Raw genomic sequence first — 72,089 nt, forward strand, 5'->3', positions numbered from 1 at the left:
CAGAGAAGAAGAAGAGAACTGATGGCTGGATGGCAGGGAGAGAGAGACAGAGTGGACTGCCTGGAGGTGGGAGCATCCCAGACTAGATCCAGATGAAGAAATAAATGATGACTCTGAAACATAACACAGGGTTTATCATGATAGGAGTGAAAGGTTATAAAGACTTAAACTGTTTATTTGTATGAGAACATAGTGGTCCTTGTCATCAATGTGGAGTTGAAAGGAATGACTTCCATTTAGGGGATGCAGAAAAACACGGAGGATAAATTTCAGCACTACTAACAGTTTAATGGAATAAGATTGGAAAAGAGGATGAATATGGAAATTAGACAGGGATGACACTGTAATAATTTAAGTATAGCATTTTGCAGCAGCAGTATCATTCAAGGAAAAACAAACAACACTAATCGACAACAGATGTATTGATATTTTAAAATAGACTTTATTTAATGACAATAAATAAAAAGAAATCTTAATATTCAGAAACTAATTGCAAACATTCTTAGAAAAAATAAAAAATACACTCTTACATTCTGAATTTTATTGACATACAGAGAGTCTAAAACAGTGGTGATAGTCTAATTTATGGTGCTTGTTAAGGCAATGAAATGGTCACTGGTCCAAATTCACCCTGACTTCAACAGATCTGTACAAAGTAGCAGTCTAGCCTACATATCAAGTGTAGAAAAAATGTAAAATGGATTCAGACTTTAAAACAAATGCTGATTTTCCCTTCAAGCAGATCTTTAATTAATGTGACAAAGCCTAAAAAAAAAAAATTACAAATACTCATATGTTGGCAACTGGACCCCAGCATTTTGTTCTCATGCCTCCGCAGAGCTTCCAGCATGCAAGCAGAGCACATTTCAGCAGCTGGAGATAGAGGCTTCAGAAACTGCACAGCTTAAATGAAACTATTAAAATGCAATTATTAGGCACTGTGTTGGTTTCCCTCTTCTTTCTCTCATTCAGAACTCTGCTGTGAATAACACTGAGCACATGGCAAACTGAACTGAATTCCTGATGTAATGTCTTCTGAAATGAAATGTTACAGCTACATTAGCAAGGAGTATGGCATTTCAGAAGCAAATCACTAGAGCAAGAAGTTAATGTTGGCTAGATGGTGCCCATGCAGAGCTCACCACTCTCTTTAGCCCAGCTCTGGTTTCAGCAGACTAAGGGCCTGTCAGCAACCATTAAGTGTGTATCTAAAAGCTGCCTCCTGGGTCAGTTTGAACCAAAAGGAACTCAGTCCATGTGTGCCCAGAATAACTGTGATGTCTCCCAGAAAATGGAGACAAGTGGAAGACTGGTTTCAAAAGCATATTTGTCATCTGAATAAAAAAGGCTACATAGAAACACACTCAGGGCTGATTAGGATTTTATTGTGGCAGGAACCCAAGCCATAGGCACATAGGCTTTGTTGATGTAGCAGGTTTTTAAATCGTTATTTTAAAGGCAGGAATATAAACTCTTTATGACACTGAGGGCTAACTCCCCCTTTAGGAAATGATGCCAACTGATGTAGGAAGAAACAACTTGGAGGGTCCCCCAGTATCAAACAAAGAGAATAAGTCTAGGCACTTCTGAAAATCAGCCTTAAGCTCTGCCACTGCTCACAGTATGACAATTAGTTTCTTTCCTAGTCTCTTTTACTCTCAAAGAGCTTCCTTAAGACCAAATAATTGTCTGAAATGGTCCATTTTGTGCAGCATTTCCCCCCTTTATCACATAATGACTCCTTACCTGCCCCAGCTCTTTAACACCACATCTGGAAAGGTATTTAAGGCACACTGGTGCTGTGATCACTGATGAGGGAATAAAAATGGTATCTCTCCTCTGAACACAACTGCAAATGAGAAAGGTCCAGTTGAAAGCTAAAATCAAAAGCTCCAAGTATGAAAGGAGCTGACTGTCCTTTCTAACCCAACTCATTTTCCACAGGGAAATCCTAAGTACTTCACTAAAATTGTTTCTCGAAGCAGTTTTTCGGACAAAACTTTACTTTAACTGAAAATTTGGTATATTATGCAGTGACAGGACCAGAGGCAGTGGGCAGAAACTGAAACACTTTTTCACTGTGGGAATGACTGAGCAGTGGCACAGGTGGCCCACAGAGGTTGTGGAGTCTCCATCCCTGGAAATATTCAAAAGAAGAGAAGACCAGCCTGGCTGAACAGTGAGCTTTGGCTGGAACTCAGGTAAAAAAGGAGAGCTGATGACCTTTGGAAGAAGGGGCAGACAGCTCAGGAAGACTAATGCTATGAGGTTTTGCAGGGAGAAAATTAGAAGGGCCAAAGCCTAACTACAACTTAATCTGGCTACTGCTGCAAAAGACAATAATAATGTTTCTATAAACATATTCGTGACAAAAGGAGGGCAAAGGAGACTCTCAATCCTTTATTGGATGTGCTGGAAAACACACAGACAAAGAATGAGGAAAAGGCTGATGTAAGCAATGCCTTTTTTGCCTCAGTCTTTAGTAGTAAGACCAGTTGTTTTCTGAGAACCCAGCCCACTGGGGTGGGAGATGGGCAGGGAGCAGAATGAAGCCCTCATAATCCAAGGGGAAATGGTCAGTGACCTGCTACACCACTTAAACAGACACAAGTCCCTGGGACTTGGATGGGTGCTGATCTGCTCACAGCCTGGGCAGACCTACTGCTCACTAGATAAAAAAAATGGCTGGATGGCCAGGCTCAGAGAGTGGTATTTAAAAGACATGTAGATGTGGCACTCAGGGACATGGTTTAGTTGTGGACTTGGCAGTGTCAGGTTAATGGTTAGACTTGATAATCTTAAAGGACTTTTCCAGTCTGAATGTTCTTATGATTCTGTAGGGTTTACTTCAAAAGACAGGCTTGAGTTTCACAGCACTCAGTATTTGGAGATTTTGCTGCAAAATTCATAGGTTTAATTCCTTCTGATTATTGACTGGATAAAATGCATCTTCCAAATGCTATTTAATTTCTGTAAATAGACTTCATACTTAAAAAGCTATATGAATAATCTGCCTAAAAATTCTGCATATCTATTGCATTTAAGTAGACTACAAAATTACAATCATAAAGTAATCAGCTGGTTTACAGAGTACAGGCATACTTTTCTTTTTTAAAAAGGTTTTGGTTTTCAAGATTTATATAAATTTGTTCATTAAAACTGTTAAAAGAAAAAGCAAGTTAATAATCTGCAATATCACTGCTTCAGGCACAAAATAGTCCTCCACATACATGCCTAGTCTGTAATTCCCTAATTCCCAGTTAGCAGCTGGAGCCAAAATAAGTGAGCAGATTTGCAGCCTGATTTGAAGATGACTGATAGCTGTAGCACATGCCTCCACACCTCTGACATCCTTCCATATTATTCAAAGCTTCACAGCATGGTTAAGGCTTATTAAATAGTTTATTCCAATCTCCAATTCCAATAGATCCATAGTCTTGTCAGAATTCACTTTATCACGCGATGTTGTATCAAAATGTTCAGCTGCACATTCGTCCTATGTCAAAACCCCAGGGAAGAGCACGTTCTGGTTTGAGAGAGATGCAAAAGACAGCCCTCCACAAATATTGATTCAGTATGTGAAAAGACTTTTAACACTTATTGCTTTTACAAGTAGGAAACCTTCAAGGCTATGAGCATTTAGTTCAGAATGGGCAAGTAAACTAATGAAAGTACATTGACTGGGGAAAGATAAAATACCTGAGTTTTCTACTCACTTGGCATGCTGTAAGGTCAGTTTGTATGCATTGATTTCAAAGGCAATTCTCCCATTTACATAGAGATTGATGAACAGGATGGGCTTACAGTCCTGTTGCTTCGTGTGATCCAAGTCCATGATTAATTGATATATCTTGTTATCCATTTAAGTCTCAGTATGCATAGCTAATTCAGAGTAGCAAACAACCACACTAAGTATGTCAATTCCAATGGCTTAACAGTGGGATTTTGCGTTGTATTTTCTTTCTTTTTCCTTCATGGTTTGCTTTTCCTCTTCGTTTTATAGCTGAGGTCTGCATTAGCAAGCAATCAAAACTCCTACATTGGATGTGATGATATTGTTACAGCAAATCATTCTAGTTCTTAAGGTTTATTCAAGTCAGACTAGTTATATAATAGCTGATGCCTAAAAAAGTAGAAAGCAGCCTAGGTGTTTGGGAATTAATCTGCATCTTCTTAAGAGGATAAATAATTTTCCCCGCCTTTTTTTTTTTTTAATATGTCCTAAAAAGCTGTTTAAAAAAATGATAACTCTTACCCGCGTTGCAGTGGTTGCATTTGTTCAAGGGAAACTGATAAATGAGCATGTAAGAGTTGCAAGAAACAATGTTTAGTAAATCCAAAGTGCTTGATAGCTATTGTTAATATCTGGACAGGTATTAGTTGCCCAAGTATTGTTATTCCATATGAAAAAGTACTTATTCATCTTTAGGTCGGAAAGTGCTGTCTGCTCCTTTGATGATTTTGTCGGCTATTTTGCCCATGGTTTTTTTCACACCTTTGAGATCATTCTCGTGTAATAGTTTCTGTGTGAGGTACTTCTCTCGTTTGACCTTGCTCTTGGTCTTCTGTGATACATCCGGAATTACATATGAAATAATAAACTTCACAAAGTATATGACATGCTGGAAAGGTGAAAATGAAAAAATGTCAGTCAGGCTGAACAGATCATTATCATCATTATAAATGAAATGTCACTTTTTGTCTTAAGACTCTGAGCTGATTCAGTGCCAGTATCTAACACTGTAGAAAAAGATTTTAAAAAGACATGACTAATAAGATAGAATAATTATCTGATAAACAAGAATTTCTGAGCCTGATTTGAGCAAGGACTTCTCTGCCTGCTTTGGGGAAACCCTAGTACACAGTGCTTCCCTCCTGCATGGAAACACTAGTTACAGTTTCCTAGAAGATTTTTTAGGTTTGTTCAAATGACTCTGGGGCAATTACTTTTCTCTGATACAGGAAATCTGCTCTAATCAGTTTCTGATGACTTGAGTAGTCTCTAGATCAGGACCTAAACACATTTTGTAATTAAATAATACCAAATATTTCTCTCTCTTCATCTTGGAATGATTCCCATCTTTCATAAGCCCAGGCTGTAGCTGCAGAGGAAGGAGCAATTATTTTTTTGATGATCATCTAGAGATTCACTTCTTACAGGGACTGTATTTATACACTTCACTCTGCCATGTATTGTACCTGTATTATGTACATGTATTATGAACAGGTATCATGCATATGCATTCAGGATGCTGTGTGCAAACTTCCTCTAAGTACACGTATTCTACTTCTGCTACTAAAAATTATTCTACAGTTCTTGAGAAAAGAAGCTGCAGATATGTGGGGCAATCCTCAGCTGATGTCATGATTTCAGGGAATTATTTTTCCAATGTTGCTACTCTTAATTTACATCTCCCAAGTTCTTGTTCATGCTAGGACACATCACCAGCTCTGATAGCTGTGCCTGGACTGAATGCCTCTGAAGGATTTTTCCGGAGGGAATGAAGAGACTAAATAAGCAATTCTCAAACCCCCATACACCGACCTCCATGACAATGATGAAAGCCAGCTTGGCTGCAATGACATGCCAGTAGAATATGTTGTGCTCATATTGGTGCTGGTGACCAGGAGGGTAGCGGAGATCCCGGTATCTGAAAGCAAAGTAGGAAAGTCAGGAGCTGGTCTCTGGCATCTCTGCAGTACAGCACTGTGGCCAGAGGATGGAGCACGACATGGCCCTGCTTAATGTGTCCAGGAACTACTGTGATAGGTAAAATCATATCTGCAAGGTAAGCCATATTTGGCTGAAATGTCGTATTTTTGCCATTTTATTAAGAATTACTGATAAAAAATTTTAAGGTGCTTTATTTTGAAAACTATCAGCTGGGAGAAAGCTAAATAAAAATAAGAATTTTCTGAGTAGCACAAATGATGGGTGAATACTCCACTCTGCCATTCAAAATAAGCTGGGCTTTCCTGTGTTTTTCTTAAGGGATATTGTTAACTGAATTAGATGGCTTAGATATAAAAAACATTATTTTGTAAATGAAAAATGGCAAATACTTATTTGACACTTGCCTGCATGTTGTTTGGTTCTCGAACCAAGGGGAAAAAGGCTTGCTTGCATTCTTGAAGTCTGATATATTGAAGACAGAAAGTGTGCTGTTTATATACCCCTCCATAGTGTAAGTGCTGTGACTCCCGTAAGGAGGGACTGAAAAGGACCAGTAATAAACCAGACGAGGAATCATGTCAGATGTAAAAGCAATGATCAAAGCCTGCATTTCAGAAAGAGAAGACAAAAAAGCAGAGCAGCATTAAAGAAATAAGCTTTAATATGCATTCCTTTGCCATATATTTATCATCTCAGAAGTTAGCATATGAGCTAAAAATAGAAAATATGTTTTCTTTTCCCATCTGTGGTTGTTCATTCTGTAAATAAGCATGGGCACAAAACAATCCCTTTCTGGAATGTGCACTCTGTATAGTTTCTAAATTATGCTAGCTCTGCTAAATGCCTTAAAACAGTTATACTATAAAATGCATGCAGAGGAGATCAGCAAATGTGCTTCTTATGAGTACTTATGAGATGCTTGAAGAAATTCTTCCTGATTAAACTAATGGAAACAACAGGAAAGTTCTTTAGTATTAGAGAATTAAATGTCACCAGGTTCTCCGATGTTTGAGTAAAGGAATTAAATAAATTAGATATATAACTGATCCTAGAAACATCCCACCCTTTCTGAGGTGCTAGCCAACCCAAATTCATCTCGGTACTTTTTGCCTCCTACTATAGTGTCGTACATGTGGAAACTGCTCTTGATGCCAAGATAATTTTTTTTAGTAGCAGCTGCATAGTGCTGTTTTACATGACGTGACCATTTGTTTTTATCTTGCTCCCAAGAGAGTCCCTGTCCTACTCAGTCTGCTAGTCACAAACTGGGTAGGAAATATGATCTGTGGGTTTGTTGTGGGAAGTCTTTTCTAAACTCATGAATTTCCCAAAACATCCTACTCTGGAGGAGAGGTTAACTATGTTTAATCCAATTTCCTCCCCTGCTACTGAAAGTTCAAAAGGTTTCCCTGTGAGGAAGACTTTCCACTGACAAGATCTGCAGCTGAGTATTTAGCAAGAGGCTGCCCAGTCAACTCATGACAACAGGCGTCTCTGGTGCCCAGCACCTGGGAAGGAATGACCAGCTGCACTCCAGGACTGAAAGAGAAGTGTTTTGTCCCATACCAGGACAAAAATACCCACTTGACAACATGGGTGGGAAGGGAAGAACCAGGGCAGAGACATGGAAGAGAAAGGTGTGAAGATCTGATGAGATCAGGGGGAAGGAGGTTTAGGTACAGATGTATAAAAGAGGCAGAAAAAAACTACAGGAAAATCATAGGACAGAGTTAGGGGCAAAGTCAAGCAATAATGGGTAACAAAGAGGAGCACAAAAACTGGTTAATATCTGTTTTTAATTCCCCATCATGCCAGTCTGTAATTCATGAGGTCTCTATTTCCTTATTTTAATGACATGGGACAAAAAAGTTCCATTTTTGTGCAACATTTCCAGTCAGACAGTCCCAGACTGAGGAGGTATTTGTAACGGTTGCAGAAAAAGGGAAGGAGAGAGAGGAGAAAGGGTGAAAAAAAATGTGGATAGCTCTTCTACAGTTCCTTGAACAATGCTTTGGTGGCAGTACTAGCTAAAACAACCTCCTGCATCTGCCTCTAGCAGTTGACTTGTGCTCTGCGTGTGCTGGCTGGGGCAGTCCTGGCTCCATCCAGCAGATCAGATAAAAATGCTGATCTGAGTGGGAATCACCACTGGGTCCTTTCCCTGGTCTGATTCATCATGTGTTTATATAGTGCTGGTGCCAGCACAATGCAAGAGACAGGACCAAGGGGGAAAGACAGCAAAGGGAATGAGCAGGGAGTTGAAAAGGGAGCAGGACTCACCCTACTTCAAGTAGCACCACTGCCAAATGATGAATGATATCCTAGTGTCTTACCTTTTGAGTTGGCTTACTTTGAAGCACCTGAGAAGCTAAACTGTAGTTAAGATAAAAGTTGCAGAAACAATCTTTCTGAGACTGTGGTCCAAGATCTGTATTTAGTTCTCCAGAATATTGTTACAAGTGAGTTCAGCTGAGAGAAAGTTTGACTGATGAGAAATAAAAGGAAGGCATCCTAAGTCTAAAATTCATTGAAAATTTTCAAGGATAAGGTGTTTTTCTTGTACTGCACTTTGGCTTGAATCAAATGTAGTTGGCATGCACTTTTAAAAACTGTTTTTAAGCATTACATGCCAGTGTGAAATGAAGTGAAAATTATGTGTTGTTTATATTTACATGCTGAGTAGGTGTTTTTGACTGACAAGAAGTATATATTACTGTGTCTTGCAGCTGCAGGGAGACGACCTCACAACTAAATTACTCTGTTTTTAACTCTGAAGTAGAGTTAAAAGTAGAGTACAAATAGAGTATTTGCAGTCTGAATTACAAGCATAGAAAATTTTTGTTAAATAAACTTTCTTTCTGTTCATTAGCTCATCTAGTCAGACCATAAATTAATTAATATCAACTTAACAATAAGGCAAAAAAATTCCTTCTCCCTTTGGACCAAATGAGTTTGATGCTGCTTCTTTGTATCAGAAAGATGCTGGAATATGGCATTTACAGAGCTTAATACTTGATCTTACTGAATCTTTTTTGCAAGGCCCCAGGTCTCTCATCATCCTAAATCTGAGCCTGATCTCACTCTCCTCCCTCTCTCAGAATGATCTCCAGATGTGCTCTGGAGAGCTTCAAGGACAGAAATATGAGAACTAATCCTACGGCATCCTCTCAAAGGAAAAACTTTTTTTCCTCTTGAATTATGGGCTGCATTTCAGAGTATTGCACTGGAGAACTACAAACAAACAGCACATTCTTTGCTTCCCAAGCCTTACTGCACACAGTTTTCCATTTATACCATAACTAATTAAAATCAGTCTTCAAATCAACAACAGATGCAATAGCAAATCCAGTGCCTCACAGCAACTCTTAAAACTGGTAGCTTTGTGCAAAAGTTGCTTGCAAAGCATGTTACCTAGCAGCTGCTACAAAGGTAACATGCATAAAGGAGAAGCTGCATGAAGGGGATGATACACTACCCTCGCATAATCATCTATAACAAGTCATGAAGAAGAGAAGAAACACTTTCTGTGTACTAAGGTAAAATCAAGGCAGGGCTGGTAAAGGAAAGACCGATGACTTGGATCAGTTCCTGGATGTCAAATAAGAAAAGAAACACACTTAAAGGAGGAAAACGGCTTCTAGCATTTGCTCAAGCACGTGGCTTTATGGCCCACACTTCATTAGCAATAAATACCAATCTCTTTGAGGTCCTCACAGCACATGCAGTGGGGCTGTTTGAACGTGACAGTCTCTGGAGCTGAGCCCCTTGCACGCCAACAGCCCCACGGAGGTGAGTGGCTGATGTCCTGTTTGCACACTGACATCATCTGCAGAAAGCAGGGCACGAGCACATTCCTGACAGAAGCCTACACATGGCCGAGTCAACATGAGGTCACCAAAGCCACTGTAACTCTGACCTGTGATAAGGTACAATATTTTAAAGTAATTTTAAGATACATGTTCAACTTCTAGTTTCATATTGGTACTACAAGATCCAGCTGGATTGACTAGGAAATACAGTTATCCAATCGCATAACATATTTGGATCTCTCTGAAAACATAAAAAAACAGTGACCTTGTTGAGAAAGCCTATTCCCCATGGATAATCTGAGGTGCTATTGTGCCTGCAGAAGAAACCAGTGGTCATTGTTCCTTTAAAAAAGGCCAGCAGCAAGAATTTTCTCTAAGTTATTACATACTAGTTCCTGTTTAAGAATAAGCAATTAAATAATCCATAGAGATAAATAACGATGGCTTATTTTTCTTTCCACAATGTAGTCTACAAAAAAGCTATTATTGAATTGATACAAAAATATTAGTGAATTGATACAAAAAACATTAAAGGTCTGAATTTCATTGTTAGAAATATATTAATCAGATTTTTTTCTTAAATATTTTCAAGAAACTCTCTTAAAATTCAATTTATTTGTTGTGTACTTAAAAAAATTAAGTAAACTGAATAACAGATTAGTGTCCAAATTCTCAGAAAATTCCTTCTGATCTGCAATTTTGAGCACACGTGGTATTTTTAAGCACATAAGAAAGAAGCTTTTGTTTTAAGAAGATGTGCCTTAAGGATCATTTCAGTTGCATTGCCGCACACAGCATTCCCACATTTGGATGTAGCGCCTGCAGAGAAGGCATTTTATCTTTTGCAGCTGTTGGCACTGTACCTACATTGGTGACCACGGCCAGAATGGCTATGCCCTGCAGGATGGGTTGCCAGGCGCCAATGTCTTGTGCCTTCTGTGGAACCATGCGCCTGAATTGGGTTGTCAGCTTCCACGCATCCAGCCGGATTTCCAACATGTTGTTAATAAGAGCCAGAAGAGGAGCCAGGGGAAACGATGCCACGAACAGGGTCACAAAGCCAAACTGTATAACTATGAAAGGAAGAGGTTACATGCGTTGGTGAGGCTTCATTCACTGGAGATAAGCAAGTGTAGGCATGTATAGTTTATATACTCCAAATTCAGGTGGGAGAAACAAGAAAGAGTAGCTGGGTTCCTAGCGAATCTTTTGGATGAGAAAATAGTAGCACAACAGTACTGGAAAAACCTTCTAGGTGAGGGGGACAGGAAAATATTACTAATCACAACACAGCATGAGGAACTCTTCTGGGTATTCAAATATCCATTTCTTTCTGACATCTTTATCACAAAGGCCCGGAAATCTCATGACTATCTGTCTCCGTACTGAACTGGAAGGCCCAAACCAACAATCATCTTACTGGTGCCTGGCTACTACACTGGCAATGTTGTCACAGAATGGATGGTGGCAACAAACCAGCCATGGCCTGCCAGCTCCCAAGTTACCAGCAGCGAGTCCCGGTGACTGCAGACCTCCAGCAGAGCAGTCTGACACAGGGCTCTGCTATGCAGCACCAGAACATGACAGGGGTCTGCCTTCTAAATGCATTTTTCACAGGATTAGGTGAACAAGCAGCAGTACGCCTCCTTGTACAATCACATGCTGCTTCCTAGTAATAAAATGGATTAAGGCTTAGATGCTTAATAAAAGCTTGTAAAACCATCTGTAACGGCTCAGTCAAAACTTGTCTCAGAAACCATTTATGTCTCCTCTGTCCACCATATTAAGCATTGCTTGTGTGAAGATTTTCTTTAAAACATGTTTGTATCCAGCAGCGGTAGTGAATCCAGATGAAACTGTTCCTTACCCATTTCAAGATACTCATAAAATAGTCCAAGTTTTCCAATGGGTTGGAGGTGGTAGTCATGTTCCCAACGTGGAACAACTTTTTCTGATCTAGCAGCTGCAGAATGTCTTCCAATTAGATTCTTGACCAAACTATCAGACAGGGAGAAAAAGTGCACTAACATTGGTAAAGGAACCTAAAAAGTTCAGTAAATGCAAAAAAAAAAAAAAAAAAAAAAAAAAAAAAAAAGTGGCATTTCTGCTGTTACATTTCTGCTGTAGGTTTAAACAATGGATTTTTTTATTTCTGAATTATTCAAAACTTTCTTCCTAAAAAAGGCAACTTTTGTTGCCTTATCCTTGAAGTAGGTTTTTACAAGCCATAGGTAAGAATGTAAAAGGGCAATATACCAGAATCACAGTGATTTATATCTACTAAATGAGTTAAAATAGTAACTTATACATGACTTTTACAATCCCAATGTATAACAACAAATCATTCCAATCAATATTAAGCAAGTCTTAAGTTTAATATTGTCATAGCTTCTACTACCTCAGTTTTGAATATTCAACCTGAAACACATTGAATTTGACTTGCAGAGGAAGGAAGAATTTCTGATTAGAATTAAAATCAGTTAAAACAGCAGAGAAAGGAGCCCAGACTACCAGACCCAAAAAGACTCGGAGGACAAGTCTTATTCTTTCAGAATACAATATGCACTTACCAAACTCAGTGACCAAATGCCTGAAGGCATCAAGCAAAACAATATTTTTCAACAATGAAAGAGCAGATTACTTAATGGTTTGAACTTACGGAAGAAGCACTTCTTGAATGTTGTTCCAGATAGCTTTCCCTCCCACTATGATGGCAAGCTGGGTTGTGAGCTCGAGGAGACAGCCACCTGGATCACACTGAATGTTGGTAGAGACAGGAGAATTATTTTGAAGTTGGGTAACTTTTCAGGCATGAATAAAGCATTTAAAATTATGCATTCCTGTTTTATTATAACAACATTACTGAAGCAATTGAAGAAGACTGTCCAGGCAAACCTTTCCAGTAAGGTATGCAAAAGCCAAATCCAGGCCAGATAAGGTGGGTTGACAGAATACCAGTGAAAGAGTGAAATACTAGGTGAAGTCATGCAGCTCTATGCTATCAAATAGGAATGCTTCTACTGATATTCTCTCCTTTCTATGTGCCCAGTCACAGATTGTAGGACCATGGTAAAATACACTTTTCTGGGTATGTGTATTACATTTCTAAGGCAAATTGGTCTTGTGCCATATTCTTTTATGCTACAGGTTAGTAAGGAGGTAATTATCTTGAGTGGCAGTTACTTTTAAACCCTAATGTTAAATATGTACAATTATGTTTTACTTTATACCCTCCTAACTGCAGCACAATACCGAGACTAATTATACATTCTACATTCTTACCTCTTCATTGCGATATTTTCCTAGCCAATAAACTGGACTTCCAGGGTGACCTACAAATTTACCCTTAAAGAAGGCTATGTAGAAGCATGAAGAATAGTAGTTGACAAACTGGAACAAGAACATCTTTGTGGTCAGACTGTTTTCATAATCAGTCTGTGTCCTTGGAAGTTCTGCAATGAAAGAAAAGTAAATAAATTTTAAAAACCCCAACACAACCTACAAGTAACCTACAAGCTGTTCTAGAACCTCAGCTGCAAAGTATCTGTACGCTTCATATTCCTTTCTATGACTGAGAGCATTATCATTTAGATTATACCTAATCCCCATGTATACTGTAACAATTATATAATTCTAAAACTGTATGGGTTGTAAAAAGAAAAGAACTTGTTCCCTGACAATAAAGAAAGCAAAGAAGCAAAAATTCTAATAACTCAGGGGAAGAAAAAGCATCCAAATCCAGCAGACTCAACAAAGATGCAAATGTAACACTCTGAACTGATGAAACAGTATTAAGTGAAAACACCATGCTACTTCATGCATCTAAAGTAAAATAGCTACTTTAATGTTGATGGCCTGGATATAGAGAATAATATTATTTGTGATTGTTTATCTGTTTAACAACATCAGAGTGGTATGTAGCTTTGGAATAGTGATCTTAGTTCACTTATTTATGAGAAAATCGCTGTTTTCCCCATAAACAAAAGGTAATATAATTGAATGTGTTATGCTTTACTGATCTGTTTTCATAAAGCTTGGTTGTTGTAGTAATTTTCTTTGCTTTGTATGTTTCACAAGCACAAAACTGTAAACAATTGATCGTTCATGCTGCCTATGTAAGGCCTTTTCAGGCTTACAAAGAGCTGAATATCATATTTCTATGATATTGAGAAAATCTATATTGGAAAATTTCTAGGTGGTATTGTGTAATTTTGTGGGAAGATTCTGAAAGATTTGATACAGGTGTTCATTTACTGTAATACCTACTATACATATAAATGCTAATATTTCCATCTATTTTACCCCACGTTTCCATCTGAGGTACAGCAGCAGCATACCAAAGTCAGTGATCAGGATTGCCACTTTTTCATAGATGATGTTGAGAATCATAATGACAACAAAGCTGATGAGGGAAGCGGTTACTGACGTGGCCATCTGTGGAGTCAGGTACTTGCGGATTGCCTCCGTTCCACTGATGGGCTGTGACAACTTTGCAGAGAACACCAGGAAAACTGAGAGCCTGTAGACAATGATTCCAACAACTGAAGCAATAATCAAAAGGAGCTGCCAAAGGGAATGCAAGAGAGATGTTCATGTTCAACCACTGGCGTTAGGAAAAGTGAGTTCAAAACACTTTGTATGATAGGCAAAAGGAAAGCAATTTTGTGCCTGTCATTCCATTGCAAGAGGATGATCAAATAAGATACAAAGCAATAAATAGAGAATCCATAAAAGAAGCATTTTTTTTTCATGTAGCATAGTAAATCTGCAGGAGAGAAAAGAGATGGTCTATTTTATGACTAATAACAAGGGGTTTTACTGATGTAAGCCAATATAGCAAGAAGTGTAATCAAATCTTGCACCTTGAGGCATGTAATGGGAGAAAACTCTTCATATTGGACAATTGGCAGGATGGCAAATGTACTAGCGTGTCTACATTTATTTTGGAGGGGGCTGCACCTTCTCTTCCACATAGTACTATTACAGACTACAGACCCCTCAAAAGAATAGAAAAAAATTAAGCCAAGTCCTGTAGTCTGCAGGAGTTGCAATAATGACCCAGGTACCCCATCTTGTTTGCCAACTCTTCTTTCTGCTTCTCTTCCTGCTTATATTTGCTAGTTCTTGCTAGTTCTCTAACTATTAGTCAGTTTAAGATCCACAGGCTGTGTATCTTTTTTTCACTATCTCAGCAAATTGCCATGAACTACCTTCCCTGACCCCACACACAGTAACACAAGTGACAAACCCAGAACACATCTCTTTTCTCCAACATGAAGTCTGGCCTATTTAAATCCAACTGCAAATCGATATTCTTTCTTTTGTGTTTCAAATGTGACAATGGTGAGGCTTTCCTGGGCTGTCAGACACCTGCGGCGTTGGTTTTTGCTCTCCCCGGCTGCACGCGGCTCTTGGGAGCCCGGCTGTGGCGTAGCTTCCACGTGCTGCCGGGGTTTGCTGCCGCGGGTTCCCGGACACGGCTCCGTGTCTCGGGTGCGTGGGCTGGCCAGCCTCTGTTACCGTGCGCTAGGGACCCGGCAAAGAGGAAGGAATTTGTCCATTTACTCCGTGCTTGGCAGGAACGGTTTATTGGTCACGCGGCGCGGTTCGATGGAAAGACGCGACCGCTGCCGGCACTCGCATGGGAGAAAATGGCGTCTGACTGCCGGCGGGATAGGGCTTTATGGAGGGGCGGGGCGAGAGGATCCACAGCCTGCCGCCCAATAGGGGCGGCTGCCGTGGCGGTGACGCCAGCAACAGCGACCAACCAGAGAACCCCGCAGGGGCGGGCACCGAGCCGCGGGCTGAGCGGGATCATGTGGCCAGCACGGGGTTTCCCGGGGCCGGACGGCAGGGTGGTTACAGGAGCGGCACAGGGGTAAGAGCCGGCAGCAGGGGGCCAGAAACTGCGGGGGGGGGGGGAACAACGCGGGGGAAACGCGGGATTACAGAACTTATTTTAACATAAATTAAAAACCCTAATCTAAACCCAAACTCTGGGATGCAACAGACACCACTCTATCTCCTGTCTGCATCCTATCACTGAGGATGAAGTCTTTTCCAGCTGCTATTTGTGCTACAGATGAGGACTTGCAGCATGCTAAACACAGAGCTTTTCAAGGCAATCTCTCTGGGCCTGCTCATTGTGTTATATATTGTGTCATGGCTGACTGGACTGCTTTCAAGGTTTAGTTTTAATTAAAGTAGCAGCACTGGAAGATTAAAGAGCACCCAGCTTTGCTCTGTTAAGTGAAACACAAAACCTGAAAGAGGTCATGGACTGTGAGACACAATATGGAAGAGCACAGCTGGAACAAATCAGACAGAAACTAGAAGGGAAGAGAGCATATAAACCAAAGTCTTCCCCTTACTGCTCCCCTAAAAGCAAAGGCATTTGTCTTAAAATAATTGGGGAAAAACCAATGGACCACCTTCACAAGCATAACTCACAAGCTCCAGCTGCAGGATATTTTGATACTGTATGCTAATGACTATTGGGTGACTACAGCTACCTTCTCCATGTGGGTCCATATCTTTCGAGCTTGATTTATGCATGAGATGGAAATCCAACTGAACTGTTCCATTCTTATTTTTTGTTCAGTTCAGGAGGATAATTTTTTGGACAGCTACTTGAAAAGTGAATTTATGAGGGGAAAGAAAAAGAGAAGAACTTTACCCAGAAGAAGATGGCACTTGTACAGAAAGTCATCCGTACACACTTCCCACATGCAGTGTATGGCACATGTTCTTCTTGCTGTAAAAGATTAGGAAACAGATCAAGAAAGCACAAAATCTTCTTCCATATTTTTTTGGTGTGCTCTAATTAAACTCTTATACTGAGGGCAGAAAAAAAGGAAAAAAAGTACCTTGTTTTGTTTCCTGGAAACTCAACATTTTTTCATGATTTCAGAAGTCTTGCCTGATTACAGGTGTCTTTTTTGCTGCCCCTTCTAAGATAAAAATGACTTCCATAGAAGTAGAGGGTCCTCAGCTCTTATTAACTTCAGCCATTACAGGATGCATAGTCCTTTTGAATGGACCCATCCTTCTTGGCTGATCATGGCATCCAAGTTCATTAGCTTTCAAACTTCAATGGCTAAATTTAGCAGGCACTAAAATTTTGGTCCTTGATCTCTGTATTTCTCAATGTATTCCATATGAATAATGGGATGGCTTCCCCAAGGAAAATTACTACCCCAATGTGGTATTGTGAAAATTCACTGAGTCTTTAAAGAATCTCTGAGGATCAAAATAAAATATTTTAGCATATTCTTCACTCTGAACTGTCTGAAAGGAACTTTCTAGCTATGACTTTATATATTCAAGGTGGCATAGGTTTATAAGCTTTTAAACAGGATGAGTTTTTTGATAGTACAAGATATTAAAAAGAAGACTATACAGAATAGTTTCAACTATGGCAGTTAATTTTGAAACTTTTCAAGTGCCCTCTAATAAACATTAGTATAACGTGGATGGAATGTGAAAGCAGTGTAAATGATTAGATAAAAGACAGAGTAATCTATTGACAGAGAATAATAAAAAGTGAAACTGAACTTGAGTAAGCCGCTGAAGCTAAAGCTACTCAAATGTATAATAAACAGAAATCTAAACTAAGATCCTCATAAATATGAATCCTTTCATTGAAATGAGGTTTATCCTTGTCTCTGCAAGTTTGTTGTTATTAATCATAATTTCATCCATATGCACTTAGCAACAATAGCTACTTATACATGCTTCAAACAAAAACATCTTCGGTTAAAAACATTCCTGGCATCATATATAATAATACATTGTTTCCCTCTATTCACCTTTTTTTCCTGATGCATTCCTAGGTAAAGATAGCAAATGCTCTGTGATCTTGGCCTCTGGCAGCAACAATTAATAATTTCTTGGGGGATTTAATAAAGTAGACTTAGTCTTCTAAGCTGGGGATGATGCCTACTTCTGTTTATTTAAGACAGAGGAACCTCAGCAGCGCAGTGTCCTCAAACAGGCAACTACTTTAAAGTGCTTTCAGTTAGATATCAATTCCTCTCCCTGCATCTGTACTTTATCAAGTCAATGTTTTCAGGCCAGCTTATCAATTTGAGGCACTGCTGATTTATAAAGCTCCAGTCCTGATTCACCATTTTCATAGTGTCTGCTCACAACATGTGAGCAGTGTCTGCCTACAGCAGTAGGCATACATATGTCTGCCTACAGCAGTAACCATCACCAGTTGTCAAAATATTCCTTACCTGTGTGATTTCATTCATCACTACATGAGTGCAACGAGCTTCGTATTCTGGGCGAACTTGCTCTTCTTGCTCTAAGTACTCAACTGTGTCCCATTCATACTCCAGTTCAGCCTGCCGTCGCTTCCAAAACTCCAAAAAAAAAGTAACTATCCAAATGATAGACAAAATTAGCAATAAGTACTGGATACTGCTTGCCCCCTCTGGGCTATAACACATGGCTCAGTATTCCATACAGCTTATCACAGACATGGAATAAAACCTTTATTAGCTAATGCAATAGCAAAAACAACTGGATCTACTCCTCAATGCAGTTATGATTTTGGATGAATATGTACTTTAATATGACAAACCTGAGGTAAATGGTAGTGAAACCAGATGCTAAAGAATGTATATACTTTATGTATTTTCTTTCTGCCTAAGGCCAAAATATTAGCACTTTGGATTTTTTATTACAGACTGCTTTGAAAAAGTTTAACATGGGATATTTAAGAAACTAAATTGAATAGGTGAAGACAAAATGCCTGAAAGTGCAGACTTCTAGAAAAATTAAACTCAGTATGCTAAAAATTATCCGAAGGAAGAGCTAATGCTCATTCACACTGCAATTTTTGTGTAGACAAGTTATCAATTTGCAGACTACAAACACAGTGTTTTTTCAGGTAAATCTGCTTAAAAGCAGCCGTCTTTTCTCCTCTGCTAGCACAAACCTGAAGAGACTGCAGCTCTTTTGTACAGCATGGGCTGGCTGGGCCAGCTGTTTCCCTGGAACGTGCTGCTGCAGCTGGAACTGCTGAGGGATCAGGTACACAGATGCCTAAGCGGTAACGATTAAACATGGATCCAGCCAAACTCATTACCTTGTCCCAAGACATTATGCAGGCAGATCTGGCATCAGAGGCAATGACAAACCCAGATGGAAAGGCTGGGAGGAGCTCAGGATGCTGGGTGTCAATATCATGCTCCCTGGCACACACCTGGATGCTTCATTCTTGAAGAGGGTGCAGTCTCAGATTAAATGAATGGTGTGGCTCTGAAGCACTATTTCCAGGAGAAGTACTATCCAATCACTGCACTCTCATTGCTCTCATTGTCTGGGAGTAATTAACCCTACAATTGGATTTTTTTTTTACTAGTTTGGCCTTTCATTCTGAATGATGAAACCTCAGCAACATGCAGTTACAAGTCCAAACATTAAAGGTTATGCCTAAAATCAGGTGTGGTTGAAAAATCCCAAACTGAAACATTTAAAAGCCAGGAAACTCCATGGGCTGGGCTATGAGATGACCTTGGCACCTGCAAATGCAAAACTCCAGAAAACCTTGCTCCCCTGATTACTTGGGGGCTGCTTTCTCAAGGACTTCTCCACTCCTTCATGCTTAGAAGCAGCAAGGACATTGCAAGCAGTGGACCCAGAGGGTCTCATCTGCTTTCTCCTGCAGAGCAAGGACATTAGTCTTCCATAAACCTTTAATTGCTGCCCAGCCCAAATCACAGCATCTACTGGCTAGACTGATTTGTTCCAGCTGCAAATTCAGCTGCTGCTGGAGAGCCCAGAAGTGCAGGGACTCCTTTTGTGGTCATAGCCTCACGTGCTAACTGTGACAGAAGGGCACATAACACAGGGACAACTCTCCCAGCCCCCTATTAGCTGTGTTGTGTCTTTCAGAGCAGGAAAGGAGCTCCTCCTAGATTTGCCATTTTCCTTTTATTTTGAAGCAAGATTGTTTCAACAGTGGAAACAAATGACATTTCAGAATCAGAAGATCAAAGCAGTCATTTCATGTCATATTGAATGGTGTCCCCTTTTTTGTGTCCCTCAACACTACCCTTCAGGCTGGCCCAGGTATTCTGCCTCTGAAGCTGTGTCACCAAGGTCTGAGAAGAAGTGCCTCCATTAGAGAACATTTCTTGGTTTAACTGACCTTGCTCAGGGAGGGGATCCAGGAATGGGAGCAAGTGAAGTGGAAGCTGCCTCTTGTTCATGACCTTTGCCAGTCTAGTCTTACCAGCAAAGGGAGAATTAATGTATAAAAAGGGCTAACTCCTGAGGCCAAAATCCCTGGTGTTTTATGGTGCTTTAAGATTTTTGAAAGAATACACACAAGAAAATATGCACTTATTAGAAGTGTATTGATGATAATGATGCAATAATATGTCTAAGAGTCTAGTATTAATTTTAATTGTTTTGGACAAGGGGGTCTAAAAAAATAATAGAGCAAGATGAAAATTACAGCTGGAATTACACCAGGACTAGGGGTCATTTGGATTCAGTACAATTTTGGTTGAATTTCTGTAATATAATTCACCTCTTTATATAGTGGACTTACAACAAGAATACTAATAGACCTTGCAGCCATCTCTATAACCATGAAGCTTAACTTTGTAATTATTGCTCCTGGAACCATTCTTCAAAACAGGAAGCAACATTTTAATTAAAAACCAAATTGCCAATAAATTAACTCTTGACGTGATGGGAGAAGATTACATTAGTATCAAACTTCTAATAACTTTTAATTTAGTGAATTCCCTGCTGGTATTTCGACTTCAGCATATGTTTTGGAAAAAAAGCTTCTTTTTGAAGTTATACATTTCATCTTACATTTCTTTAAAGCAAGAGTTATTTTGAAGCACTTTAGATCATCATAGGGGAATAAAAATACAGTATGTTTTACAAAGAAAGCAAATTTTGTATTCTTGTCAGCCTATATATGAATTTAAAATATTACATAAGATACATTCTCTATAGCACCTGGTATGCAGACCTAACATGGAACTTCCATAATTACTGGGTAAGACACTGCAATAAAAGCCAATTAACAAAGCTGCTAATATGAATAAAATAAATTGTTTCTAGGAAAAGAAACCTTGCCTAATCCCTTGAATATAGCACCAAGTGTTTTCAGGAGTGGGAAACATCCTGGTTTCATATACATTTACTCTGCTAAAAGATAAACTGAGTGCTTGTAAGCTATCGCACTTTTTACAATCAGCTTCTTAAATAAAGAGAGAATGAAAAAGTTCCTGGGAAATATAACAAATTACTGTTTTTAAATTACATTGTGCAGTTACATAGCTGTTAATAGCACAAGCATCTCCACAAGTCTTTGGGAAAAAGCCCCAGCTCCTCTGACAGATATACTTAAGCATGTGGCTGGCTCCTGCTGGATGAACATGTGGCAGTCCTAACCACCTCCCTCAGACTTTTCTTCAAGTCATCAAAACAGAAAGATACTGAAGACTAATTTTTAAGACAACAATTTTTTGTTTGCTTATGGTGAGTTCCTGTGAATGCGCTTGTTTTCTATGGAACTACTTTCCAGTGAATTCCTAAATGCTAGCAAATTAAGTCAGTGCAAATTTATCCATGTTTTCTTGGCTGATGCTGGAGGCTTGGCCAAAATTAGATAACAAACCACAGTTGTTGAAATTGACTTACCCCATATTCCCATAAATACTGCAAATACCAGTGTTCCAAAGCTATCAAATATACAGAGTTTCTGGAAAAGTGGAAAAGAAAAAAAAGTCTTAAAATATAACCAACTATTTTTATTCTTCTACACCAACCCAGAACAGAACTCAGAAGCTGCTTACTGAAAATGTCGATTTTCAGTTTTTGTGTCATAACAACCCTTGTGGATAGTGCTTCCTCAATGTCTGTTCATGCACACCACTTTCCAGTAAATCAAGGAAATTAAATGCCAAGTTCAGAATTAAAAATAAAAGCCATATATGCATTATAAGGGATAGTAAAATGGTGTGCTATCAAACTTCCTTCCATCTGTTGCTTACTAAGAGGAAGAACAGTGCTTCTGGTCTGGGAACTCAGGATAGAATTATGGATTGTTAGTACAGCCACTAAGGCCATGGGCACATCTGGTTCTCATAAGCAGGATAACAAATAAGTTAGTTAGTAAAACCACACTCTGATGAAATACCCCTGTGGTCACTATCTCCTTTTCTTTTTTTTTTTTTTTTTTCCCCATTATAGCCTTTTCCCTGCAATCTTATTTCTTGTACCGTGTAAGCATGCTGATATGGAACACATTAAAGTCGGGCAAAATATTTTTGATGAGTAGCTGAAAAATTGCAGTTTTGGGACTGAATCTATGGAGAGGAATGATGAAAGGCTAACATTAGCTTAGTGAGACAAGGTAATGGGGAAAGAAAGTGAGGTTCCTTTTGACAGGAATAAAGAGCAGACAACAGGACATGGCTGTGTGACAGCTTCTGTCATAGCCACGAGCCTCTTCTTGTACCCATCTTCTCCTTGGCAACACAGATCAAACTCAAGGCATAGATCCAGATAACTTCTTCATGCAGGGAGGAGGCAGAAATTAGAAATGTCAAAACAAGCTTTAAATGTTTCCTTAGAAAAATTGATTCAGAGTTACTGAATCAAGGCTTTAACTGAATCTTTCCTTCCCTCAAAAAGAAGTACCCCCAAATGAAACCAATTTTCAATTGAAATAACATTTTATTCTCCTATCAAATATCGGCAGTAATGTGAAATAAAAAAGACTAAATTTTTCATCTTAGATCAAATTGGAGCAATTAATGTTGTTGGTTTACCTTTCTGAAGTTGAGTCACTGTATCAAAAGGAACAACTATTAGCAGCTCTGCAGAACGCTAACGGAGGACGAACACTGTTTTATATGTAGTAGTAGAGAAAGTGCAGCTAAAGTTCAAAAGTGTGTCTACAAGCTGTAAATGTAGTTACCTTGGATGATTCACAAGTGATGGTGAGGTTCCAGTAGGTACATTCTTTATCACACTGAGGGCACATTATGATACTACCTCCTATGTTGGGGTCACATACTTCTTGGCTAAAAACAAAACTAGTCAGTCACTCACCAACACTAAATTCTTTAGTCCTTTTTCACACATGAAGACAGTGCAATAATCTCGGGGAATTAAGGAATAAATTACCAGTGATCTGCACTCAAGAATTCCACCCCCACCCCTTGCCCTGGCAACATATCCCCATTTCCATTCATAGTCCTCATCTCAAAAATGGATGACACATGAGGAAAATAATTTCCATCCCTTGTATGTGGTGGTAATTCTCAAAACTGCCCACACTAAAAATAAAAAAGCTCTTAAAAGACCTCACTGTCTTCAGTAGGAAACCCACAGTTGCATGCTCACACATGCTATCGTAGCAAGTTTGAAGGGAGAAGGAAGACCAGCACAGCCTAGCAGAACAAGGAATAGCTGCAGAGCCCAAAGGACTTCCTCGTCCCTGAGGTCTCCTAAACATGAACAGATTGGAAATTGTGCAGAGGGGAGCTGTCGCAAGGACTCATGGGTTTGCAGATCTGTCTCCTAAGAGATGGCAAAGGAGCCACCATCTTACACATACTAACCCAGCATGGGGGAGGTAGGTAAACCTACATCAGGGGGGTAAACACCAGGGAGGGAGCTGAGCTGTTTAACTGAATTATAATTCTGGCAAAAAGCTAAATGGGTATAAATTGGGCACAGGAGTGGAGCTGTGGAATAGCCCTTCAGCATGGAATGTGAACACCCTTCCAGGAGGGGTTATACAACTGGATGGTCCTTTGACACAATGCCATTATTTTTTTTTCCCTGGGTCATTTGGCCATAATTGAATTTTGTTGTATTCTGATGAGAGAATCTGTGTCATGGCTATGCCTTGCCTTTCAAGGTACCTTAAGCAGCTGAAGGCCCCTGTGCTGTTGGTCTTCATATATTTTCCCAAATTAAAGGAAAGAAATTTTTAAAGTCTTTGGGTATCTAGTGTAAGGATTACCACAGTGAAAAGAATGTATTATGGCAATTTGTATTGACTTCTGATTATCACTCTTGTCTTTGTGTTTCTACACTAGGTATGGTGAACCTCATGCAAAATACAAATAAAATTATGAAATAGCAAACTCCTAGACATCTATCACTGTAATGGTCCATGGATATCCATTATTTATCTAATATTTTATGCCTTTGCCTTCAAATACACCATAGCAGTTGCTCCTGGGCCCTTTAATTTTGCCTCCTTCATTAAGCAGTGTCTTGCAAACCCTGTACTGTCCCCCTGTGTACAGGACTGATCAAAATTGTATGTGATATTAAACCAGGCCTGATCAGATACCTCCATGTGCAGTTGTCCTTTTTCAGGCATCCATATAGAAAACAGCCAACTCCTACAACCGCAGCCACAGTCAACATATTTGTGTAAAAGCCCAGCCAAGCAAAGTAGATGCCAATTTTCTCTCCATAGTATTTCCTGTGGAGGAGAAAGGTGTGGGTTTTTTTTTTTTTTTTCTGAAATGCAAGTAAATTTGCATTTCTGTTTCAAATGGCTCTTCATTTCACACATTTAATGCCAATCCATATTGTAATAGTCCTCTGGTTTCAACTTTGGGATTGAAGTAGTATTGCATGCTTTTGTAAAAGGACAGAAATGGGGGGAAAACAGGAAAAAGAGAAAAGATCATGCCTTGCAAAGAAAAATTTTAAGTGGTTGCCTTTTCATAAATCAGCTTATCATGAAACCAATCTCAAAATATGCTCCTGTGCATGAGCTGATCTGGGTGTATGCATCTTCCCTCAGAACTGACCTGTGTCTCTTTGACTTCCCCAAAACCAGACCTATTAGGTAGATTTCTCATTCTCCCTGCATTGGTCCAATGCCAGTTACACCAACCTGATGAAATCCAGGGGTTGCAGTTTGAAAATGTTTTTAGGATGAGCCCATTCTCTGTAGAGGAGATATCGTTCACTTGGGCAGTTGGGATCAGTTGACAGGTGCCTAAAACTTGACTGCAGAACAGAATAAGCGTGAGAAGATAGCAGTAAAATCTAACCAGTGCAGCTCATCTCTCATCTCTACAGACAATCTCTATGCCACAAAGATAGAGTCTGGAGGAGCTTTTAGACAGTCTTACTGCAAGCTAGGAAATCGAGCAGCTCTTAGAGCACACCAGAATTCAGGATAGAAGATTATCAGAAAGGCACTGAATGCTAAAGTAAATGCTATACATATGTGAGCTGAAAATAGCAAGGACTCATCATGAACTTAATCTAAGCACATGTCAGCGCCTTGGCACTTAGGAATAGAAAATAAAAAAGGATCCATTCTAATTAGAGAACAGGACTGAACTAAAATGGATTTTAAGTAGCTTAACATGCTACACATGCTTTGCTTCAAAATAATACTGTACTAGAATACAGGCTGGAAAGACTGAGGGAAAAATCCAGGGCCTCTAGTCTCTGTTTTAAATTTAAAAGAGAGTTCACATGGAGATAATCTTTGTATTTCCTAGTAGGCTATAAAAAACCTATTTCAATAAAACCTGTTTTGTTTGAGACATTTTCCATTCTATATCTGTGATGCAACAACATAAGTAATATTTGTAGAAATCTATCGGCTACTTTTAATTTTCAGTATAGCTATTATGTATAATTTTAACTGTATAAAAAGACAGTCATTAATTACTAGTCATACTGAGTCCAAATTCCCCATGCCATGATAGAAATAGCCTGCAAGGCATGATTTAAATCTTTAAAAGGAAACCTTAAAAATGGCTAGTCACAAATTATATGAATTCTATTCTGTAAAGCTTTGATTACTTACAAGAAACATGGTTTGTCTTGATTCTGCCTTAACAATTTCTTTGAAAACCTTGGAGGCCTCCTAAATATTTTAAGCCAAGTCCATGCAGCTGAAGTAGTTATCATTCCTGACCTCCCATGATCTCAATGTCTCCTCGACAGAACACACCTTGGACACAGAATGGTGGCTCTGAGGGGGACAAGTTGGGATGTTGTGGTTATGCAATAGACAGAATACAGAAAATCAGCCCATAGTTTTTGCTCACTTTGCATTCACAGCCTCACATGGAGCTTTTTCTTTGTCAAATATTATGAAATCTGATTTTTTTCTCCTTGATAGTTTTTTTTTTGTGCAATTGCTAGCCTTGGCATACAAAAAAAATTCAGTATAACTTTCAAATAATATAATTTAAAAAGCTTCACAAGTGTAGCTGCAAAAGCTGGATTTGTTATTATTGCGAGGTGAAATTGAAACCAGTGAAGCTTTTTTCTGCAAGATTCTGACAACACCTGTGAGGCACTGGACTGGCTCGGCAGAGTCTTCCTGTAGAAACCTGAGTCTCATGCATGTATGCTGCAATGTTTGGGAACCAAGGGACCATTTCCTCACTGTGCAAGATTTTCACACATCCTAAAATGAGATTTGTAGTCTACATCTTTATCAACAGTGTTGATAGGAATTTTAATATTGGAAAATTGCATACTAATGAAACATTGATTTAGGACTGATAATGCAGTGTATCATGGAAACTATCTCTCAGTCCAGGTACTTCACTGAAATACCTCTCCCAGAAAATACAAGTTTAAGAGAACTCTCAAGTGAAATATATTGTTTTTCATCTATAGAAATATATTTTTAACCAACAGTGCTTTGGAAGAAAATCTCTTTAGCAAAACCACATCCTATTCTTCTCTGTAGATATAATATCAGTCCAAGAAAAAGGCAATGAATAGTGCTTCAATCCTTTGATATACCTAGAGGATATATATATCTAGATATAGTTCAGACCTCTACTTCAAAGCGCAATTTAGTTACAAGCACCAGACTTACATCATGAAGGGGAAATGCTGCTTTGTAGATTCCAGTGTCCAGTAATTTGTTAATGCCAAACTTTTTCACATTATTTTTTGTTGCATATTCCACACGGGACAGGATAAAATGAACCTGAAATTTAAAAAAAATATTTTTGTGTCCTTGCAACCTGAAAGAAATCATATACAGCTATACCTGTCTCAGCATACAATAAAGTTACGAAAGAGTGAGCAGTGTAAACAAAATTAATTGCACAGGGTGTACAAACCATTAAAATCCCTCCTTTAAATTCAGGTGGAAGGGAGATAGGATAAATATAAGTAACGTTTTCCTTCTGGATTGCCCAGACTATTTCATAAATTACACAGGACTATTGCATCTCAAACATTTTTAATTTTTTAGGATGTTTTAATGAAGGCAATTACACTGATTTGATAAAAGGAATAGCTTCTTTTTATGGGCAAATGCTAGAAATACTCCATAGACTTACAATTCGGCTTCTAGTTGCAGGATTGAAAAATGTGTCTTTGTCTTGGATATAGAAGTTGGACAAATGTTCCTTTTGAAAAGGGGCAGTGAAAAACTCTTGCTCAGGTTTGATGATATTTTCGTCCACCCTGAAGAGTCTACTGAACCAGTTGAAAGCTGAGGCTCGGGTTTTCAGGTCATTGTGTTGCAGGGGCATTTTGATGTGCATAACCTCAGCGTACATGCACAGCACTTCCCAAGGTGCATGCACTTTCACAAAAATAAGTTTCTCATCCAAAACCTGAGATGAAAGAATATTGAAAAGAAGGATGTAAGCAAACAACTTCTCATCTTAACAACTCTTGAACTATCTAGAATTTTCTTTCTCTTTACAGCTCATAGGTGACCTAGTCAAAGTTGCATTCATTGTCCATCCCTGCAAATATATCATTGGCTTTTGTAAAAGCGCTGACATGAAGAAACACTCAGGCAGATGAAGGCATATAACGGTATATAAGAAAAGGCAGTTAAATGTTCACTTAATGCTTAATGTTTACATCTCTGCAAAGTATTTTACAAAGAAATTTAAGTGTAACACTTTGCCCATACTGGGTCATTAGGACTCTTTTTACTTGTAGTTTGACAGGGCAGGCACAGCTCTGCACCTGACAGTAACTCCCAGGCAGCTCAGTTACAACCCCAGTGTGATGGGAGCAGGCTAGGCACTCATGGTGCTCCTGGGCAACAAGAGTTCCAAGCTTCCTAGAGAGAATTGGGAGAGGGAAAGGGAAATTAGATACAACTGCTGAAAAAGACAGCATGTGGCACATTTGCTCCCAGTGGAATGCCCAAACCAGCAGCAGTATGCAGTGGGAGCCCTGACAGCCACTCCTCCTCCTCCTGTCTACACGTGACCTGTAGACCTACTGCTGCCCTGCATTAGTGAGTGTCAGCCACATGAAATTTCCTTATGTAGCTCATTGGCTCAGGAGCACTGGTCAGATACCTGATCCATCCTGGGGAAAAGTCCCAAATGTTTTTCAGTCATAATCACAGCAGAACTATTGAAGACTGCAACATGTAACTATCACACCAAGTCTGCAGCAGCCTTCCAGACAGCAAGCATTTACTTATGAATGTGAAGAACCAGACTGCATTCTTGGACATGTAGCAGGAGCCCTCACTGCAGACAAATAAATACTGTGATGCCATAGATTCTGAGTCTAATTTCGGAGGAAGGGGCAAAGTGACCATTTCTGAAGCTCACTATAGACTACCAAACAACAACAAATTTAGACTGGAAATTACTGTCCTGGAGAGGGAGACACAGATGGGGCACAGCTGCCCTGCAGGGTAGGAAGAAAGAGAAGGCATTTGGAGGGGCTGTAACCCTCACTGCCAGAGCCAGCAGCTCTGCAGCTGGTGTGCATTGCCACAGTGCTCTTGAACTGCCTGCAGGCAACATCACAGCCTTTCGAGAAGCAGAGTCATGCGCAGGAGCCCTGCATTGCTCTTCTGGCAGAGGCATTCTGCCCCAGACACACACACTGGCTTCCCACCTGTACTACACAGCCAGAGTATGGGAAGTACCTCTCTGCAGGGTACAGACCGTAATTTTTATCTTCCAAGCTCTGAGCAAACATGAGCTATGTAATCTCCCAGCTTCATGATGTAATCTTCCAGCTTCCCATCTTTTATTTTGCAGAGGAAGGAGCAGACATAAATTTAAAAAAGATTTTGCATCAGATCACAAAGACACTGCTAACAGAAGAAAGGTAGGCCTTTTTTTCTTGAGGGGAGAGAAATCTTGCAGTGAATTTATATATCCAGTTTCCTTAATCCCACAGGGGCAGCTCTGCTCTCAGAACAGCCATTCACACAGAGAATAGTACTCACCGACCTCGTCGCTTCTAGTTGCAAGCCATTGTTTATCAGGTTTGATTCATATACTTGCCTCTTCCTCTGTTAAAAGATATTGAACACTGTAAAACATCTGTTCCAAATTTCACAAATATGTATGCATAGAAAAATGGAATTGCCTCCCGAAACCATAATTATATTATCTCTATATCCCACTTGATAGCTACTGTGGTGATGCATACAGTCCTACCTACTAATTAATCTGGATCAGTTTTTTTGTCGGATATGCAATATTGCCCTCAGATGCTATTGTGGAGAACTTATCCTCTCAGTTTCTGGTACATTACAGAGGGGTAAGTGTGACTCAAATTTTGAAAATTTTTAAATCTACTCCTGAAATTTTGATCTCTTTTATCTTTAGTCACTAAGCGAACTACATTAATCTTCCTTTAGAAAGTCTTCATCTCAAATGCTTTCCACCCCACTTTCCTTCCAGAAACCTGTAACTTCATGCTTTCACAGTAATCATACGAGTTCACACAGTGATTCAAACTGTAGTATCCCAATATATTTTAGTCCATGGACTACATCCCCAAAAGAAGAAGCTGAGAGCTGTAGCACTTGTAGAGTCAGCAGTGCTATTCCAGGAGCATTTAATGTCCCCAGAAGGACACAAGTTTTTCTCAGTAATAATCAAATTTTTACTGGATCATTTTAATTTCATTTCATAGTTACCAGCACTGGGCAGATAGTGAGTTACAAAAAACCTGAAATGTCTTTCTAATCTTGAATCTGTTTCTCCATACAAATGACCTCCTCCCAAGAAACACAGAAACATCCCCTTTCCCCTCAAATACAAAACATACAACTCCATAAGGGATTTACAAGAAATTTTGAAACTTCATGTGAAGCAATCAAATTTAAAAGCTATCTGCACCAACTGGGTAGTTTCTCAATGATTTCTTTGTTTATATGAGTCAAGGGTAGCCAGCTCTCCCTGAACTACAGACTGCATGTCAAAATACCAGCCTGGGTAATGGGGGGCACCTGTAGGCAGCTGGGGCTGGGGCTCTTAAGTGAGCAGAAGAAGATGAATTTAATGCACTGAGGACTGAGAGCTTTATTCCTGTACCAGGTTAGGCTAGGGCTGCAGTGAGGTTCTCAGGGTGACTTGGGGATACTACTTTCTTACTCCCAGATTCCTTTAATGCTACTGGCCAATTTATTTGTTGATTAATATGTGCTTAAAAGAATTGGCATCTCCCACTACAGGAACCTAAAGAAGAAGGACCCAGTGCTTTTTGCCATGTGGTTCTCTATAGCAATTCTAGCTGCCTTAAGACCTGTGCACAGGATCCAGACCTGTTGCTACTGTAAGCAACCAGAGTCAATGAATGACCCTCTAGATGAAGTCTTGGGAACTTTGACAGGTATGTAGAAAGTGGTCCTCAGGGCTAGACTCAAGGCTCACCCATTCTAGGGGCAAAAAGATGCTTCAGCAAATGGGTAAAAATCTTCAGAAGTTCCACAGGAATAGGTCAGTTATATACTCAAATAAGTTTCATCCAGTTCTTGAATATTTTAAGATGGTTATAAGTCCCCAAACAAGAAAATGTTATTTTTCCAAAACTCTAGCAAGTCTTGAAATTAATAAATATAGAAGTGAATAACAATATGAACAGCCTACCCCATTTATAGTTTGTTAGTTCTCAGCTGCAGCAGCTGCATGTGGAAATGATCTCAATGGACTAATTTCATATTTTGTGAAAAAGTATTTTTCTTATCTGTTTTGGGTTTTCTGTCTTTTTTTTTTTTTCCTTTGAATATCACCTTCTACTCAAGCTAGGCACAAGAAGAGCCAAATATTTCAATCTGGCTTTCTTTTTTCTCTCATCGATACTTACCACTTTTCTCCTTATTCCTTGCTTTTTTCAGGAAAAAAACACAAACCCAGACTTTGATAGCACTCTCCATGTCTCAGTAATTCAGTTGGCTATTGGTGACAGTATAATGCTGTTTATATTTTTTTCTTGTATATGTGTGTGTGTGTGTGTGTAATACAGACATTTATGATGTGTACGTCTAATTACCTTTGTTGTACTGACAGCTCTAACTTAAAATCACAAATGTGAATGAGTGTTTGTCTTGCAGTAATATATTCTCTTGCATTTTCAAGATATTGACTATTTCATAGATAATACTGTTCTCCAGTCTCCTTAAAGATTTTCAGCCACCTTAGCGTCTAAGTAAACTATATAATGATTTCCTCTGCAATTTTTGTTTTATCAAAACTCAGCCCTCTTACCAGTTCATTAATATATGCAATACACAACACACAGGAGTTTGTCACTCTAGTAGTAACTCTTCTGCCATTTCATCCCACCTCTTTGCTTCTTCCATATTCATGTGGTTGTTTCTAAAGTGAATACTACTCAGTCATGAAAGTATTTCAACCCAAGTTCTGCTTTGTTCCATCAAATAAAACAGGCAGGGGGCTAAATGTCTGTTTCATTTTCTTTCTAAATAGCATAAAAACAGATGCAGAACAATTCTCATTTGTAGAAATCTAATACTATTTTTAAAAAACTTTTAATCAGATTCCTTTAATAATTGATTATGGCAAGGAGTTCCCAAAATTAATTTTGCTCTCAACATCTTAGATGAATGTTGACAATATTAAGGTTTCTAATAATGCATAAATTCAAATCATGAGAAACAAAGCCTCTGGGAGGCTTTGCTAATTAGGGGCTTTGCTATTTTATATAAATGATTGAATTATGCATATAATGATCTATGGAGGAGCTAGACTTTTACCCAGAGGAGTCTATAGTGGTTTTGCATTGACTGGGGAATACAGTATATAGATATAACAGTTTATTAGGCTGGAAGGTGGAGACCATCCAAAGTTTATTTTAGTATCTGGCATTTTGCTCAGCTACCTGCAAGGCTAAGGTGCAATAATAATGTAATCATGGTGATGCTGCTGATCTAAATCTGACACAGGTTTTGATGATTGAATGGCTAGTCAATAGACTAAGACATCTAGGATGCATAATCATACACAGTCTTAGGAAAATGAAAGCAGAATGTAAGTAAATGCCAAGTATTACAGACATGTGGAAGGATCAGCTCTTTTGAGCTGCTTTTTCACCATGGTGAAAAAGTGTGATTGTCTTGCCAAGTTGAGGAGATTAACAAGATTGTGGGTCTGGAAATTGGTAGCAGACCAGTAGCACTTTTCCCCCTGTGTGTTGTAAATGGTAGGGAAGACTTGCTTTGATTACAGTGACAGAAGAACACCAACTCATATCTTTGCTAAGTTTCTTTTGTGCAAAGAGAAAAGTTCCCTACCACAATATCCATGTGGGTTCAGGGGAAAAATCCTAACAAAAAAGAGAGCTTGAATAGCCTCCTCTGCCTTACCTGACAGGCAGATAAATCACAGTCAATAAGAGAAAGTACATGAGGCCCAAAGTCTCCCCTATGGAAAACAGCTGAAGGGAGTGAAGAGGATCATTGTATCAATATTAGCTGCCTCACAGTTTCTTTGATGGTGTTTGGAAGGTTTCCTCAAAGTCCCAGCTTTCAGCATCAGAAAACTAATTGATTGAGAAGCTCTGCTTGGTAAGCTTCTTTCCCTTATGTTTGAAGACAGTCATAAAAATGTGAAGCAGGACATGCTATAGAGAATAAGCCTCCAAAAATGCAAACCCAAAGAACTCCAAATACATATTTTCTGATATACCCTTTGATTTTAAGCCAGCTTCATGGTTTTTTGCAACCTGATCCGTGACCACACAGAATTGGGTAATACTGCAGTCTAGCCCTGCCCTCAACAACAGCTTCCAGTCAACCTGTTTGGAAAGGCCCATTTCTATCTTACAAATGTATGTAGTAACTGCAGAGTAACTCCCTCCTTCTATCTGTCTTCATATTCTTCTGTCATCCTTCCTTCCAAAGTAGTAAAATTTGGGTTTGTGGTTGCCTCAGGAACAGAGGTTTTATTTCAGTGAGTTTCTGCTTCAAAACCAAACCATTCAGCTGAAATGAAGGCAGGTGTGGCCGCCCTCCTCCCAGTGCTGAAGGTCCCTTCCATGCTTATCAGACTTCCTGAGTAGGTTGGCCGAGCACACCACAGGCATGCAGAGCCTATCATTCTCTACTGCCTCAAATCACTGCATAAAATGGCACAGAGATACCCTTTTACCCATAAACCCAGTGCTGTTCTCACTGCAGGTATGACACATGCTAAGCAGTGGGATAAGTATAATTCTTGTTTGAAATGTTACCCAAGATTATTTTTGGTCATGGTTTTTCTTTTTGTGGTTTTATTGTTGTTGGTTATCTGAACTAGACAAGTATAGAGGCAGGAACTATTCATCCTTTGCTTATGAAAACAAAGTTCTCCAGCTCTGCTGAAGTTCTCAGTAACACTGTATTTAAAAAACCCCAACAAGATGTGTGTAATATTCTCCATGAATGATAGTTTCATTCAATTAAAAAAAAAAATCCGTCTATTTGAGAAGCACAAATTCCTTCATGGCTGGAAATGAAGGTTTTGCCCATATTCCAATTTAAATTACTGTCAGTCTTTCTGTTTATTTCTGTTGGGGGGAAATAGATGGACTAAAATGACATTCTGCATTGATTTATCTTGAATTTACCTTTCTGGCCCTGATCCTTTGACTTTCAACAGTGAGCTCCTTGAGGACCTCAACAGATGAAACTGGTATTTGGGAGCATTCCTAAAGAGACTGGTGATATTTAAATTCTATTCTGATGGTAAGCTATCCTGACAAATAGGGTACATAAATTGTAGATTTAAAAGATATGCTTTGAGCAAGAATTTCAATTGCTTGCAAGGTACAGTATTCTGGAATCTTCTCTTGGCAGTCTCATTTTTGCTAGTGCTTGCAAAATTAATTGTGTACCAATTTTAAAAAGTTTGGAGTTTGAATTGAGCTGCATTTTTGAAACTTACCTACTAGCTTTTGGATCCATAAATTATGTTAGATACTTCCCTGAGGTTGTCATTTCATTAGTTTGCCTACCCTAAACCAGATTTCAGAAACAGATGAAAATAAGAGAAGCCCTGTGGATCTCCAAGAGCTTCAGAATCCCATTTTTTTTTTTCCTTCTATCAAATTATACCCATGTTTTATTTCCTGCTGTCCTCTGAGCTATTTTCCCAAGAATATTGCTTACTACTATAAACTAATGCTGGACCATTCCATTACATTTATCCAATTATTCAGAAAAAGAGCAGAAAGCCATTCAAATCCAATACAATGATACTCCCAGGATCTGAGTCTTATCTTGCTGCAGAAGAACATGTGGATCTATGCCCTGTTTCTCTGAATCTGGTAAATTGGATACCTAGGTTGTAGCCCGATTTTAAAATCCTTCTGTCTAAACTCAGTAAGAATTTGGGGACTCCTCCACATTCATAATGTATCATTTAAAACCCACCCACTGCAGCACACAAAACATTTCACTTCAGGAATCTACAGATGTCCACTAATAATTTGAATTCTGAAGTGACTTCCATATCATGCAATTGAGTGGGGTGCTGTGTGTGTCAGACAGATTTTTTCCCAGTGACAAATCTCTAGATTTCACAGACTGGTAACATTGCACATAACCAGTGGAAAACTTGCTCCTGACTCCAGTGATTTGAGGGTGTCACCCTACAGGAACAGACTTCACTGAATCTTCTATACTTCAGTAAGCTGGAGTTTCCAAATTCTGTGCACAATAAAGCTCTGGATAATAGCTCTGTAAAACTGTCAGGGAAGTCAAAGGACGAGTAGCATGGGCAAGGAACTTATCCATGCTTAAAGCACCCTGAATTACACAAGATGCTACTTATAAAATTTGGCATTCTCAGTTCATCATTGATTAGACAGTGATGTATGCAGTATTTAAAACTGATTGTACATGGCAATGCTCCTTATTTTGGTTGCATTTCATCACAAGGGTGGAAGTCATTTGTCTCAGAAAAAATTACAACCAAATAAACAACAATGTCAGTAAAGACAAGATATCAAGTAGGTTTTACGCCAACATTGATGAAATATGAGCATATCTTGGGCATCTTAATTTCAATCTCAGATATAAGGTATACATGTACAGTCCCTCTGTTGCTTCAGCTTCTACTTATGCATGGAAGTACCGGTTTTGGTTTCATTCTGACACATCCCAGTCACCCTAGGCTTGTGTGTCATTCTCCTGGCTGTACTTCTGTCTGTACAGGTTTTGTTGGCCACTTTGCTGTCAGGCTGCACAGCTGGCTCTTGTTCAGCTTGCCTTCCACAAAAACCACTGGGGCCTCTTCCACAGAACTGCTCCCCAGCCACTCAGTCTTCCCTTTATCTGGTCACTTGTCTGATATGGTCTTGTCCTCACATGTGTTGCGTGTAGGTAGATTGCTTCCTCTTCCTCAGCACACCACAGAGTCAACATGGCTGCAGATCTTTGTGGAACTAAGACCTTGGAAAGTAAAGTTTTTATGCAAGCACCTACCCACAATCTCCCAGTCTAACTATTAATGGTTTCATTCTGGCTAATGTCTTAACATTAACGTTGCACTGAAAATACTACTCCACTGCTCACATTTAATTTCCATCACTGCTTAGAAAAGATGCTCATTATATTTTTAATATATTTGGGCAATGGCCAAGTATTACAAACATAAATGTAAAATGCTAATTGATAAAAACAATTCTTTCCAAAGGGGCAGCTTTTTTGTCTAATTACCTCTTTCAATTAATTTATATTGCTGATCCTGTGATCATGTGTAATACAACATCCACCCACGGCAGGACTCCCTCAAACCCTACTAACGACATTCCTTATGGCTGTCCTGTTAATGCCAACAACAACACTGTGTAATGAGTATCAACCAACTTAGCTACAGGCCTTTTTACTCCTACTCTCCTATTTCCTAACTGCAAATTATTATTTGTATATGAGCTGCTTTAAGTGATGTCTTTGTCCCTGCCTGTCTCTACCAGAGGTTGCTGCTAGAACATGGATTATTACTAAATCAGAGGAGGATGTGGGTGGGTGGGGGAGTACAGATGCCAAGGGAACAATCTTAGGCATGCTTATTTCTCAGACAGTTCAGTGGCATGGCTGAGTTTTTGTGACCCTGTGTGCCATAATGAATGTAGTCCTCTGATGGAACTGATTAAAGAATAATAGTTGAAATGATTAAAGAATAATAGTTAATCTATTATTGTGCTTTGTTACTAAGGAGCTATGGAGCTGTGAATGTTAAGGAGCATCAAGAAATCACTGGCTTGAGTCAGAAGCTTTGCAAGGTCTCTAGCAAGGGTAAAGCTGCTGAAGTGCCAAGGGAAAGAATTGTACAGGGAGAAATTCTGGTGGTAGATGTACAGTTATTTCCCTTAAGCAACTTAGCTACATTATCAGAAGTCAGAAGAATGTCAGCAGCTCTGTTACTGTGAAGTGGAGCAATTGGTCAGCCAGTTCCTTTGGGTTCCTATGAATACTCTGATTTTATTATCAGAGTCCATTAGGGGCCTAATTGAATCACTGTAGGTACAGAAAATTTTCCCAGTGTGAAGATCTTGGTGTCTAACTCTAACCTGACACCGGCATTTTCCTGCTCACATCTTCTGAAGGGTGGCCTCCCAGGAGGATGCTCTGAGGTAACCAAACACACACTGACAGACACAATGTGCAGTGCTCTGCCCATCTACACAGCAGTCTAGCAGCTCAAGCCCTGTTCTCTGCTCAGTTTGACGGGCTTCAGTCTCCCAGCTCCCAAGAGTACTCTGAGGATAAGACAAAGCAATTGCTGTTCTGTGTGAGGGCACTGTCCTTTCTGCCCACAGCTCTAACACCAAATATATGAAAAATAACTTACCTTTTGCTTTTTACGATCACTCCTCTTATGAGTCATTTTTTTACTTTCATCTTCATACACCAAAACAAAGTCAATTCTTCGCTGCCCATCTTTGAAGAATAAGGAGTCAGGCTTATCATCAAAATCCACCTGAAAGGCAGGTGCATAGGTTAATATGAAGATTTTTACTTGCTAGTTACTTACTTACTTCCCTTTACACAGCATTTCAGGGAACATAGAAATTCACCATAAATCAGCCTTGTGTAAGCCCAAAATGACAAAGTTGCACAGAGTAAAATGAAGAGAAAGAAATTATACAGAGGAATTTGTCAGGTCTCTGCATGACATCAAATCAACAGAACCTTGATCTAACTTTCTTCTTTAAAAATGGTACATTAGCTTTCCATAATGAGAGAAGCTCTGGGATGCAGCATCAGTACCAAATAATGCATCTGTCTAGTAATTTGTACACCATCATGGACACATCATTAGATAGTTTGTCTACAAGATTGTTGTTGCCTGATGGGAGTCTCAGAATTAGTGCATTCCCATCTGTTCCCTTACCTTACCTGAACAAATGTAAGCATCTCTGCAATTACTAAAAAAAACCAACAACAACAACAAAAAAAAAAAGCAGTAGCTTCATGCATGCTTATACTTAAACCACTGCTGCCAAGAGAACAAAGAACATGGTCAGTGCAGAGATGAGATCTCCAAACAGACACATATTAAGTGGATTTATTTCTCATTTTATCTGCAACAACCCAGCAAGCAAAACCACATTGTTGTGTGCCACACATCCATCATGTTATAACAGATGCCAAAATCAAAAGTTTTAATATATCCATAAGCCATTATCTAGTCCCTGGAGGAAAGCAGGATAGATTGTCATATCCACTAATAACATCTTAATGTGTTATTTCATGCGTGAAACGATACAGATACTTTGGTGACAGGGAAACCTGAATGCTTGAATAATGATTCTGTAGTTTCTTAGAGTACTCTGGGGGCAATATCACACATTACCTACCCCCTCCTTTCAGGTAATATACAGCTGTAATGTTATCTGAATCACGCTATGTAATGTGCACCAACCTTTCAGGTACTTGGCCAAACCTGTCCATGCTGTTAATGGAGGCAGTGCCACTTAAGTTGATAGATACCAAAAGCCTGAAGTGGGACTCAGCATGGCATTAGAGACAGGAACATCTCCAAAGCTGGCAAGGCTCCCACACAGAACTGCAGAGGAGCCTTGGCCTCCAGCTGACTGGGCATGGAGGGTAGGCAAGCTAGGATCAGGTCAGGAAAAATGACACAGAATAATCTCTTGCATTTGCTGTGGATGTGGCAATGATCCCCAGATGTCCTGTCCCTGGAATTTCCCTGTCACTTCAGACCAAATTTTGTGAGACATGCCAGGTCAGGTTTTGGAGCTCTAGGATGTCTGGTCCACAGAAAGGCCACGGAAATGTGGTTATGGCGTCAGAAACCCCAGCAGTGCAGCCTGAAATGGCTGTTCTTCAACTATGAAGAACCAAGAAGAATGCCAGTCTTCAGTCAGAGACACCCAAGTTCCAGGGAATGTATAGTGTTTTAGGAACCACGTGTCAGTTTTTTCAAAACAAATTTTTTCATGCTTTTTTTTTTTTTTTTTTGCAAAACCTCTCCCTTTGATGATTTTGTAACTGTTTTTTTTTTTTTTTTTGTAGCTGATTTTCTGTTTATTGGCTGAACCAAAACAGGTGACCAAGATATGTCTCCCTGTAATTATGACAAAATTTCCATATTTTAAATGAACTTGGGAGTTTAAATTCACATTTTTTAATGCTGCATGTGCAAAGGCTAGGGCCTGCTGCAAAGAGGTCCTGTTGACTTAGTTGCTTCAAAAGTCTGAGCAGATTCTTGAATAGAACAGTTTTCTTTGAATGCCACCTGTGTGTTGGGATTCGTGTCAAATCTGACAACAAGCAGCTGCTGCCACACATACACATATGGCCAGTATACACACATTCTGCATGTTAGTTTCACAGCCTGGGACAGGATTTAGAGACTACCTAGGCAGTCACCAAATCAACATACAATTGCATACTGTGAATAAAGTTTTAGGAAAAAAAAGGCATTCAATTTCCAGATGACGCCACCAGACCACAATGACACTGAATATCAGCCAAAGCAAGTCACAGGTGTAAATTTCTAAATTCTTGAGAGACAAAGTTGGCATAGTCCTATCAAGAAATCAGAATTGGCCGTGACAAGCTTTCCTCCTGCTGAGGACCAGTCACAGGTGTAAAACACAGCCTTGCTGCTGTAATTTCCAGTCTCATTTAAAACATAACCATGATGATTTCATATTGACAAGATTTGCTATTGGGAGGAAAGTACCAACAACAGCCAACAGCCCCTGTTGGGACGCAGCCTGGGAGGTGCCTGAGTAGCAGGCACAGAGCCCAGCCCGGGAGCTGCTGCTCTCCCCTGGGACCCCAGCAGGCTGTGTCACATCATGGGCTATAGTGTCTCTGTGTTGCACTGTGGAAACACAGGGCCCAGATCCTGTGGTAATGAATAACAGGGGGAAGGGTTGCCATTGCATAAAGCACAAGATCTTGTAATTGCGCTTTTTCCTCTTTGGAATCTTAGAAACATCATTATAATAACTTCTGTTTAAAGACACAGAGTTTAGTTGTGGAAGTCAAGCACTTGAAAGCATAAAAGTAGCAATCACTTTTACTTTTTTTTCACTATGGCTTTTAGCACATTTTCTGATATGACCTGTCCTCAGGACAGAGAAGAAAGACATGGAAAAGAGCAAACATCAAATCAAGTTTTGATAGAAGAAGATTTGATGGTAATTTGTGTTTGCATAATTTCACTGAGTAGTTTTCCTTTAAATGTAGACTTTTTTAATCTTAAAAAAACAGTGATTACCAATAATAATTTATTATATTAAAAACTATATATACAATAGTTATACAAACCAATTTAAAAAATAAAACCGCCCATTAAACCAGCATTCTGACTGATAAATTTACTTACATAAGTTTTGTCAGTCACATGTGTGTATAACTGTTATTGTATACATACACCTTCATCTCTCTCTTTTACACACTATGCACATATAAATTGAATATAGCTGAAAGATTAATAAGTATCAGACTGCATGAATCCAGATACACAGAAGTTTATACTTACGGAGCAACTTTTTATATGTAATCTCCACTGCTTTTAATCACAAGAGCATTGTTCAGTTGACCTTTCCACAGACACTTTATATATCAATAAAATAATAAAGAATTGACTCATGAAGCCTGAATACTTAAGAGATCAAGATTTAGACCCACACAAATATATTGTTATGTAGCTCATAATAAATTAAATATTACTCAATCAAAATTAAGAAGTAAAATGTAAAAGAGAAGGTAATAGCCAAGTTTCCAAACAGCCACATTAACTTACATGTGTGGTGTATTTTGTAATCCCTACTGGATAGCTGGTAATGAAAATCATATATTATTCAACATAAGTACCCAGGGAAAAACAGGACTGGAAACGAAAAAGATGTAGTGTACTTTGAAGTTAGCATTTCCTTTGAGACAATGTTTGTTTTGGGTTTTTTTTAATATGTAATATTATTTGACAGTTTTACAAATGTTACTATCGTACCAACAAACACAAGCTTGCATGCATAGACAAATTAATGGGGCTGAAATTTCAATACATAGTTTTTTAAAGTATCAGTAGCTAATTATAGGAAATTATAATGAACAGGCCCATTGGCACCTCTTCTAAAACACGGGACTATTTACTGCACTATTTAATTTTTTAGCTTTGGCATAAACAAATTTTTAAGTACTGATGGAGGCAATCAGTTGTGCACTCTAATGTTTTAATAATACTCTAATGGACAGCAGGTTAATACATATTAACACCACTAATAAAAAAATATATATATATCTATATAGCTGTGAAATAGTAATTATACTTAGCACACAATCTGCAGCCTTTAATAACTGTCCAAGTGCTGTACAACCAACTGCTTGCCTACCAGGGCACTATCAGTTGCTTTTTTAATAAAAGGAATCTGAAGGAGAGAAGGACCTGGCCCCAAATAAAATTTATGTAACACTGAGGTTACACTTCTATGGGTTAGCCTAGAGGTAGCATGGCCATGTCAATGAGGCTGTACCTCTGTGTTTCAGTTTGGAACAGGTCAGACCTGGTGAGCATCACAGGCTCTTCACTCCAGGGAACAAGACTGCAGGGAGGAGCCTGTGGCAACCAAAAGCCCAGAAATGTGTGTAATGCAGACACCACCTCCTCAGCACCAAATGCCTTTTCCACAGCCCCACTGCTCGGGCCCTCACTGCCAGCAGATGCACACCCTGGCTGTGGGTGTGCGATCCCGCTGCAGTTGGGAAGAGCTGCACGGGTGCACTCACACTGAAGGCGCTGTCATAAGCAGTCCTCTGCCAGGCACTGCCCTTCCCTTACACACCTCATCTTCCTACTCCCTGAGCGTGTCCCCCCGTGGCCACCTCGGCAGAGGAATAAGGGGCAAGTGGGACAGGAAGACAAGCTTGCCCCAGCACAGAAGGCTGAGGGAACTGTTTTGGCTTCAAATACCCACAGCATGGAAGGTCTCTTCAGCCCCTTGACCCAGAGTTTGTCAGGAGGGAGACTTCTGCGTGCCCTCCACACGTATAACCAGGCTCGCTGGTGTCTGAGGGGAGCTGCCGTGTCTCACTCTGAGAGCTGCTCCTGTAGCCATGGCTACACGTGATGCCTGCAGTAGATTAAACGGGAACATGCAGGCGGAAAGCTCCTTTCAGCAGCAGCCGTCTTCCAGGGAGGAAAAATGGTTGCACTTCCAAGAAACCTGCCTCACTTTTCCAGGCTTCTCTAGGGCATGATATAGCTAAATATTCAGTGGAGATAATGGTGGGATGGGCAGCACAGAGACAAAGCATGAAGAAAAATATGTGCACAGGAATTGCAGATATTTATTGTTTACTATACCCTGAACAAGCACAGTATTGTAAGCTGGATTTTTTAAATAACAAGAGATTCTGCAGGAATTATTTATCTAACTTGAAAGATGAAAGAAGTGCTTTATTTTGCCTGCAAGAGCCTTTGGTGTGACTGTCAATAGTGCCAAATGTAATCATTACTGGAGGGATAAACTACTTGTCTGCAACCTCACATAATTTTCAGATATGCTTCAAAATAGCATCCTGCAGCATGCCAGTGAATAAATCAGTACTGGGAGAGAAGAGAGCAGAGCCTATGTAACATTGCCTCTGCTGATAGGCACCTGCAAAAAATCCTCCCACTGGGGCACAGAGACAGGCACATGGGGGATCTGCAGGTTGCACTTCAGTTGTGAGTTTTATGAAGGGGAAAAATTCAGAGTGCCTAATTAGGAGCACAGTTATTTCTCTCTGTCTGCTTCAGGAAACTTTAAAACAAGTAAATAAAAATAAAACAAATTATATTACCAGGGTATCAGGAAACATAATTATTTATAAAGGACTTTGAGATTATCTGAAAAAAATATTACAGAAATACAAAGTTCTTCTTACTATCACAGCCATATAAAAAGATTTTTTATTGCTTTAGGTTCTGAGCAACCAGTAGAGACAACTTTCTAACTTTCTGACATTAAGACCAACACAAGCATTTATTCTGGATTATATTGATATATATATATATATATATATAAAATATATAAGATAGTACTGGAAGAAGTAAGTTTATTTGCATATTGCATAATAATGCTGGTCAGTCTCCAGAGGGTCAAAAAACTGCTGAGCCTTTAACACTTTCCTTTATTATTCATATATTTTAATAACAACAGATGACTGTTTTCATTCTCTTTTTAGCAATAATGCAAATATTAGCAAGCACTTCATCAGAAGAAGTTTTTTTTTCATTTCCTCAACATGCAAAGGAATTTCAGCTATGTAACAAACTGAAATAAACTGAGACTAAAGAGAAGTAGAAAAAATATGGGGTGTCATTACAGTCATGCAGTTCTGTCAGCAGAAAGCAGCTTGTAATTGGCCAGGCATTGGGATGCCTTGTCCCCTGAGCTAAGTTTGGAGCAGACACCCACTTGACTTCCTGTCTGAGTGTCAGGTTGCTGCTGGCTGCAGGAGGAATTCCAGTCACTCCTGATTAGAGAGAGACCAAATGGCCTTACGTTTAAAGAAAATGAAGAAAGTGCTCACTAAGAACCTGCTTTTCAGCAACTCCCATCTTTCATGGGATGCAAGAGCTGGGAAATTCACTCTTTTGAACTTCCCAAAAGCCTTCTTGCAGAAGAAATTGTATGTGAGGGGCAGCAGTAATAGAAAGTTTGAAGAAGTTAACCTTCTCTCTGCAGATATTCACTCTCAAAAAAAAAATCTTATTGTTACATGCCAATTCAAATTATCTACCTACAAAGCAGATAAGCTGCAAAATGAAACATGAGCTGGAAAAGCCTTGAACTAATGCTGTCTGTGCAGTTTTGTCATTCTTGTACGTGTTGTTTATGAAACATGATTAAATTGTAGCATCACATCACATGCCATGTTTCTATGCTCCTTGTAGTAGCTATGGAATACTCCTTATTATTGTCTTCATTTTATGTCTGATGAGGTTTTTTATTGTTGTTTTTGTTTGTTTGTTTGTTGTTTTTTTTTTTGTTTTGTTTTGTTACACCTCATCTAAATAGCTCAAATGCTTAAAATAGGGATTTCTTTCTGACTATGCCTTTGATATTCTCCTCACAGAATCTCAGTGTTTTGCAAATGTTGTGAAACTTAATTTTAAAAGATCCCCCAGGACAGAAAGCAGCAGTAGAACTCTCATTTTAATGGTCATAAGGCATCTAAACATCTATGCCAAAACCTGTTCACTGTCTCCTAAATTTGGAGTTACAGCTTTATAGAGCAGGACAATGACATCTTTCCAGAGAGCTCAGCAATTCTCTCTCTTCAGTTCCAGGTCCACATGTCACTCTCTTGCAAATGCAAACAGGGCCATGGATGTTCTCCTTTGGCACTCAGGAAAAAGAAAATCTGGCTACAACTTTACAAGTCTTGCACAAAAATCCTTTAGCAGGCGTTGCCCAATTATCTAGGACCAAACTCAATTTTTCTAGTGGTAAGAGCCTTTCATTCCTTCACTGCAATTTCCTGCCACGTTTAAAGTTTTATGAAGTACCACAAACAATATCCTCACAGATTTTTGGTGTTTTGGAGATAATTGTCCTATTCATGTGCCAAATGAGGCAGGGATCTTGTGGCAAACGTAGCATATGATCCTGTAATTAGAGAAAGCACTGTAAGAAGAACAGGACTGTTTCTATTAGCCAATAATTTACTTAGTTTTGGCTCCTCAGAAGAACTTGCAGAATTAAATCAAATTTCCAGAATACTTCTGGCTGCAATGCATGATCTAAGTTTAGACAAAAGGCACAGTACTTCCCTTCTATTCAACTGTTTCAAGTCAGGCTTCCTCTTCAGTTTCTGTTTCTAGCTACAATTAGCCCTAATGCATTTAGTAGAGGTTCAGCAGATGTCAATTTTATCTTTCTGTCTCCTCCAACCCACTGAAACTATCTAGATCAACAAGGAGGACTTGACAAAGAAGGAGCAGTGCAGAAATGCTTCTAAAACTGAGAAGAAACTACAATTTCTGGTAAACATGGGTAACCAAAAATAAAAATAGATTTTGACCATCAATTTTCAGTAGAAATAAAAATAAATTCTACCATGACTGTTCAGAGGAGACTGTTCTAACCACAAGGTATACTACATTCCAGCTGTTTTGATGCTATTTCACTTCATAAAAATATGTAAAAAAATCAATGAACCACAAGGAGACCCTAAGAAGGATTTTTATAACATCCAAGTCTAGGCACTCAGTTGGGAAATGGAAGCTCTTGGTTGCACCGCATGCTTCAAAAACGTTTAAACAGCTTCAAATGAACACCTTGCTGTGAAACACAGGGTCAGGGAGTCAAGGATGTCCACCTCCCAGAAGGAAACTCATTTCTAGTTACTTTGGATATTGATTTCCTATGAGATCTGAGGTAGGGGTTCTTGAGCTAGAGCCAGCAGCCTGCTAGCTGCAGAAAATCTTAGGTGAGCTGGGAACCTCAAACATTGGACAAAGGGAATGGACAACTCCAGGTCTTTCTTATCCTTGTCAGTTCAGTCTCTGCAGTAAGGAGTTTCTTGGTATCTCCAAGCTTTCTTAGAGCTTTCTTGGGTTTGTGTGTTTATATGTAGGGTGTGTTCAGAACTATTTATTCTTTATACACACAGAGAAATCCTATACATTTGTGAAACAAAATTACGTAGAGAGAGGAGGTGTATGTGTATATATCAGTTTATGGTGAGTCTATATGGGTCACTTATAATTGAGTTCAGTTCCTGTGACAACCTGTACTTTCAGATCTGAGTCAATTACTTCAGGTACCTTTAGGGAAATGGGGATAACAGCAACTCAGATTTAATCACAAAGATGAACTGCATGTGATGCAAATGCAAATGAATGCTAGTCTTCTGGAACAGCTACTGGACTGTTGCGTACCTACAAGAGGAAATTTTGCAGGTATTCACAGTTAAAGTAAACAGGTACCCACCCATTCAGGAGTATGAAGGTTTTGCTGGTCTGGCACAGTTCCATAAGTGGGAATAATCACCTGGTTCAGTTCCAAGACTAAAATGAAACATAAAAAATGAAAACATGTTAGCATTTTTGGTATTTAGCACTTGTGGTGTGTTTTTTTTATGGGTTTATATAGTTTAATTTTTTTTTTATTAATGCTTTGTGCAGAAGCCAGTTTATTGCACTTATTTAGTGTTTCAGAAATAGAACAATTGTGTGTCACACTTCAGTTACAATCAGCAGGTGGCAAGAGAGTGAAACACCAGGATGACAAGGTAATGCTAGGCGAACATTTTGACAGTGATGCATCCCTACAGTGATGCAAACAGGATACCTTTACTAGTATTTTACTAGTTATTTAGTGTTTCAGAAACTCCATGGACATTGTAGAAGTTTGTTTTTCAATGAATACGGGTACCAGAACTGGCTCCAGCTGTGCAAATAACCCTAGCTCATGCTGGCTGTACTTGTCAGGCAAGAACAAATAACAGTAGCAAAGAATTCTTCACAAGGCTTGGAATGGTGTTATACAGGCTGTGATACTGTAATATCCACTCAGTAACAAATGACCTAAAAACACACCTACAACTTCGGTGGGTATTGATGCCATTGACGCCTCAGCTACTCCTCACCCATTCCATCAATACCTGTCAAAAAAGAACAACCTGAAAAACCAAATTAGTTTCCTGAAAATACAACATAAACTAAAAAAACGACTTTGTCAAATATGCTGCTGCATGAAGCCATTATCAGGCACACAGGGAATACTGGCTACCAAATCAAGCACTGGAAAACACACAACTTCATCCTAATAAAGTTACTGGAAGTAAGTTACAGAAGCTCTACAATTGCTGCAAGGTATTTGCAAGGTTTTGTTTCTCCACAACTATTTTTGTTTCTTAAGGAGAAGTCAGATAACATCCTGAGGCTGAAGATAACATCAAGTAGCTGAAGGGAGCAGGCTGCTTCCTGCCTATGCACTGCAGACAGATGGATCCCATGTGTTATTTTTAGATCCTTAAAGCTGAGACATATCTTAGTTAAGTCTGTCCTGCACTGAGGAAGGGTCATGGATAACACAGGTACCTAAGTACCAGTGCTGTCTGGAATGGATAGCCTCAACCTACCAAAAATACTATAATACTATAAGAAGATCTCCAAACTCTAAAATAATTAGTCTATAGTACTTTTAGAATAGATCAACATCCATTAGATACAAAGCCAGGCAGAACACAACTGGTTATGTTTTGGTTTAGTTTAGCTTTTTTGTTACTTGGTTTTGGGTTTTTTTGGCTTAAAACCTTCCTTGCTAAATGGCCAAATTTGCAAGACATTTTAAGAAGCTTTTCTTTTTCACTGATGATGCTCATTTATATTAGCTGAAGTCAAAACACTTAGAAAAAGAGCACAACAAGATTACAAATCAACAGAACTCTCTCATGGCTTCCAAACAGAAAATTCTTCATTTTAAACCCTTAAAAAGGGTTTAAATAGCCTTTCATAGAGTTTGGTAGGGACTTAATTCCAGGTGGTGTTGTCAGTTTCCAGATCTCTGCTCTGGTGATAGTAAATGCTCCAGGGAGAAGATGAAAGCAAGTCAATGAATCTTTTCTGAAATATTAGAGCCATAACCCAAAGGTCTGCTGAATTGAATAATCAAGGTCTGTGAGCTCTCACAACATTAAGATCTTCAGAAACATTCCCAGAATTTAAAAACGAAGAGATTGAAAATGTGGACTAGTGCAGCATTCAAACATCACATAGTGGGACAATGACATTCAGACTCAGAAAACACAAGCACCTCTCAGCAGCTACTGAAAAACTGCTGAACATGTGCATCATTATGGTTTAATGGATTCAGCTTAGACTAGGGTGAGAAGGGAAATATATACTCTCAATGTCAGTGTAATGGACATCTCCCTGCATTTCCTTCATTCTTTATTCTCTGTGTGGACACAGAGATATCCAGATACAAAGTATTTCTGAAAACCCACAGAAGAAGGAATGTTTCTGCCCATGCGTAATGGGCAGAGGGAAGTAGAAATATAAGCATCTTGTTTTGAAATATAAACAGTTGCTCTGAAACTCTGTGTGCCATTACACAAAACATGCAGGTGTGGACACAGACATGAAGACTCTCAGCCACTGAACTGCAGAATCAGGAGTTAAAGTTGCCTTTTTGCTAAGTAACCACACGCCCATCATCGGTCCTGTCTAGAAAACACTTCAGACAGAACTGAAGCTGGAAACATGGCATTCACAGGAAGAATTCCAATTCTCCCAAATCCTGATGGATCTGGGGCTGGTCAGAAATATCTTTGTGAAATTTGTGAGTACAATTTGCCTCTGCATCAGAGTCTCTGTCCAGAATACCTTCCTCCTGATACGCTGAATGTCATGGAAGCTTTAGAATTGGGTCTATATTTAACATCTTAAGACATTTGTACTTGAAATAATGCTCAAGAGAGTCCCTGGGTCATTGTCCCTATGGAAGAACTTATGTAAAAGGGGCCTGCCACTCTCACCTCTCATGAGACAACAGCCAAGAACTTCTCTCAAGGTAATTACAGCTTAATGTTCATGTGAATCTAAAATTGCAAAGCCTGGACACTACTTGAATGGGTACTTAGATAAGATTTGTCTTGATAGTGGTTTGCAAGGGCAGCTGTGCCAATTTGTGCAGTTTTTATCTGGAAGAGACCATTCTAGTCTCTGAGAAATAAGAAAACACTACTGCAAAACTCAGCTTTGCCAGAAAAAGGTGCACCCACACAAAGTGCTTTTTATATCCCCAAAATCACTTAATTTATTTCTCCTACCTCCCCACCAGAATTACAGTAAAGTCAGTTTTAAGTATGGGGAAAAAAAAAATGCAGCATAAAAGTTTGGTGCTAGACACTAAGAAAAACTTCCTAACAACAGGAACAGTAGAAGAGAGGGCCTGGGAAGGCAGGTGAGGTCGTGTGAGGCTTTAACATCAGAGATTATTTAGTACAGATTAATTAAATATCCTGGAGCAATTTAGGCCACGTTGAATCTGGCGTCACCTTTATGAGGCTGGCCTAGAGGAGCTTTTGAGGTCCTTCAGCTTCCTCTGAGTGTAAGTCTGGTCCTAGTGTTCTTCATAGTTATGTCTAAAGGTCACTGTGCTGAGATTTTATATTAAAATAATAGTTCTTCTTACTCATATCTTCTTCAGAAATGTTATCACTCCTGTTAGTATTTGAGTTACAGTACATCAAGGCTAGATGTTTGTGTTCAACCACCCAGCCAATCAAAGCAAAGGAGGTGCAAGAGAACAAAGAAATCTACTGGCTTTATGCCAGCATACTCTGATTTTAATTGACAGATATATCAAATTCTGTCTTCAAGCAATCCAACAACATATGCTTTTGTCAGAACACTTAACCTAATTTCTTCCTACTGTCATAGTTCTGAGTGTCTGCCCAGTGATACCAGTCGGTCTTTGATCTAGTCCTCTCAAAAGATGCTGTTGTAAAAATTTTAAGTACTGAAAATGTGCAAACAACTTTACAAGAACATCTTGGTGTTATTTGAGCTGCCAATATGTCAATGGTATCTCCAGCTGCCCGGAGATTGTTCTTCAATGCAGGAGGACACTAAACTGAGCTGGCCACACCACACACCTTCCCTCAAATATGCCTATGCAGAAGTACTAAGTAGTCCATGTTAATCGCACACTACTTCTTTATAACCTATGTGTGTCCCATTCTTTTGGCCAGGCAATGGGAGATGAATCCTGCTGTTTATTCTACCAGTGATTTTTTTAGAGAATTTTCTCTACAGCTTTGCTTTTTCACAGGTCAGCCAGAATTTCTGACTGGATTGTATAAAGACCCAAAAAATTCCTTGATAGCAAACGCAAAGTTTCCAGTCTTTTCATTAGTTAATTGATATTGACAGCAGATGGTTTTGTAAGTTCAGTGATTTCTCATTGCATAGTTCAAATTTAAAGAACATTACTACTAGCAATCTCTACCTATTGCTACAGATGAGAGGTTAGGCCCACTGATAGACACAGAAGCTGCTCTTCCTCTGTAAGAAATATAAAGAAGAATTAAATATAAAGAGTTAAAACTTTCCTTGGGGTCTGAATAGTGAAATAATGGAAGCTGTCCAAAACACATGCAGTAGGCATGAAAGGATTTTTTTTTTTTTGCATCTGTAAATTAAAGAGGACTGAGAACAGAAAAAAAAAAAGCAGAAGTGAAAAAAGATGCTGTCCAAAAAAATTTAATGACAAGAAAACCACAAAAATGTTGGATAACCTGATTTGAAAAGACTACTGGGCTTGGCTTTGTAACAAGGACATTGTCACACATGCCTGAAGATGCCAATCTTTTTGTGACAAAGAAATTATATGTATTTGCTATCATTGATTTCCACTCAAGTGAAAATAGTCAGAGGTGAAAAAGAGCTGCAGCAAATAACCTGTATTAACCCAAATTAGTAGGCACCAAATTATTCTGAGAAGTCAAGAAGATTTTACAACACTAAACTCATAGTACCTGGTATCTAACAGCCTGTGAGGACATTGTTAAGGACAAGATCTAAGCTCTGGCACTGAACATGGTACCTCATGAGCAACCAAGAATGCAAAGCCAGGAAACGACATCTGGAACCCCCAGCCTTTGCTATGGAGATCACATCACCTCTCACTTTCCACAGAATTCTGTGAGAGTGCTGACAGTCTCTCACAGAATTTTTAAACTGTCCAAGTCCCAGATCCTCTTCTTATGGGGGAAAAAATAAGTTAATAGAACACTATGCTCTCGTAAGTACAAATCCAATGTGCTCAAGAACATCTGCTCAGGCACTCAGTGGGACTTGCCTGCAGCATGGAGTTCCTGTGTGGCAGCAGCTCTCTGGCCACAGAGAGCAATGCACAACTTTCCCAGGCATTGTCCTGGCGAAGGCTGTGAGAAGATCAGAGAAAAGAATGAGAAACAATTCTCATCTTCACTTGCTGCACCTGTTGTTGTGCACATGTTGTGCACATGAGATTTGTTTACTAAAGGGTGATTTCTTAATTGGCCAATGGTGATGGTGTTTGGATGCAAGGACCAATTTGGTCCACCTGTATCGTGACTGTGTGTAAGGGTGATGGGTTTCTTAATAAGTATAATATAATAAATTGGCTGACTGATCAGCCTTCTGAGAATCAATGGAGTCAATGCTAATTATTACCCGGCTGGGGGCATGAGGCAACATTCTTGTTCCCCAAAGAGGGAAGTTTACAGTATGGTTACAGAAAATGAGATGTTGCAGAGCCAGACCACAGTGCTGGGGCACAGCAACTGGTCTGCAGTACCTGGCTCCACGCACAGAGCAGCAGGTGGGAAGCAGGGCAGGAATGGGCAGCAGGCATTTGCTGAAGGAGAAGTGAGTAGATGATATTTCAAACCCCCTTTCAAGCTTCCTCACAGCCCTGTCCTCACACAGCCGTGCCTGAGGCAACAACATTCACTGCACATAGAAATGTGTGAACATTATGTACACAATTAGACATGCTCTGGTTGTTTAGGCCTCAAATAGATTGCAAGGAAAATTAGTATAAGAACAAAATACATCACTGACTGGAAATTATCAGGAAATATTTACATGCAATTTTTATCTGAATCAACACATTTCCTGATAGGTTTGACAGCACTGTCACCACATTAGAAAAGAAAAAAAAGGTGATTAGTAAAGTCTATGTGTTCTAATGAAAATCAAATTAAAAGATCATATCATGATTGCCACAGAGAGGTTCAAAGAACTGGATGGAGTCAGATTGTTCCCATCTGCTGGGATAAACAAGAAGATCCAAAGACTGTGGTCTTTGTCCAGATGTTGATTTTTCCTGACTAGTGGTTCTTTGGGCTATGATATTTTCTCCATGCACATTTGAGAGCAGATATTATAAAATTATCAGTGGTTTCACCCAATTCCACCAAATACTATTGGCTTGCATTTAGTAGCATTCATTCTGCTAAGTTCTGTGATTAGAGTGTATTTAAATTTGTTTTATTTCATACCTGTAGACCTCATTGAAGAATGATTTGATGATTTCTTAGAAAGAAATTATTCAACAATGAATTGAAAATCATGCTACTAAACCCCACATTCTTTGCTTTCAGAAAAATTATGTATTTGAAGAGAAATTGAATTATTTTTATATCAAACTATGCTTTACAACTTATCATTTACAGTTAATAAGAAATCTACACAGCTGCCTTCCATCTGAAAATCTTGTTCACTTTGGGTCACCTGCAGTCTTACAGCACATGAGAAACATGGCAACAATTAGTAATGTTAAAATGTAGTAATGCCAAAATGGCTTTCCAGCTGTCAATAAATTACATACTTTGTGCACTCACATAGTGCAGATCTGCAGGTATCATCAACCCCAAAACCTAATCTATGCCACATAATAAGGAAAACATTGATTTTCATTTCAAAGCCCAAGGAAACCTAATAACAAAGCTATAGATGCTGCTGGAGCACAAAGGAAGTGAAATGGCTGTCTTGGAAGATGATTCTTTCTTGTTTGGAAGACTATTCTTTCCATTAAGTTATCTTTTTTTTACAGCTGCGCAAACAAAGGATGGGAACATGTGGAATGACTTTTAAAAACAAATGCTCTTTCATGGCTAACCCTAAACAGGAAAGCATTCAGTTGGCTATATAATAGAGGGCATTACAAGTCTGAGTCATTGTAGTTCACCAAAAATAATAAAGGCAGTTATAAAACCAAGAAATTTGACTTTGTGGAAATGATTCTGCTGATAGCAGTACCTAAATATTTAAGAGACACTGAATTGAAATGTTTAAGGGGCTCAGTAATTGTAGAACAGTTCTTATGTGTGCAGAACTCAAAGAGGGCCAATTGCCCAAAAACTGCGGCAAAAATCCTAAAACATTTCAGTGAGACCTGGACCAGCCACAGCCTCAGTTTCAAAACCAAAACACTGGGCTAATGATGTTTTAGTTACAATTCTGTGATTTCAGAGTAATCTGCCGAAAAGCCAATCTTGGCTCCTGTTTTTCACTGCTGCAGTGCACGCCAGAAGCAACCTGGCTTCATCCAGTATCCATGTCCGACTCCAGCTGACTGTAAATCACTGCAAAAATTCAGTTGCTAATTAGAATATTCCAAATGTTTTTTCTCAAGCTAAACAGTTTACCCACGTTCAGCTGAAATGGCTGTCAGAAAGAATTATTTTGGCTCTCATCTGTCAGCAGGCAATTTAAAGATAAACAACCTTTGGTTTTAGAATATATTAACACGCCTACCTGCTATAATTTTAAACAATGTTTGGTATGCTTTTCGGTTGTAAATTGATTGCATGCATGGTAAACACATGGCTCGCTTTGTCAAAGTATAAAGTAATGGAATAAAGTGATTAAGCCAGTAGGCATCAGACTGATGTACTTTTCAGGCACTAGTCTCAGGTTGGAATATGGGCTTGAATAATTTTCTCTTCTCCACATATATCTTTTTATAATCTAGTAAGTAACTTAAATATATTAAAATGATGCAACAAACAAGCCTTCTTATATTTTTCAATTAAGGGCTGCTTTGGTTTAATTATATATGGAATTAGGTAGAAAACTACTGTAATGTTGACTGCCAAATGAGCCTGCTTCATGATTGATTCTGTCACACTCCTACAAACTGAGGCATACATACATGCATATGTATTTCATTTCTTTCATTTTTAACAATAGTGAAAACATTATAATTCCTGCTGTCAAAAATGTAAGTTCTTCGTTTCTAGAGTTGAGAAAAAGAATGACCTGTCACATTAAGAACATAAGACATAAGGGATCAGCTGCATCACTGAATTCAGCACCAGCTTACAGTCAACTTTGACTTTTAGCTCTGTTAGAAAGTTCTGAGAGAAAAATTTCTTTACTTGGAATAATCTGTTTTAGTCTGAAAAAGGGATCAAGAAGAACGGACTGCATTTTTTTTCCTGTTGCAGTAAATAAAATCCAGGTTGCAAAGTGTGAGATAGACTAATTTTAAGAACCCAAAGGGCATTAGGACAGATTTGCAGAACACAGTAGGTATTTAAAATTACAGTTAAATTCTTGCTGATGTATTAAAAAATGTCCAAGCAGATTGAGAGTTTTTATGCTAAATTACACCAACCATAGCATATGACCTTTAGTGACCAGAATGAATTAATTAATTTCATTAATTGATACATCAATTTCATTACGATAGTTAATGTTCCTCTTGCTTAATAAATTATTTTAAATGCAAATTTTTTCGTAAATGCACTTCTAAAAAAGTATACAGAATCTTTAAGTCAACTAATAAACATGTTTTTCCCTATGGTATATTAACTCTACTTACCAACAAGATGCATCCTACACAATTTTGGAGAAAATAAGAATTATCTAGTAGTTTAGAAAGAAATTATTCAACAACAAATGGAAAATCAAAGAAAGTGTGTATTGACCTATATTCTTGCTGAAATTAATGTGTGTCTATGGAATTAAAGAAGAGATGTAGGCCTCTAAAACAGGATTTAGAATAACCAAAACATTCAGTTCCAGAAGTGCAAACTGAAATCATGACTTTGCAACTGCTGGCTAACAGGAATTTCCTGCCTTGCTGTCAGGCACTGTGGGCAATTCCCTGGGGGTTGCCGGGGTCCAGACTGGGTATAGCCCCTGTGGTGCCCTCAGAAATGTCACTACACAGTACAAAAAGAGGGGTTTACTGCCTTAGCTACTTTACCAATCAACAAGAAACAATTCTTTCTCTCAGAGAGCCTTTAAAATAAAAATTCAGTTTGCTATATATTACAATCCATTAATTAAATCAGTAACTGCAATCATTCCTCTTTGGTTAATATGGCTCTAATGGTAGAAACTGGCTTTCAGGGTTCTTCTGAAAAAGCAATTTATAGAGAGATGTGGCAAACAAGCAGATCAATAAGACTTCGAACTCATGAACACTGAAATAGTTCTGATTCAAGACTGTTTGTCATTGCAGATCCTCATTTTAAAGACACAAAGGAAAGGACTGGATCCTGGTTTTTTTGTTTCAAATTTTTTTGTGACTACAAAAAAGGTAAAAGGTACAGAATAATACCCCTTGATCTAACACAGGAGATGTTTGCAGATTTTAAGGCAAAGGAAATAATTTTTCAGTATAAACCCCAAATTTTTTTCTTCAGGACCCTACCATCTTTTGTATTCAAGATGGGGCTGCAATGACAATGACTCCAGGTTTGGCTAAGTAAAACTTGTCTGTCTAGAGCTTTTAACTAATTTTTGCAAAAGCTATATAGGGCTGTCAGAAGATTGAAAGGAAGAAAGATTATCTCTTTGTCAAAGAATTTGCATATAGCCTCAGAGAAGGTGCCTGTGTCCCTGCTTCAGGATGTAATACACGTGGTGCTGAGCAAGCTGCTCGAACAAGGTTTGGCCCAGCTGTTCTCGGCAGAGTTTTCAAGACAACTGCTCGGGGTGCTACTGCCAGGGAGCTCAGCACTTCTACAGCACAGCTGGGCGTTTGTCACTAAGAGAGACCATTTACAGCAACTTGTAGTGACAAGGGGGAATGGCTTCCAACTGAAAGAGAGTATGTTTAGATCACATTCTAGAAAAAATCCTCTACTGTGTAGGTGGTGAGGCACTGGAACAAGTTCCCCAGAGAAGCTGTGGATGTCCCATCCCTGGTTGTGTCTGAGACCAAGATGGATGGAGCTCTGAGCGACCTGGTCCAGTGGAAGATGTCCCTGCTCATGGCAGAGGATTTGTAACGAGATGATCTTTAAGGTTCCTTCCAACTCAAACGTTCTATGATGATTCTATGATGACGTGTGGTATGGTATTTGTAATAGCAAAATTGGAAAATGCAGTTGTTTCTTAAAAATGTGTTCCAAAGCTTTTGTCATTGGTGAGCATTTTTAGACAACTTTGTAAGAAAAGCAGGGAGTTTATCAACTATAAACACAGAATGGGCTTAAGATCTGACTGTACAAAGTGGTTGAAAATGAATTATTTTCTTGTGGCCCTGCAGAAGATGCATTCCTGCCATTGCAATTGCACTGGATTCCTGCCAGTGCAATCTGGATCTCCCTGTTCAGCATCTTGTACAATCCATTCAGATGTGTTTTACCTTCCCCACATCTTAGTAGTCACTTCAGCAGCCTACATTCCTATGAAAAGGGTCTGGGCTCCTAAAACTCCATGTCTCCCTAAAAACAGGATTTAGGCAACCTGACACATCCCTGTTGGAGATAGTGTTCGGGTATGGCAAAAGCACCATACAAACACAGAGGATGAAAGGAATGAAAATGTTCTGTGTAATGCTTGGATAATTTGAGTTAAACAAGACTTGGAGCCATGCTGTTTATGAGGAAGATAAAAAGAAATCTGCAATTACTACCAGTTTACTAAATGAGGCAGTGGACTTAAGAGGAAAAAAAGAACAATGATTGTGTACATAAACACTGTAACTTACATTTAAACAAATGGCAGGGAAATGGAATTTGTCTGGGCAATACTAATGCTGACACTGCCTAACTTCTAAGTGCTTGACTTCATAACCTTAATGTTAACATTTTTTTAGTCAGAATATATTATTAGCTGCAACCAATTAGAGATGCTATGGCTCCTGCTGGTAGCTGGTAAAATTTCCATTTAAATACGGAGGAAGATTACTGCTGGCTATACTGTATTATTTAATTATACAGTCAGTTTAGAAATGAAATTATATCCAAAGCATTTGAGTGATTCCCTTGAGCAGAAATGATGTAATAATTATTACTGCAATTGGCATGAGGAAACTTTGCTGAAAGTCTAGAATTTCACCTAATCAGGCAATTTGATTAGTGGTCCATATGCAGCAGCACTCAGTGCTGCTGCAGAGTAATCTCAAAATGCACTGCAAGAAAAGTAATCATAGTAACTATAGACACTTTTTCTCATGGATCAAATTTATTAAGTTTCAAAAGTCAGTTCAGAATAATGTAATTAGTGTAAATACAGTACCATGGTGGAAAAAACCAAAACCAACCAGTATGGTTGTTTTAGCTTATTACAATCACTATGAATAAAAATTCTGGTTTCTTCTGAAAATTCAACTCATGATGCCCAGCAACTACAGTTGGGTAAGGTCTAGCAGCTTCATGCCAGACAGAAGACCACATACCACAGATCCTGTGGCTTGGAAGACACAGAGGTTTCTAAGTTCCTTTCTCAAAAAAGAGGTATTAACAAGAAGGATGCATGTGTGCACACAGCTTTCTAATAAGATCAGTGTGAGCAGGGTGATGGAAAATAAGAATATGCTCCCTTGCCTGGCATTGAAAAGTCTACTCTTCAACTAAAAAAAAAAAAAAAAAAAAGCATATGAAAATACCAACTCAACGAATTTATACACGAACACATTTGGAAAACATGAAGGCAATAAAAGCAAGCTCCAGAGAGAACACAGTTCCCTGGACATTGAAAACACGGAAATAGAAGGATGTAAGATCTCAACAGCCATTACAATCCACAAACAAGACAAGGATGGAAAAAATGAAGTAGATTCCTCTGGAGAAAGAATGGCATGCTGAAGGTACTGGTCATTTTAGTCACTGGTTAAGAGCTCCCAGGTTTAGGTGACTGAATGGACAGATCAACCACTGCACATTTACCAGACCAAGCCTTGAGCTTAGGCAGGGTTGACAATTAGCTTTCTAAGGTAATGCCACGATCAAGCCATGCCTTTGGCTGCAATCAGCCGCTTGTTGAGATGGGTGCTCTGCCATCTGGTTTGTAAGCCTAACTGGTGGCTTGTTCTTTCTGTCAGATGAGGAGTGAAACACACTACTGCCTTGTGGTCATTCAGCTGCAGGGCTTAGCACTAGTTCCTGGCCTCTGTCCTTGGGCAGAACACCTGCTCCCAGACCCCAGCTTTATGTCACGGCAGAGTCATTGGCCTACATCTTGCCTTCTGTGCAGTTCTTACTGCGCCTTTTCACCAGCGCGTGAACGCTCAGGCTGTTCACTAGTTTTACACAATGTCAGTGGTCCACCCAGCCCAGCCTCCTGGCCCCAAGAGAATCCAAAGGTGCTTTGGGTGAAAACCACCATTCAGTGTTCTAAAGTGTAATAAGAGGGCACAGAGGCAGGGAAGCTCCCACTGTATAGAATCAGACAGAAGTAGTACATTTTTTTTTAGATCATCTTAAATGTTTTTGAGCCTGCAGCTGCTTCTTGTACATCTTGGCTCTGGGAAGAGTGAGGAGCAGCAGGTTTTTAATCACCTATCCATGAGGTGGCACATTAGAAATATTCTCAGATATATTACACAGTACTACAAGCTCTGAGGCAGAAGCTGAAGATACCTGAGAAAATGCATGAACAGTGCTGACCATGGGACAGCAAGAGCTTTTTGATTGCTGGATGTGCAACAGTGTTAATGAAGTATCAGGTATCTAGCTTAAGATTTGTGCTTACAAGAAACTGGTATAGAAGGATTATTCCCTGGGTAGAGTCATCCTTCAGATTTCAGTATGGTCACCCACCACCATTGTGAACAAGCCTTTCAGAGTGGGAACAGCAGGACAGCTTAGACCCAGCAGAGTAAGCACATGATAGTCTGGCATAAGGTGCCATTTCTAGATTTCTCTAGCAATTGCTGCCCCTTCATAGAAGATCAGCCATCCCAGACTGAGTAAATTCTCTCTAAGAACTTACCAGTAAAGAATAATTGTAAATGTAAAAGTACAAGTCTCCTTTTGCTTGGCACGGAGAATAAAAATATGTGTATTTTGATAGTGTATCTCAGGAGGGAGCTAACAGAGCTCAGGACTATACTGTAATGATCCTGATGAAAAATGACTAGCATTGAGTCTTAGAATTAAGATTAAGCTGAACAGTAGTTCAGCTATAAAAAAACCAAGCAGCAAGAATAATAAGGAGGAAAAAGCCAAACCCTTCCTTTCCTCCTATCTCATCTATACCACAGTGTAATTCCATGAAAGCTTTAAAAAAGCCCACAGAAGAGGAAATGAATGTTTTGTTTTGGAAAGCAGGGAAAGACATTTTACTTTGGTGTCTGTAAAGAATCCTGCTAAACTCTTTTACAATGTTATGAACATACCAGATGGCAGTAACACAGGAACAACCACAGGGTTTGCTCATTTTGTACAACATTACGGATCTCCATGAGAGTACAACCAGTGCTGAGAGACCCAGTGATAGCCCTCTTCACAAACTCATTTCCACTGAGATTCTAATCCATTTCCTCAAAACTGTGGAGGGGAGAAAATTAAAAAAAAACCAGTTTTTCAATGAAATAAAACCAAAACCCAACTAGCAGCCTCTAGAGAGCTGTTTTTCATTTAAACTGAGATTCTAATGCTTATGCATCTTGTTACAACAGTAGGGAAAATGCAAGTGTGATGGGCTGTTAGGAGGTTAGTCATTATCCCTTGATATCAGTATGCTGAGATTTGTTCTGTTTTTGAAGAGGAGACCAGAGTGACTTTACTGCAGATTCCATTTTTTGTGTTAAAGGTGAGAAAAATGACCTTTTAAAATGTGTGAATCCAGCTCCTAGACTGTAAGGCTAGAAGGCATTAGTCATCCAGTGATCCCTGCAAGGTCATCCAGTCTGATCCCTGAACACAAACCAGAGGATTTTACCTCCAGATTTTAATTTAGTTTAGTATCTGCAAACTGGAGAAATACAGAAACATGAAATGACTCCCCTATCCCTTGCTTGCTCCCGGCTGGCACTTCAGCTGTGCAGTTTGGACCTGAGGAGCAACCTATGGCACTTGTGAGTGACATTTCTCTTCTGCATGAGCCAGATCTGTTCACATGGACTCAAACCTGGCATTCTGAATACCAAGTGAATGACTGGCCCTAAAGGTGGCACAAGAAAACAGCAAAGAAGATAGTGATGGATATGGAAAAGAAAAGAAAGACTCATCATGAAAGCAAACAGGACTTCTCTAATGTTTATTTTTGCATGCAAGGTGTTCCTAAGGAACATTCTGATGAGACAAATAGTTAATAGGTTTGGTCAGTGAACTATATACAGTGACAGATGCAGAAGATCTTCTGATGGACACATTTGATCTTAGAGCATAGGATAAACATCTATCCCCAATGCATTTAATTAAACTCTCCTCCCTTCTGAAGAAACAAATTAAAATAAAGCAAGGATACACCAAACCACAAATGATAAATAGAGTATTATTATTTATGCTTTCATCATTAAAAATGTTGGAAAATAAACAACACACTGACAAACACCTACTGAACAGCTAACCCCAGGCTCTGGGGACTAAGACTGCAACATTTACACACTTAGATAACTTCATTCACCCTGCTGGACCCACTTATCTCAAAAGAATTATTCTCATGTTTGTGTTCTCATATTTGGCTTGTAATCCTTCCCTACATGGACTGGAACATAGAAAGGAGCAGCAGCCTGCTACCTCAGAAGTTTACGCTGTTGTGTAAGAACTATAGGAGCATGCTGCAGGTAATCCTGTAAAAATCAGATTCCTACCACAGCCTGAAGATAAGTACATGAAATGATGGCAGTGTAACAGCTATCAAAAGGTTGAGTCCAAACTTGAGCCCAAATGCCATAAAAACCCATTGGTTATATGGTTTCTTTCCCTGAGTAATTTCAGAGGAGTTAGTGAGATCTTATCTAAATCAGCTGCTAAAACACAGTATTGCTGATATTTTAAGAAGTAGAAAGGGTGAAACCAAGAATCAGCACAAGCTGTTTACTATTTCTGTGTGAACACTCTCCCTCCCCTGCCTAGGTCTCATGCATGCCCAGAACTTGGCCTGATAAACATGCATATACTCTGAAGGCTGACTCGCTGTAAGACTGTGACAGAACGCTTTGGAGAGGACTGTGGGGTTTGGCCTCTGGTCAAAAGTCTGATAAGCTGCTTTTATACCTCCTCCAGTGTTGAAGGTCCCAGAGGGCCTTCTTGAATCCAAAGGTGTTTTTTTCATTGCTTAAAATAATCTGATTTATTTTTGTGTGTTTGTTTTTTATCCCAGATCAACTAAAACAAAACAACTGTCTCGAAGCAGGAAATATAAAGAAGACAAGCTACTTCTGCTTTTGTCATGAGACAAATCTGACAAGATCAATCTCAACCATTCTGCCAAAATCACTACCCCTTTACAGAGGGAACTAGCATACCCTGCCTTCCGTGTGTTTTACAGGAGGACAGCCCTCACACAGCAGTTGCCCCAAGCTCCAAACATAGGTTTTTTTAGCAGCCAAGCTGATTCCTTGGTGTTCCTCACCAATGCCAAATCTACAGGCAGCAGCTATGGAGCCTCTTCGTTGGGAGCTGACATGATTATCCCAACTGTAATTGCAGATGGCTGTTTGGTCAGCCTTCAATGTCTATGGATCAATGAGCTATCTAATTAGAAATCTTGAGATAGATTTACAAAATTGTACCCACTGCTATTAAATTTACATGTCCCAAAGGAGATATATTTGAATTTCTGTAACAAGATTCTCAGCATGTTTGCTTTAAAGTATTTCCCACACTCAGATGTTAGACAGTGGGTTTACAGGAGGGACCCAAAAGGTACTTTTAATTACTTTAAAAACAGTGAATAAATTAAGTAAAAATCTAGAGATACTTTTTAACTTGTATGTAGGTGCAAAGACTCTGCCTGTAAGCATTCTTGGTGTTGGACCCAGAGTTTAGAAACTGTACTTTTGTTTCCTAATCAGGAAATACTTTATACTTTTAGCAATTAAGGGACTCCTCAGATTTTACTGTGGTTACCAGTGACAGGACCCAAGCTAATGGCATGAAGTTGTGCCAGGGGATGTTTAGGTTGGATATTAGACAAAGGTTCTTCACCCAGAGGGTGGCTGGGCAGTGGAACAGTCTCTGCAGGGAAGTGGTCAAGCACCAAGCCTGGCAGAGTCCATTTCAACCATGCTCTCAGGCACATGGTGTGATTCTTGGAGCTGTCCTGCATGGGGCTAAGAGCTGGACTCAATAATCCTTGTGGATCTCTTCCAAATCATCTTATTCTGTGATTCTGTGATAGACAAACTTTGCTTTTCTTGTAAACTCCAATAAACTTACAAAAACATCTGGAGCTTTCCTTGGCTGGACTGCATTGCCCTTGAAGCTTTCTCTCTCTTCACTTGGTTATCAGCAAGGAACAAGTTAAAAATATATTCCAGCTTTGACTCTTCTAGTCTTCAGGTCATTAAAAAAAAAAAAATTACATGTTTAAGTCTTACCAAATATTGTAGGAGCTATTGCTGGGTTGTGTCTTAAGTACTGCTATCACTTTATAGATTAAATTGTGCTTGAGTGTGAAATTCCTTCTTTTTTTTTTATAGACAGCAGAATGATTAAATGAATTTAATTATTTTTCCTAGAAATAAATCAGCATATATGGAGATGATGAAATATTTAATAGAGATATTCCCTCCATTAGGGACTAATTCTGCTTTTTCAACATTGTTTACAAAAATGATGCTATTCCCACTTTAGTCAAAGTGACTGCTCACAAGGGTAAAGTGTGCCTTGCTTGACCTCATCCTTATTCATTAATGCCCATAAAAACTCCATTAGACTACTTACAGAAAAAAAAACCACAGAAAAAGAACTCAAATAATCTTACTAATACTGCACACAAACTAATAAAACTCTCTGGCACTGCTAGGGCCCTCTGGATTATCATCTCAGCCTTCTTATTATCTCTAACTGCAGTGCCAAATCTACAGCAGTGGAAATTTTTTTGCAAATAACTAATATTATAAAGATAGCATTTTTTCCCTGCTGGATAAATTACCAATGAACACATTTCAATTTTTACTATATATTAAAATATACATGAAAATGCCACAGATGAATTATTTCAATTCACTGCACCCATAGCTATGTTATCTGATTCCCTTCTGTAGTTTATTTTCCTAATGAACTCAACTGGAAGAATCTTTATGACACTGCTTAATGACTTCCTGACCAGATAAATCGGTGAATATAATTACAGAATCATAGAATCACAGAATGGCTTGGGTTGGCAGGAACCTTAAAGATCATTTATTTCCCAACCCTCCTGCCATGGACAGGGACACATTCCACCAGACGGGTTGGTCAAAGCTCCATCCAGCCTGGCCCTGTACACTCCCAGGCATATGGCATTCACAGCTTCTCTGGGGAACTTGTTCCAGTGCCTCACCACTCACAGTAAACAATTGCTCCTTAATAGCTGCACTGGCCAGCCCTCCCCTTGTGAATACTGTCAAGAGTTCTTCCTCTTTCACTTTTAATTGCTTTCTTTCCTAGTCCGTACCCAGAACTCAACATGTTTTGCCTTCACTTCCATTTCCTTACTCTTTCCCTTACTTCAACACTTCTTATTTTATGAGAATCTTCAGAGAAGACCTTGGTTTGTGCTACATGAGTCTCTCCACTGATCTAAACTCAAGTCTGGTGCTTATCTCAGGCTTTCTTGAATGACAGTAACAGACCACAGCTTCTCCACAGGCTGTTTGGTCATGGCTCTTAACTCCTTCACTGTGTTAGCACACCCTTGGATTACTAATATCAGTTGCCAGCATCTTTAGCAGGGTTGCTACACCACCAACATTTTACAATCACTTCTCATACTTTCCAGCCTGATCTGCATGCAACCCAGATGACATTTTTTAGTTACTATTCCTCCCACAAAGGAAGGAAAGACTCCACAATATTCTACCCACTGAAAAGTCACTAATCTCAGCCCCTTCTCCTGACACAAGTCCATTAGTAGTATCACCACACCATAGGAGGTGCAGGGTATCTCAATACAAGCACTTCTTGCTCCCACTCTTCCTAGACAGTGAAAATTCCTTATCTGACTGTAATTTCCCAAAACAATAATGGTTGAGGGACAAGTCACAGGTCTCTGCTGCAGCCGTGGAGAAAGAACCAAGAGCTTTCAGTCTGAAGAGAAGGCTCTGCAGAAACCTTATTGTGTCATTTTAGGACTAACTGGAGGCCTATAAGCAAGGTGGGGACAATTTTTTTGGTAGGACCTTTAGAGACAGGACAAGGGGTGATGATTTTAGGCTAGAAGAGAGTAGACTCCATCTACTTATAAGGAACAAGTTTTTAACAATGAGGTTGGTGACACACTGGGACAGGTTGCCCAGAGGTGGTCGATGCCCCATTCCTGGAAACATTAAAGGCCAGACTGGATGGGGCCCTGAGCTACCTAATACTTGAAGATGGGGCTCATGGCAGCAGGGCTGGACTAGATGAGCTTTAAAGGTCCTTCCAACACAAACCATTCTGTGATTCTATGATCTATCTCCACCATGCTGGAAGCCTGCAGGACAGACACACACCATGGGAACTCAAGTTTTCAGGCATTTAGCCTGCTGCACCAGCTGGTCACAAACAGCACCGAACATAACAGAGGTAGTAGCTGTTTCCTACAGCAGAACACTGCTGCTCAGCTCATTCTGATGACTGTAATGTAAGAAGTCTCCTATGCAAATATTTAATGTCCCATAATAAATCATATCTAAAAAATGCTGGAGAACCTGACTAACCAGATTAATGGGGCCAGATGAATTCCATCTATAAAAAAAATGAAAGGAAGGGAAAAAATAAAAGCAAAGCTAAATCTGCTGTTGGTGGCAGTTCTTACAAAACTTTAATTTTCAGTTGTGTCTAAATAATGTTGATGAATAGTGGTTTAGTTGGAAATTATTTTAATTGTATTTAATGTAAAAACTAAATTGAAGGGCCTTTGCACAACATTCTGAAACTAAGCTGCTGTTTCTACCATGTGAGTCACAAAAACAATTAAAAGAATGTTTATGGTCCAGCAGACTTGTAACTACACTTCTTAAAGTTCAGTTTGCAGTTTAATATATTTTATTAATTTTCCAATTTGAATCTGGTACTCATTAAGGATGCCTCAGGATCTCACTTCTCAAGTCCCTGCAGGGAACCATGCCTATATGTTGACTGCTGTTATCAAATACTTGAGAATGGGGTAGGTAAGAAGAGAATAATTCCATTGAATTAAGCAAAAATATATTTCAGATGTCTGTATATTCCCTTGGGATACAATCAAGACACTTCTTCTGTCACAAAGCCTTCAGAGAGATGTGGGATGCCTGAGTAAATTGTGAGGGGTGGAAAAGACAATAGATCTATGCTTAGATACTTGCATTCTTTGACTGACTACCAAAAACAATCTATTGTTTGGTGGCAGTGCGCATGACTGCCAATTTTCATTTACCACAGACAGCAGCAATAAAAAGATAAAGTGTGCAGTGTCCTTCTCTGCAGCTTTGCATTCCTACCACACTGGAACCGAGCCTTCCCAGTGAAAGATAAGGCCAAGGAGACTTAGGCTGCTGCTGTGGGGTGGCTGTGGGTGGGAATAATTCTTTTTGTAGCCAAACCAGTTTGTACTGCTTTACATGTTTGTGACATTACAGCCTCCAGTTTTCACTTCAACTTCCAGATCCATCAGACTGGAACCAGAACACGGACAGCAGCAATGTCCGAGCGGTCTCTCCTCACAGCCAGTGCAGCAGATGAGCTCACTCTCTTCAGAGGTAAGACTGTGCCACCTACACTCACACTAAGACTGAGTTTGAAGCAGAAAACCCTAAAAAACTGCAAGTGATATTAGGCCCATTGAATATTTGGCCCCTAGTGAATATTTTTTAAATTTCATATTAAAATATATATACAAAATATCAGTTTAATAATATGTACAGCAATATTTCAGACTGTTAGAAAGGACCAGGCCAAAGACATGCACTGTAGCACTAGTGACAGTCCACTAAAAATAATCTGATTTTTTCTATTAATCAGGATACAGAGCTCAGCACTTGCATATTTTTCCTCTCACCTTTGTTTCCTCAGTATAAGAACAGCACACAAAGCAACCCATGGCATCTTCTTCAGAGCTGCCCTCCTTGACATTCACCCTCTGTTAAATAATTTATCTTGTTAAACACGCAACTGCAGCAGTTCCATATGCTTAAGGCCTGAAGCACCTTTTCTAAAGGTTTTCTCATGTCAAGCACACATATTTAGTTTTATTATTTGTGCATTATGTAAAAAGCACAGCAATTAGTAACCCCTTTTCCTGACTACACCAGTTAACCCCAAACTTAGGCTAATACTACTTTATTTGACTTTTTAAGGGGTACAAGACTATTTAATTTATGCCACATAAAAAAAAAAAGCACTCTTCTGTTTGGTTCTATTTTTTTTTTTTTTTAATCACAGCAGAAAACACCCATTTTAGTATCAGATTCCCCTTGGGGTTTGCCACATGTCTAGTGGCAAACTAGACCTTAAGTGCACAGCATGCCACCCATCGTTTCCAAGGAATTGGCAGGTATGAGGAAATAGTATGATGAGGTGATTTTAATGATAACTTTATTGAATGGCATAAATTATAACAACTTTATGGACAGCAGAAAGCTGGGAGGAGTGGCTGACACCCCAGGGGTTTGTACAGCTCTGCAGAAGGACCTCAATAGACTGGAGAGATGGGCAGAGAGGAACTGTCTGAAATTCAACAAAGGCAAATGCAGGATCCTGCACCTGGGGAAAAATAAGCCTCTCTACCAGGACAGCCTCAGGGCCCACCTGCTGGGAAGCAGCTTTGTGGAGAAGGACCTGTGGGTCCTGGTGGACAACAAACTGTCCATGAGCCAGCAGTGCCCTTGGGGCCAGGAAGGCCAATGGAATCCTGGGCTGCATTAGGAAGAGCACTGCCAGCAGATCCAGGGAGGTGATCCTGCCCCTCCACTCAGCCCTGCTGAGGCACATCTGGAGTGCTGTATCCAGTTCTGGGCTCCTCAGTGCAAGAGAGACATGGAGCTCCTGGAGTAGGTCCCACAGAGGGTGACAAAGATGATCAGGGGAATGGATCATCTCTCTCATGAGGAAAGGCTGAGGGAGCTGTGCTGTTCAGCCTCAAGAAGAAACAACTGAGAGGGGACTTTGTCAATGTCTATTAGTATCTGAAGGGAGGGTGCAAAGAGGATGTTTCCAGGCTCTTCTTGGTGGTGCCAAGCAATAGGACAAGAGGCAATGGGCATAAAGAGATGCACAGTTAGTTCCACCTGAATAGGAGGAAGAACTTTACTGTGCAAGTGACCATGCTCTGGAACAGCTTGTTCAGAGAGGTTGTAGAGTCTCCCTCACTGGAGATATTCAAGAACCATCTGGACACAACCCTGTGCAATGTGTTCCAAGATGACCCTACTTGAGCAGGGAGGTTGGATTAATGACCCACCGTGGTCCTTTCCAATTTTATCCATTCTATGATTCTGAGAATTTCCCAGGCATATAGTAACAGATCTTATTAGCAATTCTTCTCTAATTACTCTTGAAAGGTCCTTTTGTGTGGAAACACAACATCTGTTACGGCATGTGTACATCTTCCCTTCCAAGTCTCCAGTCTCTTCAAATTCAAGTTCTCTACCTGCATTTTCATATTCTGCAGAAAGCGCAAATCAACTGATATTAGGACAGTTTTTTGGGAGCTTTTGATTGCATTACTTTTCGTAACTGTAACATTATAGAACTGCTGGAGCTCTGTACTCTGGCTTTTTCCTACATATTGAATTTAATGAGTTTGCTTTTTTACAAATGGTAATGCTTAAAAAGTAATTTTAAAAAATCTTAAGTTGTTGAGCATAACAGTGTATTTTTCCTCTTAAAGGAATTTGTGGCTTGTGTAAATAGAGGAAAAATTTCAGGGAATGACTTATGATAAATACCCTCCAAAAAATTTATTACTTAATAACTAGGAAAAGAAACAAAACTATTACTATTAAAGTTGTGCAATTTGCACAAGCTAATACACTGGCAGATAAGTCTTCCTACAGTTTGTAGACTTACCTGTAAAATGCACTCATATGTTCAGTACAGCTAAATTCAAAATACAGGAACAAAGATACACAATACAGGAAGTTTTTCATGGACAACTGTGAATTCAGGTATGATAAAAACCCTTTTAAAATAGATTAAAATTGGGTATATGTATGAAGGTTGTATAAGTTTCCTAAATTCCCGCCCGATTCTCTGATCTCCTCCAGAATTTATGAATTATAAATAGTTGCAAACTGGTAATTATATTGCAATTAAATATTTATATTTTTACCATTTAGTTTTTAGGCGTTTTTCAGAAAAATCATTAAATCAGCATTAAAAAGTGAGTGGTACCAGCAGTGTAAAAATGTAAATGGAACCACACTTGGTGACAAGGTTGATGTCATTTTGTGGCTTGCACAGTATACTCATCTGTGGCCTAGATTCTGCAAAGGTGAAGTGGCAGAATTTCAGGAGACAAAAATAACAATGTATGAAGAGACAAAAAAATGTAGGTAAACCATCAATGTAACAGATATAAGAGAGAGGACATGAAAGCATGAAAAGTAGTTTATGTGTTGACCAGTGTTAACAGGCCTGTGTTTCCTGGACCTGTGCAAGTCCCAGCTCACCAGGAAGAGGCTCTCACTGTCCCAACAGTAAATTAGAATAACTGAGACCATGTGTCTACATTCCTGCTTGTTTCTGCAGGAATGTACATGCAGTACACAGAGATGTACACACATGAGAAAAGGGTGGCAAACAGAATTCAGGGAGCAGAAATTCTTGATTCTCAGCTCATCAGACAGTGTATTGCCATCTTCAGGAGAATAGAGAACTGCAATATGCCTCAATCATTTTTTAAGTTGATTGCAAGTGTGAGAAGCAAAAGAGAAGAAAAACAGGTGTGAAAAGACACCACTGGGGCAGTTTTACTCACTACTGTAGGTAGACTGAAAAGGAAGTGTCCATTCAGAAACAGAACTACTTTTTTAAAAGAATCTGCTTATAAATGTTTTCATGATAAAAAAATTCAAAAGGTAGGAATTATGCTTAATAAGTTGTAGGAGAAAGCCATACTTCTGAGAAAAAGAATTTAAATGTTGAGGCTTTCCATTGCCTTTAGAAGACTTCTGTAGAGAATTGCCCACTTCACAGAATCATGAAGGCAAAATGGAGTAATTTGGAGGACACTGTGGGAATGGTATATGTTCATATTGGAGTACAGTATATGATATCAATACTATTTGTAGAGTCATACAAGAAACATCATGTTATTTGAGCTATTGAAAAGGAAAAAATAAAAGCTCTGGACAGGCAGCATGACTAAATGCAGTATATGCCATGAGGAAACAAGCAGAGAACATAACAGTGAGCAAAGAGGTGAAAAATAGCTATGCCTACTCTATGCCATTTGGATTACAACATCACCTCTCAGGGCAGGGTTCCAGTTGTACAGTGGGCTGAACAAAACTGGTTATCATAGACTGTGACTCCACAATTAATGTTTCTTGAAGAAACCAGTACTTTTGTACATTTTTATTGTAGTTGCTAAAAATGTGTCCTGAACAACAACATGAAAGCCTTTTTAGAAAGAAGAGCTGGAATTCTCCCTGAATCCTCATTAGCACATTGTGTGAGAAGAAAAAAGCTGATACATGAACATCCTTTTCTTGGTCATCTATAAAGCATGGAATGGTCATTATTGCAGCAGTGTCAAAAGATGTCTAGATGTAGACTCAAGATTCAAGAAGCAAATAGGATATATTGGAGTAAAACCAAGACCACAAAGCATAAGCAAGTTGCTAACATATCCCTATGAAGACAAAAGCATTTCTTGTCAGATGAGTAGTCAGGATGAATGCCTCTGGATATTTTCTGCACAAGTAAATTTTTCTAGAAACCATACTCAAATATTCTGTAAATCTTCAAACACAAGCAAACCAATTTGGATATGGTGTGAGGTTTGCAGCAGGGAAAGAATAAATTATGGAAAAAAAAATGATGCCACTGATGCAAAAATCCTCTTGAAAACAGCCTGAGTTGAAATGAAAAAGTTGTCCATCTTGTTTAAGCATTGGAGAGAATAAGTTTCAACTTGCCAAAAAGTTTAACCTTAGGACAAGTCTTTCTTCCCTAAGCACAGCTCTGATCCAAGCAATTAGTTTCAAAGCTCTGTACAACAGGCAGAGCAGCTTTGGTACCTCCCTGTGGACTGGGACTTGAGTACAGCTCTTTCTCTGGATGCCTGCCTAACACTGCTTCTGACATGAGTGGCTTGCTAGTCACCAGCATGGATAACCAAAACAACTGTATGCCAAAATGAGACAGATTGCTCCCTTTATGTGCCATGACTACAAACTTCGATATTCCATAATAATGCTTTTCTGATGAGCTATAAACACTTTTGATTAACCTTGAATAGAACTGGAAAGAGCTCAGAAATCCTGCTTACTTCCTGAACCAGGGATGGTGTCCTTGGGAAAAATGCAGATGCAAGTGGCAAAAAAAAAAAACCCTGGAGGTAAATGGATGATTAACATATTTGTCAGACTAATAAAATAGTTCTCCTGTAATTATACCTAATATAAAAACCTTAAGACAGTTACACATTCATTTTGCAAGGCAGAGTAGCAAAAGTGACAAAGCCAGGTGCTGTGTAACAGGCTCTGCATAACAGCTCATGAAATCATCACTGCACAATTTTTAGGCAATTTTGCCACATAGCATGAGTGGTTCCAAACTGTTGTATACAGTATATGAAACTCATGATTTGCTGGCTCTGAGAGCTGAACTATCCCTGAGTTGGATAAAGAGTTATGAGTAGGAAAAAATTCAGCTGTTCTCTGGGGTGAAGAATGGAAAAGACAGCTGTTGATTAATACACTGCAATGCTGATCCACCCTTTAAATTCAGGGAGTGGAGTCAAACAATACCTTTGCTGCACTTCATATGGAAAACTGGATTTGTCTTTGGACTATTACTGTAAGCCAATGGATACTCCCATCAGAAACAAAGGCTAATAATGTTGGAGGAAAGACATTCCCTGATTTCCACAGACATTGGGTGAGGCTCAAACTTTATACACTTCTGGAGTGAGCTAACTGAATAAATATGGCAGGCTGTATTTACCATTATTAAGGATTAGTATTTGAAGGCAATGAAAGTATGAGAGAGAGTTATTGTCACTAAAATTTTTTACAAATGTAGAAACTCAGACCACATATTAAAAATCATCAAAAACATGGGCTTTTCAGTGAAAACATTCACAGCCTTTTGAACAATAATGAGCAGAAACCCTTTTTAAACCCTTTTTATTTGTCAAAATTTATATATACAGATCCAGCTTCTACTTGTTTCTAAGTGACTTTTGCCTGCATTCCTTATTTGTTAGATTTATTTTAAGAAGTTCGCTAGAAATAAAAGGCTTTAGATTATCTTGGCTACTGCAGCTGAAAAACAGCTTCTGAACTGAAGTAAATCTGTGTCTCTTCAGTGAAAAAACAGGCTCCTTCAGTCTGAACCAGCTGAGAAACAACCCCTTTTGGGCTGTTTTCTGGAAATACTTTAATAGAATTCATTCCCACAGTAAATACAATGTCATTGTCCTGGGCTATTGGCATTGGAACAAGACTAACATACACTTTGAATTTAAAACTCTCTGTCCATTTTAATGTCTGCTATTCTGGCAGACACAATATGCCTTCTTTTTCCCCCCAGCAAAATCACTACCTTTCTTTTTTCGATTTCCCCTTACATTTTACTTTGTTTTGTTAGTTTGTTTGTTCTGGGAGGAGGGAGTGGTGTCAATGAAGGAGGGTAGGTTTAGATTAGATATTAGGAAAAACTTTACTGAGAGAATGGTGAGGCACTGGAAGAGGCTGCCCAGAGAAATTCTGGATGCCTCTTCCCTCATTGTGTTTAAGGCCAGCTAGGATGGAGCTATGAGCAACCTGGTCTGCTGGAAGGTGTCCCTGCCTATGGCAGGTGTGCTGGAACTGGATCATCTTCTAGGTCTCTCCATCCCAAGCCGTTCTGTGATTACCCTTCTCTTTAGCTCGGTGTCAAGCCAAGGCACGCCAGTCAGGCAGCGCGGGGAGAAAAGGGATGCTGCGAGCGCCGGGGCGTGCGGAGGCGATCGCGTTTGTATTTTCCTAAGGACCAAGGCACCGGGGCACGGGCTGTGCCTGTGCTGGGAGATCACTGCCACACCAAAGGTCTCCGGCATCGCGCTCCCTGCAAAGCGCTGTTTCTGCTCCCTCTCACGCGTTTCTCTCAGGTCAGAGGGAAATGAACGGGCAAAGTTTTCGGTGCTTCTCGCCCACCGAGCAGTGCCGATGCTACGGAAACACGACCATCGCCACGGCGCTCCCTAAGGCAACCACACCTGGCACACACTCGCCAGCAGGGACAAAAACATCCCGTATTTTCCCGGAAAAGTCCTCCGTAGTTTTAGCGGAAGGAGGTGCGAGGTGGTGCGGGCTCCCTGTCTGCCAGAGGCTCCCGGCCCCGGCCGGCCACAGCCCGGGCGCGGCGCCGCCAGGTGCGCTCTCCGCCCGCGGCACCGGCCCCGCCAGGGACTTCCCAAGGCTGTAGCCCTCGCCGAGCCACAGCCGCCCGGGGATGAGCTCGCTGTCCAGGGGGGACCCTCCCCGCGCCAGCCTCCTACTCACCGATCTCCCCATCATCATTATCATCATCTTCCTCCTCCTCCTCCTCCCCCTCCAGATCCAGCAGCACATCCTGGTTGTCCACATTCATCTTGGCGAAGTTGCGGTGCCCCGCGCCCGCTCCCCTGCCGCCGGGGAGCGAGCCCGCCCCGAGCCCTGCCAGCCCCGGGGGCGGAGCGGCGGCGGGGGGCGGGCGGCGGGGCGGCCACCGGCACCTTCCCGGCAGGAGGGGCCGCCCCCGCCCCGCCGGGCACGGCCCTGCTCCGCGGCCAACGGGAGCGCCAGGTCCCTTTGAAGCCCTGGGTCTTTTAAAAATGTATCAAAATATGCACCCAATCATTGAAGGACTCACCACTGCTAAATACTGCTGAAAA

The 72,089-nt window shown here is 39.5% G+C and overlaps 1 protein-coding gene across 1 annotated transcript; it reads right to left on the reverse strand.

The window, feature by feature from the left end:
- Positions 1–420: 420 nt before the first annotated feature.
- On the reverse strand, positions 421–45,786 carry ANO6 (anoctamin 6). Its single transcript, XM_053978316.1, has 20 exons — positions 45,759–45,786; positions 45,151–45,227; positions 36,543–36,671; positions 28,688–28,753; positions 26,814–27,092; positions 26,342–26,455; positions 24,383–24,498; positions 23,828–23,962; positions 22,439–22,544; positions 21,157–21,217; positions 17,721–17,866; positions 16,160–16,237; positions 13,821–14,046; positions 12,766–12,935; positions 12,143–12,240; positions 11,351–11,481; positions 10,351–10,556; positions 6,079–6,278; positions 5,546–5,651; positions 421–4,622 (listed from the first exon to the last, which is right to left on the reverse strand). The coding sequence occupies exons 1-20, from the start codon at positions 45,784–45,786 to the stop codon at positions 4,416–4,418; spliced, it is 2,679 nt and encodes an 892-aa protein (XP_053834291.1). The 3' UTR covers positions 421–4,415.
- Positions 45,787–72,089: the final 26,303 nt, after the last annotated feature.

The sequence above is a fragment of the Vidua macroura genome, chromosome 5 (assembly GCF_024509145.1).
Source record: "Vidua macroura isolate BioBank_ID:100142 chromosome 5, ASM2450914v1, whole genome shotgun sequence".
Classification (NCBI taxonomy): Eukaryota; Metazoa; Chordata; class Aves; order Passeriformes; family Viduidae; genus Vidua; species Vidua macroura.

Coding starts and splice junctions, on each gene's coding strand:
- ANO6 (XM_053978316.1), bottom strand. CDS start 45,786: ATGGCATCAATACCCACCGAAGTTGTAG. Junction 36,672..45,150: donor ACCTTCATACTCCTGAATGG/GTGGGTACCTGT, acceptor CCTGCCTTTCAG/GTGGATTTTGATGATAAGCC. Junction 12,936..13,820: donor AATCCTGATCACTGACTTTG/GTATGCTGCTGC, acceptor CTTTCATTGCAG/AACTTCCAAGGACACAGACT.